The sequence below is a fragment of the Bidens hawaiensis genome, unplaced genomic scaffold (genome assembly GCF_021521415.1).
Source record: "Bidens hawaiensis isolate Kalapana, Puna unplaced genomic scaffold, B.hawaiensis_p1.1 tig00045256_1, whole genome shotgun sequence".
NCBI lineage: Eukaryota > Viridiplantae > Streptophyta > Magnoliopsida > Asterales > Asteraceae > Bidens > Bidens hawaiensis.
The window spans coordinates 3646-75734 of record NW_027498031.1 but is presented as its reverse complement, the minus strand read 5'-3'; the positions used below and the strand labels follow the sequence as shown (position 1 = coordinate 75734).

The 72089-nt window shown below is 35.7% G+C and overlaps 6 protein-coding genes across 9 annotated transcripts; 3 read left to right on the top strand and 3 right to left on the bottom strand.

Moving 5' to 3' along the window:
- Positions 1–2605: 2605 nt before the first annotated feature.
- LOC143595490 (auxin-induced protein 22D-like) lies at positions 2606–4081 on the bottom strand. Its single transcript, XM_077074486.1, has 2 exons — positions 3718–4081; positions 2606–3123 (listed from the first exon to the last, which is right to left on the bottom strand). The coding sequence occupies exons 1-2, from the start codon at positions 3894–3896 to the stop codon at positions 2697–2699; spliced, it is 606 nt and encodes a 201-aa protein (XP_076930601.1). The 5' UTR covers positions 3897–4081; the 3' UTR covers positions 2606–2696.
- A 25935-nt stretch (positions 4082–30016) lies between these two features.
- Positions 30017–35015, bottom strand: LOC143595488 (F-box/LRR-repeat protein 17-like). The gene is made up of 11 exons (XM_077074485.1): positions 34414–35015; positions 33839–33940; positions 32995–33139; positions 32710–32894; positions 31749–31853; positions 31566–31663; positions 31256–31464; positions 31116–31182; positions 30942–31027; positions 30386–30484; positions 30017–30292 (listed from the first exon to the last, which is right to left on the bottom strand). Exons 1-11 carry the CDS (start codon positions 34977–34979, stop codon positions 30227–30229), a joined length of 1728 nt encoding a protein of 575 aa, XP_076930600.1. The 5' UTR covers positions 34980–35015; the 3' UTR covers positions 30017–30226.
- A 2612-nt stretch (positions 35016–37627) lies between these two features.
- On the bottom strand, positions 37628–44104 carry LOC143595494 (glutathione reductase, chloroplastic-like). Its single transcript, XM_077074491.1, has 11 exons — positions 43687–44104; positions 41881–42106; positions 40824–41102; positions 40451–40627; positions 40293–40346; positions 40042–40190; positions 39904–39967; positions 39591–39761; positions 39377–39511; positions 38664–38753; positions 37628–37865 (listed from the first exon to the last, which is right to left on the bottom strand). Exons 1-10 carry the CDS (start codon positions 44085–44087, stop codon positions 38712–38714), a joined length of 1698 nt encoding a protein of 565 aa, XP_076930606.1. The 5' UTR covers positions 44088–44104; the 3' UTR covers positions 37628–37865; positions 38664–38711.
- Positions 44105–48959: 4855 nt separating this feature from the next.
- On the top strand, positions 48960–54739 carry LOC143595493 (putative galacturonosyltransferase 6). 2 transcript variants are annotated; one of them, XM_077074490.1, is made up of 9 exons: positions 48960–49120; positions 49201–49235; positions 50434–50475; positions 50665–50755; positions 50877–50947; positions 51060–51259; positions 51827–52184; positions 53006–53527; positions 54255–54739. In XM_077074490.1, exons 1-9 carry the CDS (start codon positions 49036–49038, stop codon positions 54525–54527), a joined length of 1677 nt encoding a protein of 558 aa, XP_076930605.1. In that variant the 5' UTR covers positions 48960–49035; the 3' UTR covers positions 54528–54739. The 2 variants fall into 2 exon arrangements, with proteins under 2 accessions (XP_076930605.1, XP_076930604.1); XM_077074489.1 differs by having other exon boundaries at positions 50874–50947.
- A 446-nt stretch (positions 54740–55185) lies between these two features.
- Positions 55186–56786, top strand: LOC143595487 (photosystem II reaction center W protein, chloroplastic-like). The gene is made up of 2 exons (XM_077074484.1): positions 55186–55310; positions 56307–56786. Exons 1-2 carry the CDS (start codon positions 55250–55252, stop codon positions 56621–56623), a joined length of 378 nt encoding a protein of 125 aa, XP_076930599.1. The 5' UTR covers positions 55186–55249; the 3' UTR covers positions 56624–56786.
- A 1955-nt stretch (positions 56787–58741) lies between these two features.
- LOC143595486 (magnesium transporter MRS2-I-like) lies at positions 58742–63871 on the top strand. 3 transcript variants are annotated; one of them, XM_077074482.1, is made up of 10 exons: positions 58742–59087; positions 60702–60843; positions 60974–61095; positions 61914–61988; positions 62089–62313; positions 62407–62451; positions 62578–62622; positions 63354–63383; positions 63475–63594; positions 63671–63871. In XM_077074482.1, the coding sequence occupies exons 1-10, from the start codon at positions 58803–58805 to the stop codon at positions 63755–63757; spliced, it is 1176 nt and encodes a 391-aa protein (XP_076930597.1). In that variant the 5' UTR covers positions 58742–58802; the 3' UTR covers positions 63758–63871. The 3 variants fall into 3 exon arrangements, with proteins under 3 accessions (XP_076930597.1, XP_076930598.1, XP_076930596.1); XM_077074483.1 differs by having other exon boundaries at positions 60702–60855; positions 63479–63594; XM_077074481.1 differs by having other exon boundaries at positions 60702–60855.
- Positions 63872–72089: the final 8218 nt, after the last annotated feature.

Sequence of the window (72089 nt, the reverse complement as noted above, 5' to 3'; positions counted from 1 at the left end):
CAATCCTTACGAACACTACCCCGACTACCCAAGCCGGGGCAAGTGGAGTAAATATTCCATTGGGGTTCACCGATACCCAACCGGAAAAACGAACGAAGGTCCCTCGCCAAACACTAGATCAAGTGAAGGCGTGGGCCGAAGCACGGCAAAGAGAATTCCAAGCCGAATTGGATGAACGCTTGCGTTCAGTTCAACAGGCTGACGAATTCACCAGTACTCGCCAACACCTCAATATGAGCAGTGACTGCGAGTACTCAGACGACGAGTTGGAATCCGATACCGACGCGAACCCTCGCCATAAGGCGAAAGGGAAGCGTAAGGACACGGACGTCCAACCAAAAAGGAATTTTGGTGAAGCTTTTAAACCAATAGCGGAGAGAAACCCGCGTGACTTCTCCAAAACCTTTAGACCAACTGCTACAAATGCAGGAAGGTCAAAATTCGCAAGAGATATTGCGGAAGCAATCGCCCCGAGAAGTGCCAAACAAATGTCCAACATTGGCACTTATGATGGTCTATCCGACCCAGATGACCATCTGAACAGGTTCATTGCGGGGGCTACCGTCAGCAACTGGACGGAACCCACGTGGTGCTACATGTTCCAGATGACTCTGGTCGGAGCGGCCAGGGCATGGTTCGATCGTTTACCGATCCACCACATATATGACTGGGCGGACTTTCAGAACAAGTTCAGCCAGCACTTCAGCCAACAGAGGAAGTACACTGAAGAGCAGTGGACGATCCTCAACTGCGTGAGAGAGGAGGATGAATCTTTACTAGACTTCATCACTCGCTTCAACTCCAAAAAGCTTAGTCTCGGCAACATAAGTGAGGATCTGGTTCGCGCCGCCTTCATCCAAGGCGCCGAATACCCAGAACTTATCCGCACGTTGACGGGTAAGGATGGCATGCCATCAACTTGGGATGCCATCATGACGAGGTAGGTCCCAGCAGAGCCCAGTTGGTCCCGCAAGACTCACCTTAAACAGGGACGTCTGCGCAAAGACCATCTGCTCCCGCAGGACCCACCATGCTCATAGAACCTTACGCGCAGTACGCAAGCTGTACACGCAGGGAAAGCCTCCCAATGGTGAAGTACCCCGCCTGTTCCCGCAGTTGCGGATACAAGCCATCAGGGAAGGCTACCCGCGGACAGCAGGGCTACACGCACAAGACAATAGATACTTCAGTAGTCACATGAAGGAATGAGCAAGGCGGGAACAATCCCGCCTAAATGAGCCAGTCTGTATGATTCTGAAAGATCTTCTGTACTATACCTACCAAGGTATGGATAGGACAGACGATCTGACCAGAACAACCCATGAGCCAATCACAGGGTGACAGCTCACCGACAACAGTGCGAGGAGGAGCACCCTCTAGTACTGTTTGTCACTATTAGCCGCTGCCTACTCACCAACCCTTACTGTAGGGCGTGCGCAGCCTACAGTTGGTGAAATAGTGTTACTGTTGGCCGTAACCTATTCACCAACCAGCATGGCCTGCGTATAATCCACAGTAGGTAGGACGTGCATAATCTACAGTTGGAGGAATAGTGCAGCCGACATAGTTACTGTTGGCCGTAATCTATCCACCAACCAGTATGGCCTGTGCATAGTCCACTGTTGGTAGAACAAGAATACTATTCAGCCGGCTGTACCTTCTAGGAAACCTACATTCGGCTATAAATACTCCAACATCTTGGAATGGTAAGATCATCTGCTATCCAGTTATCTAGCAATCTCTTAATATACACTTATATTCAGAGCAACCTAGTCTGATTCTCACGCCGGAGGGTGGTCACAAGGAGGAACCCCCCCCTTCTCAGTGACGAGCTTACGGTGTTTGTTTTGCAGGTCTCCTGAAGAACAGCCTTCTCAGCTAGACCTCATCCGTGGGAAACATTACTTAACCCCCAGATTATCTATAATCTGTACCGGGTCACTTAGTGTTTCTTCAAGTTGTCTCTGCTAATGAATAGTTAATTATCTTTGGACGGTGGCGCACTTAGATGAATGGAAATTGGAAGGTGGTATTCGTTAGCCTTCGACCCGCCAACCTTTCTAGTATAAGAATGTATCTAATACGTAGTCTCTTTCTTTTAGCGTCTCAAATGTAAAACCCATAATCAAGTTGAAATGTGTTGTAAAGTTTTAGTTCAACACAACAAAGCATAGAAAACCTTAACATGTCACAACCATTCAAAACCAAAAATCAGAACCTAGTTCAAATCAGGCTTACAAGACGCTAAAAATCTACAAAAAAATTTAAGAATTCCTAGCCATTAGTTATAGTGAAAGAATAGAATAAATTATCATCAATCATAGATACTAAAATTTATCAACAAAAATATTAACAATCAAACAAATCATGAATACACACTCCTTCCACGAATTGTGATACTTCTTGTCCGCGAATTGTGATATTTCTTGTCCGGATATTCACAAATATCCGAACAATTCTCATCTATCACGAATAATAATATACTTCTAGTCTGGATAACCACAAATGTCCGGACAATTCTATAATGAATGTATAGCTAGCTAAATCTAATAAACGGGACGAGGACTAAAATAACTAATAAATCATGAAATTCAAACAAGTATGATAAGTATGTATATCTCTATTTTTGTTAAAACATCATAAAACTAAATAAAGAAAATTTACATGATCATATGTACACACATAGCTTTTCTTTTTTATTTTTTTTCCTTCCTATTTTGTGGTTTTATTTCTTCAAGAAAAAAAAAACACCTCACACTTAACTCTATAACTTCAGAACTTTTCATGATTCTAAGTCTTTTACAAGAGGTAAGAAACATATCCCATGGTACATCACCAAGAAGCATCCAATCACCATCCTTATCTTCATAAGTAGGTGCATATTCAGACTTGTACCCTTCCATCTCAGAGTACAACCCTATAATGCACTTGAACATATCTTGCAAACCCTTCAAGAGTTCACCATAGCTTTTGTACACTTTTAGATCAACTTTCCTCAAGTATGGAGCCCCATCCATGCTCACTTTCACATAGATCCCGGAACCCGTCTCCGGTTCGCTTTTCTTGCCCTGAAGTATGTTTTTCCGGTACGATCTCACCGGTGGCCATCCCACAACTTGTGCTCTAAAAACCATTTAACAATTTACATAAGTCCAAATTCAAAACAAAAAAAAGCCTTCTCATATAATATAATGTAATAGACCAATTATGCACACACCGGCGCCTGGTATCTAATCTAATATCGTTTCAAACAGCCATCAGGATAGAGACTAGACGTCCATTTAACCAAACTTTTTTAAAGTTAGACTGTTTGGTTGGAACGACTATTCGGATCAAGGCCGGCTATAAGGCAGGGCTATGAGACAGGGTCAGGTGGTCGACCGACCTGGGCCGAATTTTTAACTTTTTTTAATTATATATATATATATATATATATATATATATATATATATATATATATATTTGAAAACAATATGTATTGTTAATGTTAAATTCAATTACTCAACTAATTTTAAGATCCAAAATCTTTTTCGCATTCGGCCCAAAAAAGACCCAGGTAACGAAAGATTTTCAAAGTTTGACTTAATGTTGTTAAGATATTGTTCAAACAGCCGTTCTAACCAACAATTCTGATGGTTGACCTTTTCTATTTAAAAAAACAACCATTTGATAGTGTGAAATCAAATAATTCGAATTTTCATGGGTTTGGTAACTTACTTGGTGGGTGGTGGAGATTTTGACGGATCATTTTCATCCGAAACACTCGAATCCATCTCCGGTGAGCTTCTTTTGTTTGAATTCACCGGAGAATTTGTTGACTTTACTTCCCGATGATCATCGGTTGAACCCGGCAACCCTAACCTTAATTCAGTTGCTTCAAAGTTAACTAGCTCCATATCTTGTTAACCCAAGTAACAAAATCTTGATTTTCCTATTAGAAGTTTTTGATAGAATGGGATTGGGATGATATGTGATGGAAAATGTGAGTTTTATATAAAAGATTAGGTCCTTTTTCCAATAATAATAATAATAAAATATTATAATTGGGACATGATTATTCTGTTTGTGGATGAATCTGACAGCACACCCGACAAGTATACATGAGAGTCAAAAGCTTTTAAGGCTGAGGGGTGTGGGGGGCGCGAGAGGGGGCGCGAGTGGGGGCTCCAGCCAATAATATTGTGACGTGTGGTAGAGAGAGAAACTTGATAAGATGGGTGTTGGTTGTGGTGCTCGCGCCCCGGGCCCTGGTGTGGAGGGGCGCGAGCGGTTTTTTTTTTATTTTTTTATAAATGTATTAAAAAAACGTATTATTAAATAAACAAGAAATTATTTAAAAAAACACACATTTTTTTGAAAATTCATAATAAAAAAAAACATACTAAAAATTAAACAAACAATAATATTTAATAATAAAACTAATCTAATACAAGATCATCTGGTCGCGACGCCCACAAATGTTCAACCAACTCATGTCGAAGCTCCCCGTGTATCTCACGGCTCTTGATATTTGCTATGTTATGAAGTTTTTGTTGATCACTGATTGTGGACGGTTGTGGCGGAATGTCACCTTGGTAGTTTTGGCATATAGTTTTGCCCTCGTCTTCTAACGTCATGTTGTGTAGGATAAGACACGTGTAGACGACGTCCATTATCCTCTCCCTAGTCCAATAACGTATCGGGTTCGCCAGAACATAATATTGTTTTTTTATAGCTCCAAAAGCTCTTTCAATATCTTTTCTAGCAGACTCTTGCTTCTTCGTAAAATACTTCCGTTTGTCGGCGATTGGATCTGTAAAAGCTTGAACTAACACAGCCCATTCGTTGTAAATACCATCGACCAGATAGTACCCGTACTTGAAGAGTTCTCCATTTGCAACAAAAGATTGAGGTGGTTCAACCCCGTCGATAAGGTCGTTGATCAAATGTGACTGATCGATAACATTAAGGTCGTTATTTGACCCAGCAACACCAAAAAAAGCATGCCAAAACCAAAGATCCTGTGACACCGCCGCCTCAAGTATGAGGGTCGGCCCTTCATGATCACCACGGTGGAACTGACCTCGCCAGGCCGTTGGACACATAGCCCATCCAACATGCGTACAATCGATGCTACCTAGCATCCCAGGAAAACCATGTTTTTCTGCGTGCACCTCATATATGCGTTGGATGTCATACGTTGTAGGTTTACACAGATATCTCCGAGCGTAAGTCGATATGACTCCTACGTACAATATATATTACAAAATGTAATAAATATTTAATAAAAAGTAAAATTAATGTTTTTTACCTTGGCAGAAAAAATGAAGGGATTCACGTGCAACCCTTTTCGACATCTGTAAATACTCATCCAAAGCGTCCGACGAGATGCCGTACGCTAATTGACGGATAGCAGCCGTGCATTTTTGAAGAGGGGTAAAACCGGGAAGACCCCTAGCATCCTCCCTTTGTTGAAAAAAGGGATACCGTGCCTCTAAATCATTCGCTATACGCGTGAACAATTGCCTGCTCATTCGAAAACGAGTTCGAAAATCCGACTCCGCGTATACCGGTTGAGGGCTAAAATAATGCCTCATCAAAGTATCGTTAGCACCCGATCGATCACGATCACGAGGTGGTGCTCTAACCCTCGGGAGTCGGGGTTGATGGGCTTGATTTTGCAAGAGATTGACCACGGTTGCGGTCAAAACTCCCCCTACATGAAGAAGCAAATCATCCTCTTCGGAGGAGTCGGAATCAGACGAGTACGATGACATTATTTTTAAAAAAAAATTGGGTTGTTTTTGGATTTTTTTTGGGTATTATATAGGAGTTTGGGATATTATATATGAGTTTGGAGATTGAAGTTGTGTTTGATATGGTAAAAATGGGTTGATTTAGGGGTATTATATAGGATTTTGTAAAAGTTTTTTTAATAAAGTTTGAAAGAAATGAGTAATATATAGGAAGTGTTGTATAAAGAAATAGGTAAGTTTGGTTTTTTTTTGAAGTTGTGTTAAGTGTTGTATAAAATGGGTAATATATAGGAGTAAAAAAATTTTTTTTTTTTATTAAATAAAGAGCCAACGGCTCATTTTAAGACTCCAACGTCTCTTTCACCATTCCCCAAGTCCCTTTACGCCATACAGCTCCCGCGAACCCCCCTGCGCCTGCTTTGTTTTTCGTGCTCGCGCCCCTCTCGCGCCCCTCTCGCGCCTCGGTGGTGTGGTGCTCGCGCCCCGGGGCGCGAGCGGCTGGGCTCACGCGCCCTTTCTCGCGCTCCACACCCCTCAGCCTTAGAATAGAAGACAAGTTGGTGTGGATCTGGTGTGGGTGGAACAGGGAGCGTACCCAAGAACTCACAGCCTGTGTGGGGTGAATACCAACGGCTGTGATGAGTTGTTTGAGGCATCTACGTTGGATCATGGACCACTTGAGTGGGGAGAATACCATGTGGTGTGGGCCCTGGTTTTGTCTGGGAAAGATGGTGACATTGTCCATGTGTGGACTCTGATTGGTGGGACCCCCTCGTGAAAAATGTTTTTTTTTTAAGTTTTTTTATCAATTATATTATTCTGTATCGATTTATAGCGTTCCACGTTGACGATTTTATATGTTTGGGAACTAGTCTTTGAAAAGCTTGAATAAGCTAGAGCTCGAGCTTATAAACAAAGTTGTTTAATAAAAAAAAATTTTGAACAGCAATAATATTAAAAGGCACTAGCAAGTAGCTAAGCCCAAATGTACAAATCATAAATGAGAGCCAACCAAAACAACAAGCAAACAGAATGCCACCTTACAACAACTAAGACCAAGACCAATCAAAATAACACCAACTAGACCATTCAACAGTAGCCATCTTAGCACGGTGTTTGAGCCACGTGAACGAGCTGATTTTAATGTTGTCCAATATCTTCTCCGCTCCAATATTTTCGCTTCTAAAAACCTTTGCGTTTCGGGCCTTCCATATCCACCAACACGTAGATAAAATAATCGCATAGACCACGTTCCTTGACTTACCATCGATTGACATTGCAAACGGGAAAGAAACCACTTGGTTAAGCGAGTTGCATTCATCCACCTTAAAGCCAGTCCACTGATGAATACCAGCCCACACTCTTCTTGACATACTGCACCCGAAGAATAGGTGGTCTACATCCTCATTTGACCTCCCACATCTTTTGCACATCACATCTGGTATTTGAATGCCCTTTTAGTTAACGACTCCATAGTCAGGATTTTATTAACAACCGCTCGCCATATGAATGCGTTGACCTTAATTGGTACCCACTTCAGCCATTGATGCACATAATTTTCTTGCCCAAACATAAGAGATTCAATATCTTCGTAGCCCAATGTCAAAACCATCCTAAAATCAATGTTTAAAATCATCATAAAATCTTTTGTGTTTGTGTAATTTATATTTTTTGGAACAACGAATAATTGAACTCAAATTTATATTGATCTTTCCAAAGTAAACTTGTGGGTAATAATAAGATCATTCGTAATGGAGGCGTTTCTCATCTCAAAATTCTCCAAAAACTATAAGAACACCGCCCCCTCTTAGTTATGAGGTAAGTTTTGGCATGGAGAGTTATCTACAAAACGCCTCTCCTCATCTTTTCTATCCAATCAAATTTTTTGTCCCACATTTATTTCTTTTATTTATATTAAAAAATTAGAAAAAAAATTAAAAAATAATAATTGTCTAATGATTGCTAGAGAGTTTTGAGGCTTTTTACAACTACACCATTTTCTGCAAAACTCTCCATTACTAATTGAGATGACACGTGTCGCACAATGCTCATATATGAAAAGTTTTGACCACACATGGTCTAACAATGCGTGTTCAGATGCTTTAGGAGTATTGACAACAAACTAGTGGGTACTTTATATTAAACACATCCCATAGTGACTCAATAATTTATTGTTGAGACGAGGGATGTCACTTTTACCCAAAACCCAACTCAAAAAACTCGTACCCGAATCCGAACTAGCCTGACCCAAAAAACTCGAACCCGAGAAAATGCTAACCCGTATCGAAGTAATTCGGGTTGGTTCTTGGGTCCGAATTTTAGGTTCCGGGTCAACCCGAATAAACTTTTACTTTAAAAACCATCTATATTTTTAGGTATTATACGCTAAGTCTTAGCCGCCGACATTATTAGAATTTAGTCCAAATCGATTATTATATATTAATGTTTTAATTTATAACTATAAGAAACTATAATCCAACACCCTAATTACGTCATACTGAAAAACGATTATGTCGTTCTTATTATTATGGTTGAACTTTGTTAAATTTTACTCTTTTTATGATGTTTTATCGGTTTGTTTTTATTTTATTGTTGGTTTATTTACATTATGAGTAAAGAAGAATGTGTTGCATTTAAATTTAGCAATGTAGTTTTTTTTCCTATGATACTCGAAACCCGATTAACCCAACCCGAACCTGAATTACCCAAACCTAAAGAAACCATGAGAGATTTGGGTTGGGTTTCGGGTCTAGATTTAAAACTTTGAAACCTGAAAAACCCAACCCGAAAAACCCAAAACCCAAAAACTAACCCGAAGAACACCCGTAGTTGAGACTTACGGATTTATGGTTTTAAGTACCCATCGGCCATCAATGTACAATTTGCTTTTCCATAACACCCAAATTCATACCAATAAAGACGAAAACATGCACCAACACAGATGGGACATGGTTGGTGCTGACCGATGATATACATCGGTCGTGGACTCGTGGTGGCCATTCGTTGTTAATAGAGTGGTCCAAACACTTGAACCAATTACGACCGAAACATGCATATAAGTTGGCTGTTGGGGTAGAAAGTGTGTAACGAGTGTTAGTAATTGGTCAAACTAATGTGGGTCAGTATGGACCATCGAGTAAAGTCCATGGGCTCTCAACTAAAAGCCCGTACCAAAGTTGTTTGGACCACATACACATAGAGGTGCACAAATCAGGTTTTTCAAATACCTGGTTTCGGGTATAGAACCGGGTTCGGGTATGACCGGTATTGGAAAATGGGGTATTAGTAATACCCGGGCCGGGTCCGGTATTGTCTCTAAAAACCATACTCTATGCATCGGGTTCAGGTCGGGTATAGAACCGGGTATTTGAATACCTTATTTTCAAGTATTGAAAAAACCCTATTTTCTGGTTTTTTCGAGCTTTTTACTGGGTATTTTTCGGGTATGGATTGAATTTTTTTTAGTGTTTGTACTTTTTAGGGGTATTTTCTGTTGGACTTAATTTCCGTCCTCGAGTTAATGAGGCGGGTTGGGCCGACTCATTGAGCCAATGATGAGTTCGTGTCTTGTTTATCAAGTTGAGCACGTGACTTGGTTTACATGGAATAAATAACTTGGTGAACAAGTCGAGCCAATGACTTGGACAACAAGGTATTTATTTATTAATTATTGTTTAAATATGTTTTTACTAATTAGTATTGAGTATGATAAGGAGATTGTATTCTAGTCTAATTAGGTTTTCATATTTAAATTAGTATGTATACCCGAGCTTGTGGGTTATATCAATTAAGTAAGAGTTTATGCATTGTAATTTTTCGAGCTAATGAAAGTTACAAAGGTCGAGCTTATGTTCTAAATTCGTTTTTTGTGTTTTTCGATCCTGGTCACCAAACTTCATTTTCAGGTTTTTTTCGGGTAACTTCGAGTATTTGAAAAACCTAGTTTCGGGTTTTGGAAAAACTCGGTTCCAGGTATGGAATCGGTCCTGGGTTTCGGGTATTACCAGGTACAAATCGGGTCTGATTCGGGTACGGGTTTTGATACTGAAATGCAGACCTTATCAGTAACCTACAGGTAGGGTTGGGTTCAGGTATTAAAAACCCGGGTATCCGGGTTCGGGTTTTTTTTTCACCTCTACATACACAAACCACTTATTAATTTAGGAAGCTTTAAGACTAAATTGTCAACACGTTCAATATTACAACTTATCTAATATTAAATCAATGGTGGATTATTAATTCAAACATATATTATTGTAAATCTCTTAAAGAAAAAACAAAGAAGTTAAGAAACAAGTACTACATTACACATACTATTAAAAGGAAGTTATAGGAAGCAAACTCAAATTACCTTGGAATGAACGAATTAGGTATAATTTGTTAGAGTTGCACATATCTAAGAGTATGGTACATGATAAGGGTTCGTGAAGACACATGATTGAGATTTAGTAAATTTAGGAGACGGTATTGTCGTATCTTAGCTTTGTCTTAAGACCTAGATTCTCCTAGACCTTAGGTGAACTCATGTCTTCTTGAGTATGTGCCTCTATGTTGGTTATGATCATTGTATGTGTTTCTATTTTACTCAGGGCCGTCACTTGAGTAACCTAAATGAGGCAATGGCTTTAAGCCTCCAGATTTATAGGGCTTCCAGCTTAAATAAGAGTTATATATTATGAGATTTTGAAGTGGAATCTTTTAGAATTAGTAACTCAATGATGAGCCACAAGCTAAGGATGATTGCTTCACATCCATTATCACGGCATATCATTTCATATTCTATAATTATTGTATACTCTCTAGCGCTATACAAATAAAGAAAAGAAAATAAAAAGACCTCAACATTTTAGTTAGTTTTAGGCCCCGAGGACGTTGAGCCAGCCCTGATTTTACTATGCTACACTCTTGCACTACTTTGGTTATTATTGGTAGCTTTCTATCTCTATAGTTTTCAGTTTTTTATGTAAGTCTCTCTGAAAACGTATCTTTCCCCATCCTACCCTTCCTATGTCCTTTAAGTAACTTTGTTATTTTCGGCATGATTATCGTTGTATACTATTAATAAAAACCTACTTAAAGAGTTTAGTTGAGGCACCTTTTCGCCCTATTCTTTTGATTAGTTTAATTATTATTTTTTTTATTAGTGTGCATATTTATCTGAACAATTAACCAAACATGTAATATTTTTGGGTTTTATCATTCGTTTGGTACCCATAGTAGCTTGCGAATTGGGTAGCACAAGTTTGGGCGTTAGATAATAATAAGCTAATTATTATAAAAGAACTTAAAGTTTAATTGATTAAATACTCTGTTACTTATATTAGGGGCGCCCGTTGTTTGGTTGTATGTTACTTTACATGTTTGGGTTATTTCTTCTTGTGAATTGTTCTTTTTTTCTCTGTTTTATAATATTGATCTTTCAAACAAAAATAAGAATTAAATAGTGTAAGTTGATTGATTTTATGATTATTTATTTTTTGACTACTTATTTTATTGTAGATAAATGTGAGTGTATGATAAGAAGATAGATGATGAGTACAAACGTGCGAGACCTTAAATGCTGAAGGGGTCATGAACCTGGACTTTTGACTTTTTGAGGGTACGTGAACTGGGCCACATTTACATTGGTTTATGCCTCGTTTCCTAGCAACAATCATACACCGTCATATACATACTATTAAAACAAAATTATTATTTCACATATTATTTAATTAGAATAGCTAATTGATATTATTATCATTTATAAAAATTCTAACAAAGTTACAAATATAATTTTAATTTTTGTATTAAATAAGATTTTTATGTATTAATGAATTATAAAATTTTATTTATTATTATTTATATTTTATGAATCCATAAGGTATGTTATTATGCATATTATTAAATTTAACTTTTTAGTTGATTCATATTCCTACAAATGTACATGTACTCATGTATACAGTACAATCTCGTTCGATAGCACCATGGGTCATAGACTTCGGTGAATGGACATGATTATGATTTATGAATGACTCAATGAATAGATCAATTTTAACATAAATTTTTAAAGAGCAATTAACAAACACGTTAACGTACATTTTTAGAGACGAATGAGTGAGCGAGGCAAGAAAATAGATGCAGAGAAAAACAATAAAGAAAATATTGAATAGTTAGTAATTAATTTAATCAAATGTCATGCCCTTCATTATAATGTCCCTCACTATTTATATACAAAGGTCTTGCTATATTTCATTTACTGTTTGATAAGGTGTCCGTCATACTGATTTTGATGCTCCAAGGCTGACTCATCCAGGAACATTTTCAAAGAGGAAACCCACCACCGTGTGAAAACCTCTGAGTCAGGTTTAGAACTTAAGACCATAAGTTCTCTAGTTTTCGCCATTACTCTCATGCCGTTGAACAAGGTCAATGACTCCTCATGCTAGGCTTGAAATTATTTCATTCGATTAGCAAAATAGTGATTACAATGAAACGAAATGCAAGAAAACAAGTAATGATTATTGAATTTAAAATTAAAAATTACAAATAAACCATAAATATAACTGTTATAGTTGGAAGAAAAAACACTAAGGATGCTAAAATAGTAAACTCCTCAATTGATTTTCATATTTATAAAAAGAAAAACACACACACACACTAAGTCACTAAGGATGCAAAACTATAACATAACAAAGTTGAAGAAACACTAAATGACCCCGGCAGATTACGGATAATCTTAGGGTTAAGTAGATGTTTCCCACGAGGGTTAGGTCCGGCAAAGATGGTTATTCTTCTCGACCTGCAAAACAGACACCGTGAGCTCGTCACTGAGAAGGGGGGTTCCTCCTTGTGACCACCCTCCGGCGTGAGAATCAGACTAGATTGCTCTGAATATAAGTGTATATAGAGAGAAATAGCTAAAGAAGATAAGATGATGATACCGTTCCAAGGTGTTGGAGTATTTATAGCCGAAGGTAGGTTTCCAAGCAGGTACGACCAGCTGTATAATATTCCTTTTCCACCAACTACGGGCTATGTATGTGCCACGATGGGAGTTGGTGGGTAGGCAGCGGCTGATAGTGACATGGCCGGCTGTATACTATTCCTTTTCCACCAACTACGGGCTATGTACGTGCCACAATGGGAGTTGGTGGGTAGGCAGCGGCTGATAGTGACATTTTGTACTAGAGCGTGCTCCTCCTCGTACTATTGTCGGTGAGCTGTCACCCTGTGATTGGTTCATGGGCTGCTTTGGTCAGATCTTGTCTATTTTGTCCATACCTTGGCAGGTATAGTACAAAAGATCTTCGAGAAGCGTACGGACTGGCTCTTTTAGGCGGGAATATTCCCGCCTTGCTCATTCCTTCTTCAGGTGACATTGCTGAAGTATAAGAGTTAGTGCCTTATGCGCGTAGCCTTACCGTTAGTGCGGGTAGCCTTCCTTCTTGGCTTGTACCCATAGCTGAGGGAACAGGCAGGGTACTGTACCAAGGAAGGCTTTCCTGCGGGAACAGCTGGCTTACTGCGTGTAAGGTCTTCATCTCTCTGAGCATGGTGGGTCCTGCGGGACCAGTTAGTCTTTGCGCAGACGTACCTCTTCAAGGTGTGTCTTGCGGGTCCAACTGGGCTTTGCGGGGACCTACCTCTTCAAGTCCCCCCAGTCCATTGTTCTCATGAATTGTTAAATGAGGTGAACTTTTGGACTTTAAGCAAGGGGTTTTAAAGGGGTTTTTGTTTTTTAAGGTTTTCCGTGAGGATTCTTCCCGCGGTTTTCCTAATGTCACTTGCAGAAATTTCCGACTTTTCTGCCTGATCTTTGGTTATGATGCGGGTAGGTGTTTAACCTCTTCGCAAGTCGGGAGCGTTGAATTTCACTTGTATAGACTCTTCACGAGGTTTTGGTAATTTTGGACATAGTGATCAGTTATGTTAAACTACCAATTCCACCTTGAAGTTTCAATCTAGTTCTCAACGTTCCCGCCATGCGGAGGTGTTATTTCCCTTTCCGCAAGCATGGTCCATAAGATCCTTCTTGGCTTCAACTCCCTGCAAGTGCTAAGTATGTGAAGGGTTTGGCCTTTACACTGTACCCGCACTTGTCTTATGGTTTTTTGCTTCCCAAGGTAAGGGTATATTCCCTCATATTTTTGAATCTTTTTAAATTCGAAGAGTTGGTGAAAGGATAAGAACAGTCCAAACTGTTGAAGTGACGTTGGCGTCTCCTGACGGCTTCTTCTGACGGTTTTAGGACGTGCAGTAAGTTATGGCGACGTGACAGTATATGGTCATTCCGGACGCTTTTTCAGGCGCGTGGGCGCAAGTTTTCGGGCGCGTGGGCGCGATTTTTACGGCACGCGTCCTTTCGACAACTGTTGCCAACCTGCTTTTTCCACGTGTCGCCGTTTCATTGCACCTGCGCTTTTTCTCTCCTCCGCATTAAATTCATCGCATTCATTGCGATGAGTATATAAAGGGGGGAGAGGGTGCATCTCAATTCACACCTTCACTTCACTCTTCTTCTTTTAAGCGATTTCCGGCGAATACTCTAACTTTTCCGTCGAGCATTTTCCTGAAATCGTTCTCTTTCATACCTAAAAAATGTCTTCTATTCATGATCCTGAGGTTACTGTCGAGGAGTCCGATGTATACCCCGAGAACCCAACGTCTACGTCTGATAAGGACGATAAGAGTACTGCTAGCGAGTGCCAGTGTACTTTTCTGTCGACTTGTATCACTACATCGTCAAGAAGTTCATGCTCGAGACCTACGAGCCTGAGTTTCCAGAGCCCCACCAGACGGTTTATGATGCCCCCAAGGGCAAGATAGGGGTTTATGCCTCATTCTTCATATATGGGAATCTCAGATTCCCATTAACGAAGTTCGTATATCGTGTTTTGGAGAAACACGGTGTACACTTGACGGAGGTGCACCCGATGGCGATCGCTAAGGTTCGCCATTTTGAATGGGTGTGCCACATTCTGGGCATCGAGCCCCGCGTCGACCTCCTGATGACCTTCTACTCCTTGAGGTGCATCCAAGGCTGGTATACCTTGGTCACTCGGATCAAGGGTTTGAAGATCTGTGCTACCGAGCGCAGTCTTCGGTCTTGGAAGCGGGAGTTTTTCTACATCTCCGCTCGCATCGTCCTCATTGCGATGACGTTCAAGAATGGGAGGGCACTCCCTAACCTTCACGCCTCCAACTACCAGGAGACGGAATGGTTCACCAAGATCTCCCAGATCCAGACTCCGGTTTACCGCTTTGCGGAGTCTGGGATGGTGATGCTTGGGATGAGCCGGGTATGGAAGGATGCCGGTTCTGAGACTTCGCAAGTACCCATCATCCTCGAATACGGTTTGAACTCTACTCCTTACGGTATGCTCCGTCTTATGTGCTGATATAGGGTTTTTCTTCTAACTGTTTTTCTTTTTATTTCAGAGGGAAACGACTTACAATCACTCCTGCATCCGCGGGAGACTGGTGGTCCCGCCCGGCTGGGTACTCGCGATCTTGACGAGAACGAGTTGCCCATCTTGGAGCAGACGGCGGATAGATTTGTGGAGGTCTACCGCAGGGCCACGAGATTTTGAGCGCCACGCAGCCAGGTAAGGGATTTTTTAATCCTCGCCCTCTTCATGCTCAAACCTCTGCTGGAGTTCCTCTAATTTATCATCTTCTGATGAGGGATCCGCAGATGGGCCTTTCTTCGTGAGGAAGAAGAAAGCTGCCGGCGTGAAGGGCAAGGCGAAGGTTACCTCCACTAGGAACTAAACGTTCCCTGCTGCTGTGGGAAATGGGCCTGTCACATCGATAGCCCACTTCTGGAATGGCCATGAAGAAGTGACTGGAATAAGTTCATTCTTCGGGCGATGCGTGTTGGGTGCGTAGAGCTGGCAGGATCTACATTTTCTGATGTAGGCCAGCGCGTCTGTATGCATCCCCGGCCAAAAGTATCCCGCGTTATTTAGCTTAGCTACCACTGCGCGTGGACCTGCGTGTACTCCACAGATGCCTTCGTGTACTTCCCTTAGGAGGTAGTCAGCATCTTGGTCGTCCACGCATCTGAGGAGTTGGCCAAGAAAGTTACGCCTGTAAAATATGCCATCAACAAGTTGATAGTTTAGTGATTTACAGCGTATCTTTCTTGCATGCGTCTTCGACTCTGGTAATATGCCCGCTGTAAGGTACTTCATGATTGGTGTCATCCATGTTTCCGTGCCGGTTTGGATGACACAAATTTCCTTGTGCGGGACTGATGGTGCTCCAAGAAGTTCAACGCGGATGTCCTTTCCCAAGTGGGTGAAGGCTAACGATGCAAGCTTGCTTAACGCATCTGCAGATTTGTTTTCGCTTCTCTTGATGTGCATAACTTTGCAATCGTTAAAATCGCGCATAAGGGTTTTCGCTTGTGCGAGGTACAGGGCCATTGTGTCGTTCACGGCCGTGTACGTCCCGTTTATCTGGTTGGCTACTAACATGGAATCCACGTGGGCTTCCAAGTTTTTCACCCCCATCTTACGCGTAATTCTTAATCCGGCCAAGAATGCTTCGTACTCCGCTTAGTTATTCGTACTTAGGAAATCCAGCCGAATAGCATAAGTGTACTCTTGGCCTGCTGGGTTAGTTAGTTTCAACCCTGCGCCAGAACCCTCGTTGTTGGCTGCTCCATCAGTATAGAGTTGCCAGACATCATCGATGTCCTGTGCTGGAGAGGGTTGAGCCTCTTCCTGGCACTCTTTTTCCCGCGAAGCGGGTACTTCTGCAATAAAGTCGGCCAAGACCTGGCCTTTTATGGCTGGTCTTGGCTTGTACTTTATCGCGTATTCCCCCAACTCAATTGCCCATTTGGCTAGGCGTCCCGACAACTCGGGTTTGCCTAGAACGTTTGCAAGTTTGAAGTTGGTAAGAATGGTGATTGGGTGACCTTAGAAATATCGTCTTAGCCTGCGTGAAGCCTGTACAAGTGCTAAGACTAATTTTTCCAGGGTAGAGTACCGGGTTTCAACATCTGTTAAGACGCGGCTAACATAGTAGATGGGCATCTGGATACCCTTTCGTTCTACTAGTAGGACTGCCCCGGTTGCTCTGTCTGTGGCGGAGAGGTAAAGAATTAATTCCTCCCCCACTTCTGGTGCTGTGAGTGTTGGGAGTTCGATCAAGCGTGACCGAATCTCTTGAAAAGCTGCTTCCGCTTCTGGTGTCCAGCGGAAGTGCGTTTTCTTTAAGCAATTTCTCAATGTTGACACGAATGGAAACGACCTATCCGCATGGTTTGCAAAAAGCGGTTAAGTGCGACTAGTCGTCCATTCAGTGTCTGAGCTTGTTTGATGGTAGTAGGTGATTCCATTTTGATAATGGCTTCGACCTTTTCAGGGTTTTCTCTGAAGCCATCTTTGGTAACGATGACTCCTAAGAACTTCCCTTCTTTCATCCCAAAAGAACACTTGCTCAGGTTGAGCTTCATGTTTATCCGTCAGAGCGTGTTGAAAGTTTCTTCGATGTCTTTCAACATCGCTTCTGGCTCAAGGCTTTTGATGACCAAGTCATCCATGTAAACTTCCAAGTTCCTCCCGATTTGGGCATGGAACTCCTTGTCCATCAGGCGTTGGTATGTGGACCCGGCGTTCTTAAGTCCGAATGGCATCATTTGATAACAAAACTTGCCATCGGGCGTCCGAAATGCGGTTTTGTCCTGATCGTCAACGGCCATGTGGATCTGATGGTATCCCTTATACGCATCAAGGAAGAATTTAAGGCGAAACGGTGCTAACGAATCTACCTTCAGGTCAATTTTGGGTAACGGGTAACAATCTTTGGGGCATGCTTTGTTTAGGTCTTTGAAATCTATGCACATGCGCCATTGTTTGTTAAATTTTGGTACCATGACGGGATTTGCAACCCATGTTTGATATTTACTAACGCGTACAATACCTGCGTCAAGGAGTTCCTTGACTTGGGTTCTACACGCGTTAGCCTGCTCCGCACCCATCACGCGACGCTTTTGTATGACCGGCGTAAAAGCCGGGTCACATTTGAGCTTATGCTCTGCCTTACTTCGGGCTACACCAGTCATGTCAGTTGGTGTCCACGCGAAGATGTCAGCATTTTTTTGCAATAAGCGTTTGAGTAAGGTGCGTGTGGGATTAGTGATTGTTGGGCCAATGGTAACGGCCTGGTCAGGGTATTTGCCATTGAAGGCCCATTCTTCTGGCTCGGTAATGGTAGGTTTAGTCATCTTTGGTTTGGGTTTAGATGAGACAGATGCGATGCATACCTGGGGAATGCCCGTGATCATCGCGACACCTTCAACTGTTGGCCACCCCATCATGCCGTGGACTGAAGACACCACGACATTAAATCTTGTCATCCCATCTCTCCCGAAGAGGATGTCGTATGTGTGGTGTGGCTTCCTCATTACGACGAAGTCCATGTCTTCTGTGCGGGAGTACTTCCCGTCCGTGAGAGTGACGGGGAAGGATAGGATACCCAAGGGGGTGTTTGTGCTGCCATCGAACCCTTCCATTGAGGCGTAGACCATTTCTAGGCGTTCTTTGTCTTCGTCGTCTAGCTTGTCGAAGAACTGCCTATACATGACCGTTGACGAAGCGCCGTTATCAGCAGGAGTGCGGGAGGTAATGTAGTGCCCCAGCTGGCTTTTGATCACTATGGGGCCTTCTTTGTTGGGCCCTCCTGGCACACGCGGGAAGCGCACTTCAGCTTCCTTCCACGCATTTGGCTCTGTCGTTCGTCGTTTTCTTCCTTTGACGTTGCCATGAACCATGTGGATGCTGATGTCGACGGGCTTTCGTCCGTTGCCCTTGTACCGATTGTCATTTCTTCCTCCGTTCTTGATTGACGCCACGAGGTGTGTAAGTTTTCTATCTTTGACGAATGTTTCGACAATATCCTTCAAAGACGTACACTCCTCTGTGGTGTGGCCTTTTTTCCCGTGGAAGTCACAGGATTTGCTCTGATCAGCGTTGTGACGCTGCCGGATTATTGGAGCCTTTGGCCACGGGAATTTCTCGGTGGCAAATATCTCGGTGACGCTTTTGGTGAGTGGCGTCCATCTTGGATTCCGGTTTGACGAGTGCGTGTTGTCCCTTCCGCCTAAAAGAGGGCGGGGGCTGGATGAGGTGTCAAAGTTTATCCTTGACTGCCAAATGCCAAGCTTCCGCTTTTTGTTTTGTCGGGCGGTACGGACGTTGTTTTCTCTTTTCCTCTGCGTGTAGAGGTTTGTGCTCTGGGGGAGGTTTCTACCCAGTTGCTTCTCCGTCTCGGCAAAGCGTTTAGCTGCCGTCATGATGGCATCCCATGTGGATGGCATGCCATCTTTACCCGTCAAAGTGCGGATAAGCTCTGGGTATTCGGCACCCTGGATGAAAGCGGCGCGAACAAGATCTTCGCTTATGGTGCCCAGACTCAGCTTCTTTGAGTTTGTTGGTGCACATTTTGTGGCCGTCGCTTGGCGAATAGTTTAGAATGTTTATGTTGTATGCTGTACACCTAGGTAGTGGTTCACGCCGAAAGTGATCCATTTGAAAGAGCATTTTCAAATGGATACTCATTCGATCGAACCAGTTTCTGATTCGATCGAATGAGTCTGCCATTCGATCGAATAGGACTCATTCGATCGAATGAGTCCTGACCGAATGGCAGCGGGTATAAATACCAGCTTTCAGTCGTGAACAGGTAAGGTTTTCGAGGTTTTTGCGTGCCCGGAGCCCAGGTGCTGTCCGGATGAGGGGGGAGGCCATGCTCGACCTCCCCCTGCCATAGATCGTGATTTCTCTGTTTAAACAAGCATGTAACCGTTCGCGTTTATCAATAAAGTGTTTGTTTTTATCTTTGATCTGTGGTTGAAACCTTCCGTCCCGAACCTGCTCGGATCGTCACCGGTCCTACAATTGGTATCAGAGCCACGGTTACCGCTAGAAAGGTCTAACAACCGATCTAGCAAGCCGAGCTCTTGATTTTCTGCGTTCTGGACGTTAAACTGTTGGTGTGTTCTTCGTGTTCTTCGCGTTTTCTGGGCTGGCGTTGAAGGAGTCGAATCAGTACATTCGATCGAACGAGTTCCCCATTCGATCGAATAGGCCTATTCGATTGACTGATTCGATCGAATCAGTCTTCCCGCTCAAAAGTGTCAAATTCAAACGCAAGTTTTCCCGCCCAGACAGCCTGTTCATTCGATCGAACCAGATGTCTTCATTCGATCGAATCAGTTTGTATTCGATCGAACTGGTTTTCCCGCTCAAAGTGTCAAATTCAAATAGCTGATCGAACCAGTTCTTCATCCGATCGAATATGTGCTTCATCCGATCGAATCTGTGGTTCATTCGACCGAACCAGTTCTCATTCGATCGAACATGTTCCAGACCAAAAAAAAAAAAAAAAAAAAAAAAAAAAAAAAAAAAAAAAAAAAAAAAAAAAGTCTGGAACGCCTGCTTACACGAAAATTTGCCCAAGCCATTTTTATCAGTCGGGAAGTCTTCTGAAAAAGTTTGGCGAAAATAAAATTTTTTTTTCGACAAAATTTCCGGGAAATTTTCGGTTAATTGTCGGGTCAGTGATGAAGATTTTTCTGGACATCCTATACATGTTGATCACATTCCAGAAAAAGTTTGGTGACAGTGAAATTTTCACTGATATTTGCCGGCAAAGTCAGAGCGTTTAAATGTTTAACGGTTAAAGCGGCAAATTTGAAGATGAACAAAGCACAATTACCTGAAGGAATTATCGTCTACAAGTTTAATGGATAACCCCTTTGTTCATTGAGCTTCTACAGTGGTGATTGTTATAAGAACATAGAAGAACAGAGAAAAGTGATTACTGATGAGGTATGATGTTATTGTGGGGTAGTCAGGAGCATCTGACTATTTATGGGCCAACCAAGTTTAATTTATTGTCCGCATTCTGAAGATTCTGCTTTGTGGAGAGAATCTGAGTTTGAGTTATTGTGGGGTAGTCAGGAGCATCTGACTATTTATGGGCCAATCATGTTAAATATTTATTTTCCGCATGTGAGAATTCCGCTTTGTGGAGGGAATTCTGTTGAAAATTGGTGATTCGCAATCACGAAGTTAATGATGTGTCTTTGTCTCCGATGATGAATCTGCATACAAACTAATCTGTTTAGGGGGAGTAGCTGTGGATTGGAAGCCTCTGTCATTTGTCCAATACATGTTGGTGAAGTAACCGTGTGGGTGAAGATTCGCCGATAGTAAGTCGCGCAGCGGAAGCGTGCATGTATTGTCATGTCTATATATTGGGATACACGTCAACGTCTGAGGGGGAATTTCTACAGTTGGTTGTTTTAAACAGATTATTTAGTCTGAAGATGTCAGCAATGGAGAACACTTTGCATCATTAACCGAGAGTTCAGTCTAAGGGGGAATCTTGCTGCAATGATGGTATTCTTCAACGTGATTATCAAGATAAAGCAGAAGATTTGACTGAAGATTGCAAGAGGTGTCTACAGCAATTCGCAAGCAACGTCCAAGGGGGAATTTGTTGGTGCACATTTTGTGGCCGTCGCTTGGCGAATAGTTTAGAATGTTTATGTTGTATGCTGTACACCTAGGTAGTGGTTCACGCCGAAAGTGATCCATTTGAAAGAGCATTTTCAAATGGATACTCATTCGATCGAACCAGTTTCTGATTCGATCGAATGAGTCTGCCATTCGATCGAATAGGACTCATTCGATCGAATGAGTCCTGACCGAATGGCAGCGGGTATAAATACCAGCTTTCAGTCGTGAACAGGTAAGGTTTTCGAGGTTTTTGCGTGCCCGGAGCCCAGGTGCTGTCCGGATGAGGGGGGAGGCCATGCTCGACCTCCCCCTGCCATAGATCGTGATTTCTCTGTTTAAACAAGCATGTAACCGTTCGCGTTTATCAATAAAGTGTTTGTTTTTATCTTTGATCTGTGGTTGAAACCTTCCGTCCCGAACCTGCTCGGATCGTCACCGGTCCTACAGAGTTGAAGCGAGTGATGAAGTCTAGTAAAGATTCCTCTTCCTCTCTAACGCAGTTGAGGATCGTCCACTGCTCTTCAGTATATTTTCTTTGTTGACTGAAGTGCTGGCTGAACTTGTGCTGGAAGTCTGCCCAATCATAGATGTGGTGGACTGGTAGACGATCAAACCATGCTCTGGCTGCTCCGACGAGCGTCATCCGGAACATGTAACACCACGTGGGTTCTGTCCAATTGCTAGCGGTTGCCCCCGCTATGAATCTGTTCAAGTGATCGTCTGGGTCGGACACGCCATCGTAAGTGCCTATGTTGGACATCTGTTTGGCACTCTTTGGAGCAATTGCTTCCGCAATGTCTCTTGCAAACTTGGACGTTCCCGCATTTGCAACAGTCGGTCTGAAAGTTTTGGAGAAGTCAAGTGGGTTTCCCCCTGCGTTCTTTGGCTTGAAAGTTTCTCCAAAATTTCTTTTCGAACGGAAGTCTACTTCTTTTCGCTTTCCTTTCGCCTTATGACGAGGGTTTGCGTCACTGTCAGATTCTTCCCACTCATCATCCGAATACTCGCAATCATTGCTCATGTTGAGCTGTTGTCGAGTGCTTCCGAATTCGTCATTAGCCTGTTGGAGTGAACGTAAACGTTCATCCAACTCAGCTTGGAATTCTTTCTGACGTGCTTCCGCCCAAGCTTTAACTTGATCCAGTGTTTGGCGGGGAAGCCTCGTCTGTTGTTTCTCCAACTGGGTATCAATGAATCCCAGGGGAGGATTGTTTACTGCACTTGCCCCGGCTTGGGTAACAGGGGTAGTGTTCGTAAAAATTGTGTACTCGCCGGTGTTCCCCCCAGTAGCTGGGGTTGTGGTTACCGGAGTTTCTTGGTCACTCGTTGGCCTTGGAATCGGAGTAACTTTAACCATCTTTCCAGAGGTTTTGAAAAAACTGAGAAAAAGAATTAGTTCTAGCTTTATGCACGGATGACGCCAATGAAGAAACACTAAATGACCCCGGCAGATTACGGATAATCTTAGGGTTAAGTAGATGTTTCCCACGAGGGTTAGGTCCGGCAAAGATGGTTATTCTTCTCGACCTGCAAAACAGACACCGTGAGCTCGTCACTGAGAAGGGGGGGGGTTCCTCCTTGTGACCACCCTCCGGCGTGAGAATCAGACTAGATTGCTCTGAATATAAGTGTATATAGAGAGAAATAGCTAGAGAAGATAAGATGATGATACCGTTCCAAGGTGTTGGAGTATTTATAGCCGAAGGTAGGTTTCCAAGCAAGTACGGCCAGCTGTATAATATTCCTTTTCCACCAACTACGGGCTATGTACGTGCCACGATGGGAGTTGGTGGGTAGGCAGCGGCTGATAGTGATATGGCCGGCTGTATACTATTCCTTTTCCACCAACTACGGGCTATGTACGTGCCACGATGGGAGTTGGTGGGTAGGCAGCGGCTGATAGTGACATTTTGTACTAGAGCGTGCTCCTCCTCGTACTATTGTCGGTGAGCTGTCACCCTGTGATTGGTTCATGGGCTGCTTTGGTCAGATCTTGTCTATTTTGTCCATACCTTGGCAGGTATAGTACAAAAGATCTTCCAGAAGCGTACGGACTGGCTCTTTTGGGCGGGAATATTCCCGCCTTGCTCATTCCTTCTTCAGGTGACATTGCTGAAGTATAAGAGTTAGTGCCTTATGCGCGTAGCCTTACCGTTAGTGCGGGTAGTCTTCCTTCTTGGCGTGTACCCATAGCTGTGGGTACAGGCAGGGTACTATACCAAGGGAGGCTTTCCTGCGGGAACAGCTGGCTTACTGCGTGTAAGGTCTTCATCTCTCTGAGCATGGTGGGTCATGCGGGACCAGTTAGTCTTTGCGCAGACGTACCTCTTCAAGGTGTGTCTTGCGGGTCCAACTGGGCTTTGCGGGGACCTACCTCTTCAAAAGTACATCAAACTTATCTCATATTAATGCATAATAATTGTATGTTTATTAAGTATTTGTGAGACATGATCATGTGATTGCTAATGAAGGGGCATACATGCATTTGGTATGGTCGGTTCATGAATAATGTATATTTTGAATGACTTTAATTCAAACGAAGACAGATATTGTTCACATTGAATAATTAGGGTTTTGATGTTATTTATAAATGAAGCTTTAACTTCTGTAATTAGAAGTTTAATATACGTATTTAATAAATTAAATAAATTCGTGAAAACAAAGTAGATAATATATGAAAAAATAGATAGACGAAATAGTTTCACATATAAATGATCAAAGTTAACGGTTTACAACACATTGTTAAAGATATAAAGACGGTATCATATCTTAAGGTGGAAAACATGAGTAAGAAAGTCATTTTAGATTGTATAACTTTGGGTAATTTTACTTATTTATCTTCTATGTTTCTTGCAATCGTTTCTTTGGTTGCCTCTAGCTTCTTGCTAGTACTTTCCGTTTTTAGTAGGGTTGTTAAAGAACCAAGCGTTCAGTGAATATTTCATGAACCGTTAGACAAAAAGTTCGTGTATGTTCGTTAAATAAATGAACAAACATGAATATAAATTTCGTTCAATTAGTTAAACAAACGAACATTAACCGAGCCTCCGCTCGTTTAGTTACATTCGTGAACGTTCGGTAATGTGTTCACGAACATTCATTCATGTTCATGAAAGTTTTTTGTACATTCATTTATATATTTTAAACATTTAATTTTTTCTAATTTATTACCTCTAACATAATATAAGAAATCATATTTTAACACTAGGTTATTAAACCGTGTACGACACGGGTGGAAATATTGATATTTTTAAACAAACACATGCCATTTAAAAGGACAACATAAGTTGTTATATGTTATTCGGGACGGCAACATACTTAAAGTTGTAAATGATATTGGTACGAAAATAAATGATTGTGAAACACAAAGATAAACCCAAATAACATTCAAATTACAATCTTTGAAAACATAATCAAAGGTTAAAAATGTAAAATTTATAAGCTACAAAAAATACATCCTTATAAACCATATTTATTCTCTATTTGTAACTTTGTCTTCCTTGTTTAGTATAAGAATTTTAGCACCACTCTTCGCTCTTGATAAATCTACATAGAGTTGTCTATGTGTAAATATCAGTTCTTTGAGATATATGTCAACTCTTGCTAGAGATTGAGCTTGACTTTTGTTAATGTTCATTGCAAAACAGACTACAGCTGGAAAAAACTACCTTCTCTTCAATTTAAACGAAAGTTCTTATCTGAAGGTGTTAGACCACAACGAATTATATAAGTGTGATAACTAGTATTAGTACCTGAAATAACTTTTACTTCAACAAAACGCCAACCCAAATTAATTACTCGCAATTTAGTTTCATTACACAAACCATTATTCTGATCCATATTGCTTAGTAACATTATTGGCACACCGACTTTTAGAACCAATCTATGAGTCAAAATAGTTTCAGTCTTTTTGAATTTATTTAGCATAATGTGTTTATGAAAGTTTTAGTTCAAATTAAAATATAAAAAAATAATTGGTATGATCTTACTAAAGAACCAAAAAACTGATTTTTTTTATATAGACCACAACTAAATTTGTGAATTTTGTTGCTAAATATGGAAGCAATATAAATTGAGTAAACCAAATATAAGTAAAAAAATAATGGAGAAATATATTTGCGCCTCTAATTAACATAAACTGATTCGTATACACATCTTAATTAAAACACATATTTTAATTGGTTTTTAAGAAAATAAAATAGTATTGGATAACTTAAAATTATGTTTCGTATCATTTCTAAAAAATAGAAAAAAGAAAAGTGTAAGCATACATTCAATGTTAGTAAAACTTTGTTTATCAAAAAGGTATAATGTAGTTAATAATAAATATATTAAAAATCGTTTATAATTTTCTGTTACAAGTGTCTAATTTTTAGTTAATAACATATTAATTTTTATTTACTATATTTTAGTTAACAAAAAAATTATACTAATATATAGTGTATTAACACGTTTAAAATAAAGCGTTACCGTTCAAAATGCTAATAAGAAGTTCTCTTGGCGTTAAAGCTGCACGTTTAAAAAAATGCATTTTTAAAAAAAATTGAAGGGTAACTAAAAAAATACTAAAATGACTAACCGTTAAATAACTCCTCTTATTGAAAGACGTTGATTGACCCCAAAAATTTTGTTTCCTTTAATTTTGAGCAAATCTATAATATAAAATAATATGGTTAGCATATGAAAACGATGAACAACATAAATATAAAAACAGAATTTTATAGAGCATGATGTTTCAATTTTGCTGACTTAATGAATGATTTTAATACATAAAACAGAAAAATTAGAAAACTTGGAAACCAAGCACTATTAACTTTAGTGACAATTGTAAGTTATTTATATTTGGTGTTCATAAAGATATTAAAGACATGGAAATAAAAAATATACATAGGAAACAACAATAACACAACTTATCCTACTGTATATGTAGACTATCGGCTAACTTGAATCGACATAAATGATTAGAAATTCATTTATGTAAAACTATCTAACACACCAATGTATTTCTAGAATAGTAGTCCATGTTAGACATGGGTTGAAAACATATAAACAACCATAAAATTTCATAACTAACATTTTAAACCAACACAAATAGTTAACTTAAGTTTGTAACCAAAATATTAAGCATTTAACTTGTGCACATAAGAAGTTAATACTTACACAAACTTAGTATACACCTAAATTAAAATATCAAACGAAGACATGAATATGTTATAATCATATTAGCCCACCATCAACTTCTTCGACATTTCACCAAAAAAAATCATTTTGCTTCACAATCTAAAAAACAAAATAAACCATAGCAGCCTGATTAAATATACAATTAAAGTCTTAATGTATTATGAGTTTCATTTCAACATTAATAAATAAATTAAGGTATATTTTATTATAAATTATTTTGTAATTAAACTTTTTTATATTTCGATTCAAAGACTTTTTAGTTAGATATATTAAGTTAAATCAAAGCAATAACAGTTTATTCTACTAATTTCACTAATTAAGTATAATTAGAATAATATATAGATAATTAAAATTAAGCCGGTTAATTTTAATTTTATTACATAGAGGTCATTCCCTAATTAAAATTTAATTAAAATGATTGCAATATGCAGTAAATTGTGTTCCAAACTCTTTAACATCATTACTTTATTTAAAATCAATTTCATTATATAATTCTTTTTTCAATTGTATACATTAATCTTGACATTTATGCGTAATTAAAAATTGGTTAAATATAAAAGATGGAAAATTTGATGACATTTAATACTATTAAGAACTACAAAAGATTGTTGCAAAAGTCGTCAATTTTGGTTTTGTAAAAAATAAATAAATAAATGTAAATATTATTATAAAAAACTTTCCATTTTTCTTGAAAATTCAATAACTAAACAATATCCTATTAATTATTTTAATTATCACGAAATTATTGTCAACACTTTAGCATCATTACCTTATTTAACAATAAATTCATTAGATAATTTTTTTTTCAATTTTATACATTAATATTAACATTTACACCTAATTAAAAATTGTTCAAATATAAAAGATGGAAATTTTTTATTTTCTATTTAGTTTATTAGTTTTTTTTTAATTTGGCCGGAATAATTTATACGAATCGGTAATTCTTGACATTTTCCTAATTAAAAATTGGTCAGATATAAAAGATGTAAAGTTTATTGAGATCGAAAAATATTAAAACTAAAAAAGAGTGATCAAATTCGGTTCTTAAAAACAAAAATAAATTAATGTATAAATGATTGGAATGTATCAGTAAAATTAAAGATGATGAATATTTTAAAATAAATAAGTAATTATAGTATATATCTATGATTTTTTTAATGTAAATTTGAAATAAGTAATACAACACATATCAAATTAGTTAAATAAATTAATGAGTTTTTAATACAAAACTTATTAACTTTCGAGTATAATCAAAAGTAAATTATTTAAAATTTCCAGCTACATTAAATTTGTCATTTATGTTAATTAAAATTTGGTCAAATATAAAAGATAGAAAGTTTGTTGAGGTTGAATACTACTAAAAACTACAAAAGATTGTTGCAATAGTAGTCAGCTTTGAATTTTTAAAACAGAAATAAATAATTGTAAATATTATTATAAAAAAACGTTTCATTTTTTTAGAAGTTCAATAACTAATTGTTAAAAATTTCAAGATAAGATTCAAAAATTTTAACACAGAAAATAAATATTGTCGTTCATATAAAAATGAATTAATTTACATGAATTGTCTAAGCTACATAAAATAAAAAATGATAGAAAATTAACAACTAAAATACATTTGTAATGACCAAAACAAACATAATCAACCTAATCTCTATCAAATACTTTTTCCATGCAATTAGCCAATCTACCAAGTTGGACGACCATAAATTGAAATTACTAAAAATAAATTAATGTTAGATACACTAAACTATTAAAAAAAATTACTAAGAATTATCAATGGATGTAATCGAAATAATTATCATAATAATTTCGTTAAGGAAATAAATCAACAATATTTTCGCATATCACAAAACCTTTAACATGTCTATTGAATCTTGGAAGGAGCAGGTGGAACTTTGGTGACATAGTCCTACCATGGTTAGAGTTTGTCTCCAAATGGTCCTTATACTATAAATATGTATAGAGGGAACTCTCAACATATAAAAATAAAACTGTAAATATGAATTTCAAGAAATCTTACATCAATCAGGACACACATTTGGTGGCCAGGTCATACCATGGCTCGAGCTAGTCTTTGAATGGTCGTCAAACTTTATGATCTGACCTACTTAAGTAGCAGCAAGACGTGTGCAACATATAAGATGAAGTGCAAATGATACCAACAATTCAAATAATTAAGTTTCATTCAAGGTACACCAACAATAAGAACAAAAGAAATATATTTAAGTAGAACTGACAATACGGAAATTTTAAAATGAATCATTTACCTAACCAGTTTGCATACATCTAATTCCCAAGCTAACATGCTTGCATAACAACCAAAAGACCAAATAAGGACAACATAATTAAATTAATATGTGAATTTCACTTACAAACAATAACAAACGATAGAAATTTTAATACAAAGTCGTAGTTATAAGTTATAACAGCTTCAGAAGAGTGAAAAGGATGATATAAACAAAGGAATATTGAATACCAAATTTATAGAAATGACGAAGTATAAGATGAGGTCAAATAAGTAGTGGAAATTTGAAATTTTAAAAATTGGACATCTAATACTTGAGGGTTTGACAATAGTTATTACACGGTTTTTATTTTTAGATGATTTAGATTTAAAGTAAATTCATTTAGTAAGGATATGAATTAATTATGTTGTTAGTTTTGATCTAAATTTGAATATTAAAATTGAACATTCATTGTGTTAGCTTCGGTTTAAGTTTGAAATTTAAATTTGAATATTAAAATTGTCGGTTTTAGCTAAAAATTAGTTTATAGATTATTTAAATATCTTAGTATGTGAACTAATTGTGGGTTATTGATTAATTTAATTAATTTTTGAATTATTTAATTTTTAAGAAAATCCTAAAAGTGATTGTTATATATGGAAACAATAGAGTTTGTTCAATAAAACTCAATTGTTTTAATATATATATAGATTGTTCACACTTCCTTCCTCAATCATTCACATTGATGAATACATTAATCTCACTATATAGGCTCCACCAATTATAAATGTGTTTGTTTGTGTCCATAAATACTTTCATTTTTTTTAATGAACACACACAAATATAAAATCTCGTTCAGTAAACATTCACAAACCATTTGTGAACACGTTATTTTCTTGATTAACAAACATGAAAAAAGCCTTGTTCGTGTTTGATAAGTTTGCTTATAGCCCTAGTTTTTAGAATATTCATAATAGAGGTGCACAAAAAAGTTGGGGGTCTGGACCCGACCCGAAACCGGTTTCCTACCTGCGGGTAGGACCATGTATAGGATATCTCCCCGGAGCCATACCCAAAACTAGAACCGGCCCGAAACCAGAACCAAAAATACCCGGTCAAACCCGAAAAAACCGAAGGAACCAGTCAAAACCATGTCAAATACTCGACTATACCCAGAATTGTTTCCTACCCGAATCCGATTTAAGTTTTGTTAACCATACCCAGTACCGGTTCCAAATTTATAAAATACCCGATTTGTGAAAGTCTGATTCATACCATTAAAAAAACCAGAGTTTTAAAAGCATATAAAATATAAGCAAAATTAAGAAAAAGATACAAAAGTTACATTATTATGGGCAATTTCAAACTTGCCTAAAGTTATAAACCATCCAACAACATACTATATTTTTATTGTAATTGTGAAGTAAACAAAGGTTTTTTAGCTTGCAAACAGCCAGCATCACAACAGTTGATTTGGAGAAATGATGGAAGTATATAACATACATTTATCCACCCAGGAATGTTAATCTACTGCATAGTTCAGGTTTTACAGCAAACAATCTACATCTCCTTATTCAACCACCACCGTGCACCTTCGCTTTCGAATCTTCCAACTGGTTTTGTCATAATCAGGCATCTACACCACAAACAAATAAAACATTTAGGTTTATATAAAATATATGAAGGTTAAGACTGATTATTTAATTATTGGTTTTGTTTTGTAGATTACCGGTTGACTGAACAAAAATGGAATTCCGACTCTCTTTGAACCGTCAGCCATCCTTTTACGAGAATAATGACTCTCTGAAGAAGCAGAATCATCGGAAACCTGACACCAAATTCACATTAATTTTAACTCAAAATAATATAAAAAATTGATGTAATACATAAAAGTATATATTGATACAATTTCTGTTTAAAGTGTGCTCATATAATGTATATATGTGTGCGCTCTCAGAGAACAAAAGTGAAATTGCACTAATTTTGACATTATTTTACTAATTTCGTGAAAATAACATTAAAAGTGGCGGAAAGTGAATCAGACATCATGTGGTGGCATTGATAGCCGAAAGACAAGAAGGCATGCACTAATCAGCGCTACTATCGAGCCGGGGGTCTCACCAAAAGCAGCCTCTCTATTCCTACAGGGTTGAGGTAAGGTTGTCTACATCTTACCGTCCTCAAACCCTACCATAGCTTTACTATTGGTAGGATTTACTAAATACGATGATGATGACAAAATATAATTTGAAAGCTAAAAATGAATCACATAGAGATTAGTTTACCTGAGTTTGAACTGCTTGGATTAACACATCTTCACAACCAACAGCATGCACGTGTTCCAGCTTCGAGCACTGAAGAACTAATTTTTCTGAAATTAAGCGATGAAAATTAAACTCAGATTATCCACCTATATAATTATACTAGTATCATGTTGGTCAGGATGTCTGAAAATGTACCTGGAACTAAATTTTTGCACAAGTTCAGATTCAGATCATTTAGATTTGGGCAGCTTAAATACAAGGACTGCAAAAATCAAATAATCAGAATAATTAATATGTAAAATAATAATAATAATAATAAAAGCTTCAGATCTTACATCAAGGCCGGAGCAGCCCCAAAGGCTTAGCTTTTTCAACCGGGCATGTTTAATAAACAACTTCTGTTGCATAAGATGTAATTTGCTATTTGGTGATATTTCTACTTCTGAATTATTTTTCTCGTATTGTGTGTCCGAATCACATATTGTCATCCCACAGTCAATGAGTTCCAATAGAGGTAATTGTGCGGTTGCAAACTGGATGCCACCTGATGATTGATTGATAACAAAAGCAAATGTTAAGTGTCATCAACTTAAAAAAATACACTTATCATACAGTAGGTTTAAAATTATGGATTTAAAAAATTACTTGATGTAATGTTGGGACATAGGGCAACAAGGAGTCTTGTAAGAGTCTCGGGGAATACATTGCATATAATCCCAAGACCACTGTCACTTATGCTAGACCTGCAATTCATGAAAACACATTTAATGAATGTATGATCATAAAATAAGAAATTGCTCATGATATATGCAAATATATACAGCTTACCCGCTGAGATCGAGTAGTTCTAGATTTGAGTAGCATTTGGAAATTGCTGCAACTGATGCATCTGTTATTTCTGATCCAAGTACGAGTGATAGCATGCGCAAGCCCCTACAATGCAATCAATAGGGCATGTGTTTATGAAAAACATTCAAGCATTCCATAAAACTCTTTTGTTACAGATGTAATGTAAGTAGAGCTGTTAAAAAAACTCGCAGCTCACTCAAAAAAAAGCATGTTTATAAGCAAGCCAAGCCCAAGCCAGCAGCAGCTAATCTGGTCAGCTGCACAACTCATTTTGGGGCGCTCAAAATAAACCCCAATTTTGAAATGGGGTGTGTGTAAATAATATTTAAGATATATTGAAACACAGGTGCCTAAAAAACGTTCTAAAAAACAAAAATAATACGTATCATACCATAAATTCTCCAACTAATTAGAAATTTGCATTATATGTATGCTAAAAATTTGATTTTTGTCTTTCTATCAATATGTGTAAAAAATATAAAAAAAATTAATAAACATAGAAAAAAAGTTTGCCAGTTTAATGGTTCGCAATGATTATTCCATTCTACTCGTCTAAGAGCATAAACGAGTCAAGCCAGCTCGTGAGCCACTCAAGATCAACTTGTTAAAAGCTCTAATCAAGCCAAGCCAACATCAAACAGGCTCGAGCCTCAAAAAAGCGTGTATAACAAACAAGCTCAAGCTGGCTCGCAAGCCTACACATTGCGATAAAAATAATTAATCAATATACATTATGTTACATATAAAAATTATAATTAAAAAATATATAAAAAATTTCTAAAAATGTATTAGATTAATTAAATAATAGTGAACATGCCCAGACCAAGCTCAAGCTTGAAAAACTAATCATGAGCCAAGCTTGAGCTTAGTTGAGCTCAGGCTCAGCTCATTTACATCTCTATTTCAGACACATATACAACAAAAGTGCCACTTGGGATACCTTAAATTTGCAGCAGTGAGAGAAAGCACAACAGAATGAGAAAGTTGAAGAGAAGCAATGTGAATGTTTTGTAACTTGGGGCAGGTTCTTCCAAGACCATCCATCATTGAAGTAAGATCAGTGCTATCATTCTCTTGACGGGTAAAATCAAGGGATATCTCATTCAAATTAGGGACATTGAAAACCTAATCAAGATAAAATGAGTGTAAGCATAAGCACCAAACATGATTACAAGGTAATTGAATAGCCATCAGGGAACATAATAAAAACTTTAAGGATGTGTACCATCTTTGAAAGTGAATGAAGATCTGAAAGCCAGAGAGTGGAGAGTGTGTTGGAGCAGAGAACAAAAGATCCAAGGCTAGCACACCCATCCATTTTAAGAGTTGTGAGACAACGTTTGTCAGCAACAAAACGTCCCAATTCATCCCTGTAAAGGCAAATTCAAATTTAGAGGCAGATAATAGTTTCCATCAATTAACTTATGGCAAGCTAAAATGTTGTATTCATCAACTGAAGATGAAATTATGTACCAAATTCAGCCCTAAAATCATACGTATTTACAAAATCACATTAACTGCAGACAGATTTATTTGCTGCCTATCAATTACAAACTATAAATAATTATTAGGATTGTGAGGGCTAACAAATAAAATCTAGTTAGAACAACTAATGTTTATTATGAGCCAGAAAAGATTAAATCTTTTAACAATGTGACCATGCATTTTAAATTGCAGCTCAACTCCATCACAGCAAGCTCATTTAAATAATTAAGCCACACAAACTAAAAGTTTAGAATACATTGTGTTAAATCGATATTAAAATAAATTGCCTAATATATATTTAAAAACCATGTACATTGGTCTGGCAAAGACATAAGTTAAATGAAGTGCTTAAGAGTTCCAAAACTAGATTGCAATGCAGATAAATTTCAATCGAAATTCATATCAAATCATCAACATTCAAGCATTATTTCAGCATATTAAAGGTAACACCATATATATCCAGAAACCAAAATGCAATGCAGATAGATTTCTATCCAAATTCATATCACATAATCAACATTCAAGCAATCAAGCATTTGTTCACTATAACAAACATAAGATCATGTATAAGTTAGTAAAGATACCCTGTAATCCGATTGACTGAGCCTTCAACCATAACAATCTCCATAGATTCAAGATTGGGGCAAGCAAAAGCAATGCAGGCCAGCATAGTTGAATCCATATCACTGCAAACAAAACACACCATTTAACAAAATAATTAGTACAAATTCTCCATTTAATGCCAACAGAGATGCACAAACCAGTTTTAAACCTCTAAACTGGTTCGCTTTAGTCAACAAAAGTCAAAACCAGTTTATCATCAGTTTCGGTTCAAGTTGTACCCAATTACTTGACTGGTTTACGATCGGTTTCTGATCAGTTTTAGCCAGTTTTAGTTTAATTAACCAGTTTCAGTAGAGAAAATTACAAAACAGTACTGAACATACGTTATCAATCGGTTCCAAACCAGTTTCTACATAATCGGTTTCAAACCAGTTCAGCTAACCAGTTTATTTTCCAACCTCTAGTACCAATTGTTCACTCTTATAATTAATTAATTAATCAATTATCATTTTACTTTAAAATCATCGTTGACCGGTCAATGTAAGTCAAAATAAAAGTCAAAACCCTAGATCTGTAAATCTGAAACAATCCAAACCTCTCCATAATAAGTTTCAGTCTACCAAGCTTCACACACTTCTGCAACACCGATCCAACAAACCCGACCCGACTCCCCTTCGGAACCCTAACCCTAACCTCCTCAGCCGCCTTCCAAACCATCTTACTCACATCTCTCCATCCCGTACACACCTTCGCCGCCGATAACAAATCCACCGGCGGCAGCCTCCTCATCACCTCCCACACACAACTCACCGGCAACTTACCAGATCCAAAATCCACCTCCACGTCATCCGCCACGTCATCGTCAGATTCCGTACCCTCGGTTACATCGATGTCATCGAAGGATAACGCGCGGCGTAAATTAGAGCCTGGCTGGTGGTTACGCTGTTTAACCTGAATCGGTTCAGATAACGGCGTTATAACGGTAGTAACGGAAGGTGAAACGGAATCGGTTAACGGTAGGTGACAGACGTGGCCTTTTTTGGGTTGGCCGCAACGGCCGCAGTTGTAGTTGCCGCGGCGTTTGCCTTTTTTGGAGAACATGGAGTCTGGGAAGGTGGTGGTGGTTGGTGGGACTGGGTGAGGTAGGTGGTGGTAGTGCATTGTTATTGTTTGGGTTAGGGTTTTGGATTATAGAGAGAGAGAATAATAATGTGTGTGTGATGGGTGAGAGTGAATAATAATAATAATAATAATAATAATATTATGAAGGGTGGTGGCGCGGGAGATGGTGAAAGTGTTGGCGCCTTGGGTTTAAAAATTTGGAGGAGCGTGATTTGGGTTTCCAGTGGAGTGTTGGAGTGTAGACTTGTTAAAACTTAAAGCACGTGATGTGATGTGATGTGATGTGATGTGATGTGGTGTGATGTTTTTTTTTTTTTTCCTTTTTTTCAGTTTGTCGTAATTCCTGTTTTGCCCTTGGAGCGTCTAAAAGTGTAGCTATAAAAATCTATATATTTATATGTATTTAACTAGTGTTTTACCCGGCGGAGCATGTCGGTGAAACTCGGACATTGGTAAAACTCAAGTATTGAGCGGTCGGTTTTAGTTGCATGTGTTATTGTACCAGACATAAAATAAAAAAGGTTATAAAATTGAGGTGGGCAGTGTACTAATGGGGTGGCGCTGGTCGGTAAAACCCGAGCATTTAGACGGTGAGTATGCGCAAATTCGGCCGGTTTTCCGTCGCGTTCGTTGCGAAACCGAAACTAAAAAATATACAATATCGACATTCAGTCGGTATTATGTTCGTTAGTCGTTACAGTATCGAAACTAAAACAAAACGCGACGATTCTACGTGAATTAGATCGGTTTTTCGTCACTTTCATTACAGTATCGGAATTAAAGTAAAACAACTTATCTTAATTTATTAACATCAAACTGTTATAAATATAATTATCAAACTTAAAAAATATATATATATAATACTTGGTCAAATGACACATCACCGAACGGACCAATCATCTTTCAAGGTCATCAAACTTCTCTTAATATATATATATATATATATATATATATATATATATATACATGGTAAGCATTCTAAGAGAACCCTTTACAAATTGAGAACTTTGATAACCATTTTGAACCTCTAAAACACCTTTAAAAAAATATAAAACAAAAAATAATAAAAATTTTTAAAAAATAAAAAAACCAAAGTTCTTATATTTCATTCCGGGTTCATTAACAAAATAAAAAAAACGTCGTATTATACACATATATGATTCTATTTGATTTTTAGTTACGTAATATACACATATGTACAGTATCATGTATATTAAATTATACACATGTGTACAAAAAAAACATGTAAATGTACATATATATATATATATATATATATTATATATATGTTTGTATAATTTAGCTAAATCGAGTTTGTTTTTTTTTGTTTTATGAAACCGGGATGATAAGATAAGAACTTTGGTTTTTTTTTACTTTTTTGATTTTTGTGTTTTTTTTTATTTTATGATTTTTTTTATTTTTAGGTTTTTTGTGATCGAAAATGGTTCTCATAATTCTCAATTTCAAAAAGGTTCTCTCATGATCCTGATTCTATATATATATATATATATATGTCAATCAGTTGTTGGTGGAGTAGTAAAAAATAGACTTCGTGTTTCATTTGATGTAATACTCAGGTTCAATTCATGCCCCTATCATTTAGTTTCGACGGAAGCGGGTGATGATGGAAGACTAGGTGAATACGCGACGATCGTTGGTTCGATCATTGATCTAAGCAGGTTTTACCTTACAGTGTTGGCGTGTCTTCGGTTGAGTGTTCACAAATTGTCCTTAGGTGAGGATTTCCCAGGATTAGAAGGCTAATGCATCCCAATGTGGTAAATTTAACCCGTAGCTTATTTGAAGGATCCGTTTGTCATTCAAAATAAAAAACTAATAACACGTTTACCCTAAATTATCTCTTAACCTAAAATAAATTAAAATGTAATTATTTAACTCTTGTGATTGGAGATTTGTAGTGATGTTATAACCGGCTCGAAATAAATTATTTAATCGATTCAATTATAAATGAACTGGTTTGGTGTCAAATGATCTATTTTGTTCTTACGTTTTTTATTTTCGTAGATGTTGTGACAATAGTATTGTGTTGTGTCCAATGACCTAGCACTTTATTAGCTTATAAGAAACACGTGACGTGATGTGATGTTCCTTTTCTTTGTTTGTCATAATACATGTCTTGCCCTTGGAGCGTGTAAAAGTGTACATACAAAAGTATACATTTGTGACAGGAGATTTGTAGTAGTGATGTTAAAATAAAAATTAGCTCCAACTCAGCTTCTTTTTAGGGAGATGCTATTCATATACCCACCAAGGTTTTAGAAAGGGTGTGTGTAAAAGAGAAATCATATGTAAAAAGGGTATACAAATAGCAAAAAGGGTGTTTGAATAGACAATGGTTTTTTTTAAGGCCGATTTAATTAAAAACCAAATAAAAGACTACTTTCAAGAGACAAGTAAACCAAACAAAAGAAGTTAAACAAAACTAAAAAACAACCCAACCGAACCACTAATTAACGGGTTTGGCTCCAAATCAGTTGCTTTTAAATTGACTCGGGTACAAATAAAGTAAATTGACTTTCCGCCTTCTATCATTATTTCCACCAAGCTCCGGTGGGAAGCCTAATGAGTTTATAATAAACTGATGAAGATTGTATATAAGATGATTTTTCGGGTTGAAATAAAAAACGGCGAAAACCTATCAGCAACCTAACCACAAAATTAGTCCATGAACATAACACGCATCAGCTATAGCTTTAATCACGAATCATAATAAATACATGGGTATGTACTAGTTTCAACCAATAAATGAGTCCAAAACGAGTCACTAAAAGTAATAACATCGTGAAATATAGTTGACCTTCATCAGTAGATCTTGGAATATGACCATGCCTCTTCATGTCAACAAAAACATCTCAGCTCACATATAAGGCTCTCACCTGTAGGAGTTTGTGCTTAACCAATTACCTATTGCGAATTTAATCATGGAAATGACGATGTAAGCTGTAAGCATATGAATTGTATACATTCAAGAACACAATGACAATTTAAATTAGAGGTGGCAAGATGAGCCTAACAGGCAGTGGCGGACCTAGGATTTTTTGTCACCGGGGTCCCAATTTTTTCGGTTTACAAAATTTTCGGGTCGTTTGTTATTCGGGTCGGGTCGAGGCGAGGAACATAATAAAACACGAAAATATGGTGTCATCAGAAACGAGTAAGTAGAAAGGATCTAGATTTGACTTTTAACTTATTTTTATTCATACTCGAAAAACATAAAAGAAAGTTATATATATAGTCTTACATACATGACCAAAACCTGAAAAAATAACTTTAACACAATAAATGATTAATTATAATATATACATACACAAGATAAATAATAAAATAATATGCAAAACTCATGTTGCCATTATATATGTTGTAGGGTGATATAAGAAAAGAAAAACACAAATATCCTAACTAAATAACTAATATTGACTAGGATATATAAAAAAAGAACAAAAACATAGTATGGTGAGGCTTGAACTTGCAACCTCTCAAAGAAAAAGTAAGGGATTTTCCACTAGACCAGTTCAGTTTTAATAGTATAGGTTCCAAGTATTAATTTTTATGGGGTCCATACAAAATTTAATATACCGTCTCGATGTAATTTTCAAAAAACATTGGTGTCCCGGGACCCCGATCGAATGTATGTGGGTCCGCCCCTGCCAACAGGGTAACGGCTCGAAACAGGTTTTGGTTAAAATGTAAACTGTTTATTACCTTATAAGCATTGGCGCATTGCAATGCAATTAGCTGGCTCGTCTCTTGTTAAACTCCTGCAGCTGCTTTAGCCTCAGAATCTGTCTTACCCTGAAAATTTTTTCATTTTCAATAAGGCACAATAAATATAAATTTGTCACGATAGAGGCTAGGGGTGTGCACGGTTCGGTTCGGTTCGGTACTTCGGTTAATAACCAATATCAAACTTGAGCTAAAATTTTGCTTGAAAATACATGAAATGAAGGTATAAATATATGAAACCGAGATATTAGTACATGAAATAGAGATATAAATACATGAAAATGATAGTATTATACTATTAATACATATAATACATGAAATAGAGGAAAAAGGGCTTGAAAATATGAAAAAAAACGAAGAGTTCGGTCGGTGCGGTTCGGTTAATTCGGTTATTTCGGTTCAGTTTCGTCGGTTTTCAGTTAGGTTTTAGTTAACTATTCGGTTATTGCTTTCCCCTAACAGAGGCGGGTTCAGATAAAATCAGGTAACTGTCTGGTGAAAAGGGCTTGGTGGAAAACACTTTCTGACCAAATTACTTTATAAATGAAACGGTTAGCCGTTAGCGTGTCAAGTATGATTTTAAAAACTATATTATCTCAGTAATAATACAATGCTTTGAGCAACAAAATGCCCTCTTAGGTCATTTAATCTATATTTTCTTAAAAGTCAGAAAGCATCGATATATATCATACCCCAGATGAAGAATTTCTAATTTTCCTTGTAGGTGTCCTCATGGTGACAAATTCCTCTGCTGATGTAGGATGAACACCGACAGTTGAGTCAAACTGCGCCTTGGTCAACCCAGCTTTAATAGCAACAGCAAATCCCTAAAAAAATTGTATCATAAATGTGGCCATAAATAAAATTAAACAATAACGCAAACAGAAGACGTAAATTGTAACCAACCTGAACAATTTCTGCAGAATCTTCACCACACATGTGTAACCCAACCACTTGGTTCGTTTTTGCAGACACTACAAGTTTCATGAAAACTCTATCTGGAAGGCCCGATAAAGTAGCTTTTAAAGGCCTAAAGTTTGCTGTATAAACATCGATGTCACCATATTCTTCTATTGCCTGCAATTTACGTATGAGTTATGTATTTGCTAACAAAATATTAAAGTCAGGTAAAATTCGACCGTTAACTAAAAATGGGCCGTCGTTCTGGTTGTGTTTTATCTCTTAACAGGTCAAATAAGTCAAATATAATGAGTGTCACCTGTTGCTCATTAAGACCGACTTGACCGATTGGTGGTTGAGAGAATACTGCCGAAGGTATAGCGCTGCAAAACAATAAAATAGTCAGCCACGAGGCACATATTCTATACGATCGGTCAAGTTAAAAGTAAAAAATTACCTAAAATCGGGTTTTGTGGGTTCATTTGCAAAAAGGGTTTTGGCTAATGCGCCGCCTTCCATCAAAGCAACAGGAGTCAGATTCATTCGATCAGTGACATCTCCAACTGCCCAAATATGTGGAATCGATGAACGCGAATATTCATCAACCTATCCGTCATCAAAGATATGAGTTAAGAAATAATATGAAAAATTACTCACAGACATAATTATATTTATACAGACCACAAAAGGTCAAAAAAATAAACATACCAGTATTGCTCCATTTTTGTCCAGTTTCACACCAACAGTCTCCAATCCCAAATTCTGCAATATTAAACGAAGACAAAATTACAAAAAAACGTAGTTTCAAGATGCAACAAGCAATACAACGGTTATTTGTTTCATATTTTACTTGAAAAAAGAAGTACCTTTGTGTTGGGCTTGCGTCCTGTGGCAAACATGACATGTGAGAAGCCGTCAATTGTTCCTTTATTAGTTTTTAAGGATAAGGACCCATCTGCAGATTTGATAACTGCTTGCGGCGATTCCTCCGTGTGGAACTCAATCCCTTTTAATGACATCTGTTCTGCTACAAAGTCTCTAATCTGTTTAGGTCAAAAGGTCAGTTTTTTAAACACAATAGCTCTCATAAACTACATGATAATTATATTATTGAGAGGCCAACTTTCATTTGCATTTATGCAAGAATATTGGTTTGTTTGTAATGAAAAACCAAATATGTAAGTTTGAAAAATCGACTCTCTCTTATATACCATATAAGTCTTGTTTGAAATTTCTCACCTCTTCATCAAACCCACGTAAAACCTGCTTTTGACGAATAAATACATGTACATCACTTTGCAAACCGTTAAAAATACCAGCAAACTCAAGCGCAATATAACCACCACCAACGATGGCAATTTTTGTAGGTTTTGATGGCAAATCAAGGGCAGCATCCGAATCTATCACGTATTCTTTTCCAGGAATATCTGGAATGAATGGGCGTCCACCAACCGAAACTAAAATGTTTCTTGCAGTGTAGAGTTTCCCATCAACATCCACTGTGTGTGGGTCCACAATCTGCTTTCAAAATTATAAAAAATAAACGTTAAATAACTGTCTCTTCAAACAAAATGAAGTTTTAGAATATATTGATTTTTATCTACATTCTTTTGTGAATTAAACAATAATATAGTGAATGTGGTTTTTGTTGCACAACATAATCAGTACTCATTTTACAAAAATGTAACTTTGTTTAAATGACACAGAGAAATTAAAGTAAAAAATTAAGAAAATTCAGGTTTCTTACATTAAAACAAACAAGATGCTTTCATATTTGTGTCGTTTTTGTCGTCGTACTTTTTTACATTTAAGGCATTCAAAAGATGGGATTGTAAGCTGTTCAGATCATTTTGTAACCGGTCAAAAAAGATATATTTTTATAAAAAAATGTTAAATTTATACACAATGTAAATTTTCATATAGAAAAATTAAATTACTGGTTACAATATGACCCAAATGGTACATAAAGACATCTGTCAATGCCCCAAATGCAAAAAAAAAACAATAAAAGAATAGAAAAGAAAAAGGTGCAGCGACTAAAATGACACAAACATTTAAGCAGGTTGGTATTTTTTGAAGTACAAACCTAAGATTTTTGTCTCAAAATCAATCCCATTAACAGTCAACAGGTGATCTTTTCATTCACCATTTTTACAAAACTCTGAAAATATGAAGCTCAAGCTTTTACAATTTACAACCGCTGAGGCCATTGTTGTCCAATTTCAACGTTCTTCAAAACATAGTCACTAAAACAAAAAAGACAATTAATGCAAAAAAGGAAAAAAGGAAACATAACCTTTCCTCGTCCTTCTATCAATTTGACACCTGCATTATTCAAAATGTTTTTGTAGATTCCAGTCAGACGTTGTAGCTCAGCATTCTTATTAGCCATTAAAGTGCTCCAATCATGCGTCGGTTCTGAGTTGTATGACCATCCAAAACCAAGGCTCTCCTCAAATTCATGAGAATATTTAGATGCATATACAAGCAGTTTCTTTGGTACACATCCACGAAGCACACACCTTCAATCCAAATATTAGGTTATCACCAGATTAACATATTCACACCACCATAAATAAAAACAAAGCATCCATTCTATCAATATGTAGTCAAATTCACCATAAATGTAATAGTCACTTGTAGGGCTGTAAACGAATTGAATGTTCGGAAAACTGTTACTGAACTGTTCGGCTGGAAGTACGTTTATGTTTATTCATTTAGGGGGTGTTTGGGGTTCCTTATTTCAGCCTCCTTATAACTTATTGCCATAAGTCATAAGTTACAAAAGTGTAACTTATGATTTATTCCCCTCACAGCTTTTAACTTATCCAAACACCTTATAACTTTTCGGAAAAGTTAAGACATAGTAGGGTAAAATAAGAAATCCCAAACACCCCCTTGAACGAACATGAACAAAGAATTTCGTTCGATTAACTAAATGAACGAACACTAACAGAGGCCATGATCGTTCAATTATGTGCATGAGCGTTAGATAATGTGTCCGTTTATGTCCGTTAATGTTTGTTCATCAAAGGTTTTATTATCTTTAATGCATTTTCTAATTTTATCATAAGAGATTTAAGAAAAATCATTAGCTAGAAAACAAAAATATACATGAGTATTATGTGAATAGTTTATATGTAAACTAACATATGAATATAAATGTTAAAAACACTGACACAAATTGGTAGACAAACCAAACTGCTGACACTAGCCATTCTCGGTTAACCAAATAAAAAAAACATTGTTTGTGTTCATTTGTGTTCGTGAACCGTTCACGAATAAGTTCATTTCCTTAATGGACGAACACAAACAAGAAATTCCGCTCGGGTAGGTGCCTGTGAATAGTTCGCTTGTCCAATAAAAGCTTAGCAAACATATATAGGGGTGTAAATGAGCCGAGTTGAACCCGAGCTTGACTAGGCTCGAGTTCGGTTCGTTTTGAGCTCTTTTTCCAAAGCTTGAGCTTGAAGTAGTTTTTTCAAGCTCAGTCTCAACTCTCAAGTCTCGACTCATTTGTTACTTATTAATTAACTTATATACGTTTTAAATTACTTTTATCTATTTTAAGGGGAAAAAAAACCTTAAACAAGCCTAAGCTCAGCTTCAGCTCGTGCAGTAGATTAAACGAGCTCAACCTCCGCTCATGCTAGGCTATGCAGTGTGAAATTAATACACAAGTGCAGAAGAGGTGAAACTTAATATTACACAAGACTGGTCAAGGCACTATAACAAAGCGAGCTTTATTTGAGGCTTAGGTTCGGCTCGAGCTCAAAAAAGCTAGCTCACAAGCGGCTTAATCGTTTGCACACCTACATACAAACATGAACAAGAACCGGTTGTCCGGTTCGGTTCAATTCATTTACAGCCCTAGTCACACGAATCACGTTGTTTCTAAGCTTCATTAACCTAACAAATCCAGTATCATTTCACGTCTATTTAAATATCACTAATTCCATACCATAACAACCCTAACTGTAATAATAATAACAATAAGTCAATAATAATACCTAACTATAATTCAATTCATAATTAAACAATAATAATAATAACACCTAACTGTAATTCAATTCATAATTAAACAATAATAATAATAACTTACGTTCCACCAACACCACCAGTAGTCTCAGACGATATAGTCGCAAACGGCAGCTCACAAACAGCAACCGAGGCGCCAAAGTTAGCCGCGAACCGCGAAGCCCTAACACCGCCACTACCGGCGCCGATAGTAAACAAGTCGAAGTCATAGGTTCTCGGTTCGGCGCCGTTAGCCGACTCGGCTCTGGTGACGAACCGGCGCGACTTAATCGCGGCTTGCCGGCTGCTACTGGATAGAAACCCTAGGGCTTTTGTTGAGAGATTGAAGGTTGTTGAAGGTAATTGAGGTGTGGTTATGAATGGTGAACGGTTGAGTATTGAGAACTTGTGGTTGCGTAGTAAGGTTTGGAGAGTTGAAGATGAGAGAGTGGTTGTGAGCTTTGGTGTGGTGATTGATGTTGCCATTGTTGGTCCGTACAAGTTTTGCTGCTAATGGTTGTGAAACTTGTAGATGACAAGTTTTATTTGTAGTCTATGATCCTCAAATAGTCAATTTTTTATCATCATTTTCCAAACTTTAGCTGTGGTTTCGTAAAAATACCTACCTATAAAAACTCGTCACGTGTCATGATGTTTGGTCTTTCGATGAAACACTAAGTTGTTTATTGTTTGACGGAATTTTTTTCTGATGTAATACTTCATTTTCTACATCTAACATCCTAAACCTCCTCCATCTTCATCTTTTGTATTTATCCACGTAATCAAGCAAATCCGTATATAATCTCTCTCATATAGAGTGGTTGTGAGTTTTGGTGTGGTGATGGATGTCGCCATTGTTGGTGCGTAATGGTTGTAGATGACAGGTTTTAATTGAAGCCTATAGTATTATCGGTTGAGTAGTTAAGTAGTGTGTATAATTTAGTTAACTGATACACGAAGCTAAAGATCGGGAACGGGCTCGTTTATTAAATGAGTTTTGGTGTAAGTTTGGTTTGATTCAAACGGTTAACGAAATGACTTCGGGTACCTTAAGAGTGATTCGGCTTGATTACACGTCTATCATCGAGCAAGGTACTTAAATGTGCTAAAGTTAGGCTCGAGTTCGGCTATAGAGTGTGAAATTAATAAAGAGAAGTCCATAATACGAAGAACTTAAAAATACACTAGGCTCAATTAGGGGTGCAAACGAGTCGAGCTACTCGAGATCGGCTCGTGAAAAGCTCGGCCGAGCCAAGCTTAAATGAGCTCGAGCCTAAAAGAAAGCTCGTTTAATAAACGAGCCCGAGCTTCACTTATCGAGCTCGAGCCAGCTCGCGAGCCTAAACGGGCCTGTCATTTATATATTTTTTAAACTATATATATTAATAGATACATATATATTTAATAATTATTAATTTATATATATAATTTTATGAAAAAATTAACTAAATAACATATTATTTTATATAAAAAGTTATTATGAAAATAAATATACATATATAAAAAATTAATTAATAAATATTAAACGAGCCGAGCTCGATCTTTATAAATAAAGATCAGAACGAGCCGAGCTCGAGCCTGGTCGAGCTCGGGCTCGGCTCGTTTGCACCCCTAGGCTCGTTAAGGTTTGGTGAGTATAGACGATCTTCCCATATAAGACTCGAGCTTGAACTCGATAACTAAACAACCCTTATTTGAGGCTTGGGCTCGACTCGTTCTGATTTTATCAATCTAATCTCTAGTAACTCACGAGCGGTTCAACTTGTTTGCATCATTATGTGTCATCTCATTCACTCCATCCTTATTTGTGGATGGTCTGGGTGAGATTAAATATGAGTATGTCAACGCCCTCTCTCACCTGCCCATGTATTACCCGTCTTACTCATATAATCTCTCTCATATCATATATGTAAATCCGGGCGAGACACCCTCTCTCTTATTTCCTCCTTCCCCATTCAAACCACGCAGTTTTTAGAAGTTCCCGATCAATCTCTCTCTCTCTCTCTCACACACACACACACATACACACAGAAGCTCCTAAACTGATCCATTTGCAATGCTCTTAATCATTTGTAAAAAGGTACTTATACAAGAAAGAAACATGTCAGAAACATGTAATCAAAGGCTTCTTTATTTCAAATAATCAAACTACAAATAGATTCATACGGGTTATAGAAAACAAATGAGGATGAAACCCTAATAATAACAAAAGGATTAAAGGCTACATTGTGACGGTTCTTCCTCTCTTTTGATATGGAAAGCACAACCTTTATAGTCACAAGATCATTCCGAAGTGACTGTTGGAGTAGAAATAATTTAGGAAGAAGACATCCTTTTGCGTGATTGAGAGTTCCGTACTTATTTCTTCGTTAACGTTCTTTTGACAAAAGAAAGTCAAAAAATGCTCACTAAGGCTTCCAAGCTTAAGTGTTAGCATAAAGAGTCCCTCAACTTTCTAAGACTTACAAATCTAGTCAGACATTAACTCATTGGTATTGGCTACTTCCAGCTTCATGCCCAACAACATAACTCCTTTCATGATGTCAACAACGGACCATCATTCCATCATCATGTAAACAAAAAATGCAAATAATAAGAGCACAATTCTATTAATCACGTGTTTGACTTTGGATTAAATTATGTATAAACAAAATGGGATGTTTTGAACGAGATTAAGTGGTTATGATTTCTCACTAATGTTTATAACCATATCGAACACTGTTATGAGGTATTGACCATGTCATAAAAGCTCTTTTGTTAAATGTATTGTTGTCTGTCTAAACAACATATCAAATCTAAGGACATGGTGTCCATCTACATCTTTGAGGCAAAACAAGGGAGCCTTCAAAGGATAACACACGTATATTCTATGCAAGATTTAATCATTGAGAGTGACCCAGACGTGAATTGTTGGAGCATCTATGACTCTATGGGTAACGATTTTTATGTAACTAATATTATACGGATATAACCATATGTGATTAACAATTTACTGTTTGTGTTATATTTAACAACCACTCTTAACAAAAAATTGAAAAATATCTGAATTTAAGCTAAGATGAATAATATTTCGATACTTAAAGCGTTGTGTTTGAAATAAAAAATGTAATGAGAAATAATGTTCATAATAAAATATAATGTACAATGGATGGTATAAAGAGAAACATCAAGTTTCTTATTGGGTTTTACTCCCACACTTAAATATAAAATACATATAAGTATTTTTCACTACATGTGTGTAAGTAGTGACTAGCAACTCTATGTTTGTAAAGGTTTATTTGATTAAGTATAGCACTATTGTTAATACTATTTTATGTTTGTTTGACGCGTATATTGTGTTTTCTTGCATGGCAAATTATGATAAATAAGTCTCACTAGTCTCACATATGTAAACATATCATAAGATACTTTTGATATGAAGTTGATTATACCAATGTAATATAGTTGTCTTTTTAAAGTTGGAAAATAAAATGAGTGAAACAATGATGATCATTATAACAAAAAAATAAAAATTAAAGCTAGTACGATGTGTCACATAGTTATTTTGAAATTATGAACCCAATAAATCAACATAGCAAATAACAATGCATATACGAAACCTCGGACACCGGTATCCACAAAAAATAACTTTTTTTTTTCTTTTTTTGATTGGGATAGTTATTTTTTGTCTACGACGGAGTTTATGGTAGCTTGAATCCTTTCAAAATGATTATAGCAAGAATGATAGATCTAGCATACGCTGAGAGGTTGGGTCATTAATTAGTTTTCTTAGCAAAATACATGTGTAGTGTAAAATCTTTTATTTATTCATCATTTATGTACCATTGAGAAAAGAATGTTTGACAGTAATTTAATGATTCCATTAAAATGTCACATCTAAATTAATTGCCATTAAGTGTGTTTAGCAGATTGATGCATCTGAATTAATCAACAAACATTTTAACATTAAGTTTCAAAACGATGCTCAATGAAAATTCTACCCGCTTTGTCCATTCACAAGTGTTTATAACCCTTGTATGCAACTAATGCACCACCTCATTCACTACTAATCACCGCCACATTGGTATACTCAACACTTACTACTCTGTTTTGTCCATTCAGAAGTGTTTATAACCTTATATGTAATTAATAACTCTCGTATACGTCATACTAATTCAACACTTATTGATACAGAGGTTGTCAAACAACCCATAACATATTGATTAAACATGATACACAAATTGATCATATAATCTTGTTTTTTTTTCTCTTCTAGATTGTTTTTATATACCATATATAAACGCATTATACGAACCTCCATATATAAATGACTTTTGATATAATGATATAAGGGTGATAGCTAAGACTTGAAATTTTATGGTCTTAGGTTTAAAACCTGACTTAAGTGAATTTCCCTATAGTTATGATTTTCTTTCTTAAAGGTGTTTTTGAATAAAAGTCTAAAACGTCAAATCAAGATAAACAGTTGACATCCCATGTCAAAAAGATTCACTCATATATTGGAGGCAGTTTCGGACTTCCAGAAGACTAATTCAGTGTTGTCTTTTAGACCCAAGTTCGATTCCCATTTGTGTCATTTTGGTAACGAATGACTTGAGCTAGGCCTTGCCTTGCGAGGTTGTTAGTTCGGATCCTGAGCACATCCGGTTTTCGTCCCACCGTGTGTCATACCAGAGTTATGCTATTGTGGTGACCCAATGACTGTCAAGTGATAGGTGACAGTAGAGGTGGCCAAATAAATTAACCAATCCGACCTGAAAAAACGAACCAAAACTGAACCGGTTTGAAACCAATTATGTAGAATTCGGTTTGAAACCGTAGGTTCGGAACAAGTTTGTAATTTTCTCCACTAAAACCGGTTAACTGAATCGAAACAGGCCAAAACCGGGTGAAAATCGGTAAAACCCGAACCGAAGCCGATCAAAACCCAAACCGAAACCGATGGTAACCTGGTTAATAAACCGGTTTTAACCTGAACTGAAACCGATTATAAACCGATTTTGACTTTTATTGACCAAACCGACCAATTTCAACCCAAACCGGTTTGTGCACCTCTAGATGACACAACAACTATCAAGTGACACGTGACAGTATGATTTTCTAAAAAACATATAAAACAAACTCTAAAGCCAACATATTGGTTAAAACAAAATAGTCTAAACAAAAGGTGACGACTAAAAGATATTGGAGTCACCTCCCCACAGCTAATTCAATGTTGTCTTCTTCTAGATATTATTAAATCATTGTTATTATTATATACTTTTAGTGACACGTACGTCAATACAAAATTCATGACAATAATAAAATACATAGTTTAATTAAATCGTACACAACCTACAGCGAACATGGCTAAATCTCAAAACCCTAGTCCACCACCACTACTACTACTAATTCATCATTCCGTACAACAAATGATCACAATCTCCACCGTTAGATGAAGCAATTCCGCCGCCGCACGAGGATATGCATCCTCTCTTTACTCTTCCTCTCTGTATTCGCCCCGATCCTGCTTCTCTACGGTACGATTGCTACTCTTTGTATTTGTTTCATTGATTACTATACGATGAGATAATATTATTATCCGTGTTTTGTGGTGCAGGATCGAGTGGATTCGTTGAAGACTTATCGAGTTTGGTATGATCGATTGATACTTACGCTGCTTGTTGTTTTTGTTAAGTTAGTGTGTTTATTGTTGTTGATTAGACTGAAATTAGGTTTGTAAATAATAATGATAATAATAATAATAATAGTAAATAGTAATAATAGTTATAATAATAATAGTAATAATAATAATAATAGTACTACTGCTACTACTACTAGTAATAGTAATAGTAATAATAATAATAGTAAATAGTAATAATAGTTATAATAATAATAGTAATAATAATAATAATAGTACTACTGCTACTACTACTAGTAATAGTAATAGTAATAGTAATAATAATAATATCCGATTCGATTCGGTGTTTTGAAATGAGTTTGAATCGAAGTAGAGGTTGTAAGTGATGAGATTGGAGAATAGTTAAAATGATATGATTCATAAATTTGTAAATGTTTCTTACAAAAATAATGAAAGAAATGATCAATTTATATAAATGTTTTATGAATGAAATTAATTTAATTTGTTATATTATAATGTTTTATTTAAACTTACTAAGCTTAATTTAATTTGTTTTTGTGTTTATCTAGTTTTTGTGTTAAATAATAAATTGTTTTAATATGCTTTTATAACTGTTATTGTATATTTTTTTTAATATCTGATACTATTATCACTATCTTTATTTAATTTATTTATTTTTATTATGACTATTTTTTTATTATTTAATATTAATTTTATTTAATTTTTTGTTTTCTCTAATATCTAGAGGTGTTGTGTTGAACTTTGGCTTTTTATATTATCTAATACATATGGGTTTCGGAGCCGAGGGTCTCTCTCGAAGCAACCTCTCTATTCTTTGGGATGGAGGTACGGTTTGAATATATCTCACCCTCCCCAGACCTTGCTTATAGCATTGCTATTTGTGGGATTTTACTGGGTATAGTTGTTGCTGTTTTATGAATGAACTGGACTTTTTGTTAAAGTAGAAAACATTTTACAAAAATAATTATAGAAATCATTGTTATTTAATATGAGAGAGATGTGGGAAACAGAAAAGTATAGAAAGATTAAAGAAATATGTATAATTAGTAAGAAGCAGACCGGAAAAAAAGGGTGATGATGAACTCATATCGCTTTACTCTTTTATTATGTTGTATTGTAGTATATAGATATAGATATAAATATAGATGTCGATGAACTCATACTGATTCATTATTTTCTTTATTTTTCCAGAAAGGAAGGAGGGATCTGCGAAAGCTTAATTTAGTAAAGCAGGTTAGTATTTGCATTTTGCAATGCTAGTTTCTAGTTTCTACTTTGATTTGATTGAAAATTTCATGTGACAGAAATATATTTGTTGTTGTTGTTATTATTATTATTATCATCATCATTATTATTATTATTACTATTATGATTATTATTATTATTATCTTTCGGTTGATTGAGATTACTGTTGTGTATTAGGAGGAAGGTGTTGGCTTAAGAGAGCCGGTTTTAGAGGTTTACAAAGATGTAAATGTTGATCCCACTGTCAGGTCCAGATTCACAGATTTAGGTATTCAGTCTGATAATACAAGTGTTATCAAATGCAACTTGATTGATCAGTCTATTGACTGTTTAAGGATTACTGTCTAGTTTTTTATCGTTAATGATTATCTGCTGAATAATTTCAGGAGGAGATGTTGATGCAAAAGGAATTAGTGGACAGAATCAAGAAGACAAAAGACCGGTGACTTCAGTTATAGTGGTTTGATCTATGCTTTGATTTTTATATTGTAATTTGTGCATCTTATATTTTTGCCTTTGAAAAATGCAAACAATTTATTATTTTATTTGTTTCGATGACGTGGCATGATCAGGATGCACAACCACAAGCACGGAGGGTAGTAATGGATGCAAAGATTAAAGAGATGAAAGATCAGCTGATAAGGGCTAAAGCTTACCTGAGTTTTGCAGTGCCAGCTGGCAATGCTCATTTAAATAAGGAATTACGGTTACGAATTAAAGAATTAGAACGAGCCATGGGAGATGTCAGCAAAGACTCTGATTTGTCTAAGAGGTTACCTGCCATTTCTTTTGCTTTTATATGCATCATTATCACTGCTCTTTAGAGGTAGTAAAATGGATGGTTAAAGCAGACTTTTTGACACGTGTCAAAGCTGGACTTGTTAGACTGACCGAAAACACTTTTTGTGCAAAATTTTAAGTTTTGTACGGCCAATTAGTAGCATGCCAAGTTTTATTACAAAAATCATATTTTTTTACAGGTATGACCTGTTAGAGATGAACATAAGATGAATATCCCGCTGTGTAGCTCAATTGGTTAAGGGGGCGTAAGACTTGGAACAATAAGATGAATATAATGATTTAGGAGGTTTTGTAGATTTAAAATACACTTTCATCGGCGTTTGACTTATTTTATAGGCATGACCTGTTAGAGATGAACATAACATGCGTAGAACTATTAATAAGTAAATGAGGTGAAAGTACCACACTACTACCACCTCTACTGTTTACAAACAAAAATATTATCAGATTTATGTAATGCAGATTTATCTTTGGATTTGTATACATTACCATGGTTTTTAAATATTTAATACTGATTTTTGGATATTGATCTCTTCAGGGCTTTTCAGAGGATGCGGTCGATGGAAAATTCCTTACAAAAGTCAGCACGAATTTACCCCGATTGTTTGTTAATGGTGAAGAAGCTTCGTGCGATGGCTAACAATGCTGAAGAACAGGTTCGGGTACATAAGGAGCAAGAGTCTTTTCTTGTACAGCTGGCTGGAAGAACGACTCTGAAAGGGCTTCATTGTCTTTCAATGAGACTAACATCTGAATATTTTGCTTTGAATCCTGAAGAGAGAAAGCTTCCTAGCAATCCAGATGTGCATGATTCAAATCTGTATCATTTTGTTGTGTTTTCTGATAATGTTCTGGCGGGTTCTGTTGTGGTTGACTCTACTGTTTCATCTGCAAAGGTATCTGACTGTTTCTTACATATGTTAGCACATTTTTATTATAGATAACTGCTGATAATTCTGACTTTGCTTCCGAAGGATAAATAATAGATTGAGTGGGCTGGTTAACGGGTCAAAATAGATTGGGATAATATGAACCACGGGCCCGATTGGCCTGGATACGCTCTTTTGTCTATTATTAAATTTTTTTATAAGTAACTATCTAGAATCAGTAACAACCTTGTATTTTTTTTCTATCACACGACAAATGAAGAAGTGAATAGTGGTTTTTGATATAAAAATAGATGGTTTGTGATTATACTTGAATATTATATTTTTGAAAGATCAGAAATAAAAAAAAGGTAGTTGTAAAGTGTAAACAATAGCCCAAAGGGATATCTTTAGCAAAAACCCTAAAAGTAATTTAAATATTTCATTTAAAAATGATTTGGAAGTTATACGCGTTCCTGTTAGCTTTTGTGAGCCTTTCGATCTGTTTGGCTAATATGACCCGTTCCCTTTGTATTTCTTGCTTTGAACTGTTTTGGCCCAACCCATTTGGCTAATATGATCATCATACATGTATTATTTAATTATTCAAAGGACAAAGAAACAAAAACATTGTTGGTTCAAGTAACACGCTCCGACCTGCTTTAGAAACTTGTTTTGACCCAAACCCGTTATTTAAATAATCATTGTTTTTGTTGGTTCAAGTAACACGCTCCGACCTGCTTTAGAAACTTGTTTTGACCCAAACCCGTTATTTAAATAATCATTTCCACTTATATATAATACTTATATTATAGAATGAGTGGTAAGTTTTTATATTTGCGGATTCACAGGAGCCAGGGAAAATTGTGTTTCATGTGGTGACAGATTCTCTCAACTTTGCAGCTTTCTCAATGTGGTTCATATTACACCCTCCTAAAAAAGCTACAATCCAGATTCATAACATAGACAATTTTGATTGGTTCTCCACTAAATACAACCCACCAAATACCGATGGTCGTGATTCACAGGACCCGAGATATACATCCACCTTAAACCACCTAAGATTTTACTTACCAGATATTTTCCCAACATTAAATAAGATTATACTTCTTGATCATGATGTGGTTGTACAAAAGGATTTAACACCCCTTTGGAGAGTAAATATGATGGGAAAAGTCAACGCGGCGGTCAAGACTTGTGGAAATGATCCTGCGCATCGCAGGATGAGTTTGTTACTCAACTTATCTGATCCAACGGTGGGAAAAAGATTTAGCAATGAGGCGTGCACATGGGTGTTTGGCGTAAATGTTTTTGATTTGAAAAAGTGGAGGAAAATGAATCTGACCGGTGTTTATGGCAAATATCTGCAACTGGTATGTGTTTTTTGTTTTTTCAGTAATTTATGTTCAGTTGAATTATTATTTGCTTTGCAAACTGAATATATAAGTGAAGCCCGGGCTCGTTAATCAAACAAGCTCAGTTTTAAGATTGAGCTTGGACTCCAGCTCATCCCAACTCGGTTCGATTCAAGCTTTTAGCGAGCCGATACAGAGTAGCTCACGAGCGGCTTGGCTTGTTTACACCCCTACTATTTTTTGTCATTCTACACTACATATGGTTTCATACATTTGAATCATAGTTATCAAATGCGCTAGGCCCATAGGCCTCGCTTGTTGCCTAGGCGCAAAAAAAACGAGGGCCTGAGAGAAAAAAGGCGCACTTAAATAAAAAATTTAAAAAATATGTTATGTGTATAATAAATTATACTATTCTTCAAATAAAATAACCAAAAGCTATTTTATAACATTTAATATAATCTAATTAGTACCAAAAGTTCTAAAATAGTCAAATTTCAATAGAACGTCTTGCGTTTCTTTTTCTCGGCATTTATCTTCTCATGCTCCTGGCATAGACAATGTCGAAGCGCTCGCCTAGGAACTAGAAGCGCATTTATTGAGTCTCGCCTGAAAAATGGGCCTAGGCGCAAGAAGCGAGGGCTTTTAATAACTATGATTTGAATACATGCCTTAATATTATGTTTGACCAGTTTTCTTTTAAGCTATTGTTTTAAATATTTCGTTTTTCCGATAAATATTGCAGGGGAAAAAGAAGCCAATGTGGAAAGCTGGTACCTTGCCCTTAGGTTGGATGACATTTTACAATCAAACCATTGGTTTGGACCAGAAATGGCAAACTCATGGATTAGGATATTATTCTGGTATTAGACAAGAAGATATCGAGCGTGCAGCAGTCATACACTATGATGGAGTTATGAAACCATGGTTAGATATCGGTTTTGAGAAGTACAAAACATATTGGAGAAAACACGTCGAATACAATCACCCGTCTTTGCAGCAGTGCAATATTGCCTAATATCCCTCACCCAAATTTTTATTTAAACACAAGAACACTAGTTTTTTTTCTCATCCGATTTCCATTCGATACTTAGACACTAACACCCATCGAGCCATAGTTTTTTTTATTCGGTTTATTTGTTTATAATACCCGATTAGGTGTAACTTTACTCATATGGATTGATAAGTTGCTCTTTCGGTTACATTAAATTGAATGAAGCTAATTTGATATAGTGATTTTTTCCGTAGTTGATTTGTTTATTCGCATATTGTGTTTGATTCTTATGGCGATCGGGAAGAAGAGGTTGGTTTGACGGTTTAATGGTCTGGAGTTTGGATCGTCTGGTTTTAACATAACCGTTCTTTTTTTCTTCAAAATTGTTAGAATGTATTAAAATTATAGAGAAAAGATAGGATACTATAATTGTTTAACATACCTTAGGTACATAAATACTTATATTTATGAAATCAATCCATGAAATCACATCACAATATCTCGAAATCGTCAATACATATCCAATTAATCATTTTTTTACTTTTCTTCACGAAAACCATTTTTGAGCGTATTATGGATTTCTTGAACGTATTGGATTTTGACACTGAGCGTTTTTAGTTTTTGGCTTGATCGTTTAGTAAAATGGCTTTGAGCGTGATTGGATAGACTTAAATTATTAAACCAATAAAAATGTCAATTCTATTGAAAATATACTCTTCAGCCACAGACAAATCACCACAGAGAAAATGGCATCCATTTCAGCTTGCACTCCTATTATTCTTCCAAAGAAACCTTCCACTCTTCTTGGTATGCTTTCTTGTTTAATTTTTTATATCATTGATATTATATAGTTTAATTTGTTTTCAGATAATAAATGATAAGCAAACATTACTTTCACATGGAAAAGTTAATGTATAAATGATATTAACGTGCTAATTATAAGAATCAAGTAAAGTAATTATATATACAAGTAGAGTAATTATGTAATTACATCACAGAGTAATTATATAAGTACTTTGTAATGTAATTACATAATTACTCTACTTGTATATATAATTACTCTACTTGAATATCACGTTTAGTACGTTAATTTCTTTGTATTTGATCCAAATCCTATTTTCACATATTTACTTATAGTTGAATAAATTTTGGGTATATAACTATATATCATCTTCAATTTATAGAATTGATGAAGTTTAAGCTCTCATTGTAGTAAACAATTCAAATATGAAATGGTGCCACTTGTTGCCAAAACGAAAACCGGGTTGTGTCTTGTTCTCGCTTAGACCTGCGTCTAAAATTCTCAAATTGTTCCCGAATCTAGATCCAAGCTGTAACATATAAATAAACTCGTTAATAGGTGACCCGATGCGAAATCTATAAACATTTTCCATTGATCAAGTTAGTTTTATATTAAGATGATATAGAAATAAGTTTTGGAATGAAAAAAAATGAGAGGACATAATCACAATGTCTAAAACAACACCATATGCTATTGTCTAGTATTTTAAAGCTCAATAATTTTCTTTTTTTATTTAAAATGAAACAAGTTTTTAATATTTTATAATGAAGTTGCCAATGCCAATGATTCTTTGTTTTACAAGAATTTTAAACTTTAATTTAAATTTATGAAAAAGCTTATAATTTAATATTTTACTTTATATAATAACTATATACTATATAGCATATTCAATATAATTGTAATCAGCAACATTTTACTAAAGTTTTGACAATTTTTGTTACATCAACCACACCCAATCATAGATTTGCAAGAACTAAGGTTGAAAGTTGGTTAAATTCTAGGGTTACCGACTACATACAAAATGGGAAAGGTGCAATGTTCGGCTAAGCAAGATACAATGAAGGAGAGCGCATCACGTCTAGTGATGACCAGCGTGTCATCATTGGTTGCTACAACAGTGGTTGCAACCATGTCGAGCCCGATGGCCATGGCTCTAGTGGATGAGAGAATGAGCACAGAGGGAACCGGGCTACCCTTTGGTCTAAGTAACAACCTTCTTGGTTGGATTTTGTTTGGCATGTTTGGATTGATTTGGACCCTCTACTTCGTGTATACAGGAAGCCTTGACGAGGATGAAGACTCCGGTCTATCACTTTAGGGCTTAAAATTTGTAAATTACATTCTTGTATCGGTTAATGGTTCTTTATAAGAAATTATGTTCTTCGATTTCAACTTCTGGTTTATCATAAGTCTGTAATGGAGATAAATCATGTTCTTGAATCCTGTTCTTATGTGAATATGTGATTGTATGTCGTATTTTTTGATTTTTTTGTTCGTCTTTATCACCAAATACATTTCATATATATTTTTTTCTTCAGTTGCTACATACATTTCATAAAAAGTAGGAATTAAAAATAATGTGATAAGTACAATAATTGAAATAATTGAAAGAATTATTATTTTACATAAACACCATTGCATCAAAAAGTATTTGCAATTAGAAAAAATTTATTTGATTGATTGAAGTTTTCATTTTATTTAAGAAGGAAGGTGTTATTTGATCCATTCAATATACACATGAAAGAGTAAACTGTGGTTTTCGTCAATGTAGTTTGTTTAGATCTGTGATTTTACTCAAATAGTTTCAAATTTGTGATTATCGTTCTTGGGTTTTATTTCACTTGCAATTAAACCCAACAACACTAACCCGTTAAGCATTGTCCTTAAACCCATCAACATGCCCCTCACGTGAGAGGCCATTTTATCATTTTTCTCCCCAAATAATCCCCAACCCTAATTCGCAAGCCCCATCACGTGACAGATCATGGTATAATTGGGGAAAAAAAGGGACAAAACCGCCCCTTACGTGAGGAACACGCTGATGGTTTAATGACCAGACTTAACGAGGTTAGTGGAGTCAAGTTTAATTGCAAATGAAATGGAGTCATATAAACAAATTCATAAATTTAAAACTATTTAACTAAAACTACATATTTAAACAAACCACAGGAAAAAAACAGTTTACTCTAACAAAAAAATAAATGTAGAATGTAGTGATGAATTCGATGTGTATGGACCCACATGACCGCCTTTGTTTGAAGATATTTATGAACTGATTTTTAACCGCCGGTTCTTACTTGATGTCATTTTGTACCCCCTTATATATTAGAACTATTCAACAACAGACCTTGTACTTATATAAGTTTCAATTTCACCCTTCATGTTATAAATTGTTCTTTGTAAATGTAGTGTTCCTTTTACTCATTTATTTGAGCACAATGAAGCTAGTTAGTTCCTCTAGTAAATTGTCATCCATGCTATAAATAAAATGTTAAGTTCACTGTAGTTCTTGAGATGTCTCAAACTTGTTATGGTAAGTTTTTATACTTATAGGGCGTGGGATCATGTGTTGCAAACGTAGAATGGGTTAAACGTAGAATATGGTACCGTCGATTCAATTACAAGCTAATGGGCTAGATACAAATAAATCAGTTAGTTCTGAGCGAAGTAGAAAAAGTAGGTGAATGCCAGATCAAAATCGATGGAAAACCATTGACAATCGTTCCTTCTTTTGTTAGCCTACTACTTGACCCAGTGAATCGTCGTAACTATCCTTTTATAACCAATTAAAATTTTATTTTTGCTAAAACTCAATATAGATTAAACGATATCACTTCGAGTGTATTTAACCATTTCCCTGCTCATTAAAACAATTAACCTTTTAAGAAGATATATTTAATAGATAACGAATTATTTGAATTATAAATTTATGATGATCTCGATCATAAATTTATAATTCAAATAATTCGTTATCTATTAATATTCAATAAGATATCAGAGTTTTCCTATCTTTTAATATTTTAACTTCAACACACGGTACAAAACTTTTTGATTTTCTTTACCTTAGAGCATTTCTAACACCCTGTCTTTTAGACGTGTTTAAGCTCACCTGAAGAAGAGAGGGAGAAAAATACCTCAACCAATTTCTACGAGAGAGAAAAAAGGAACACCCGAAAGCACTTTTAGAGTCAATCTAAACTACACGACGTGACAACATTTAAACATAGACGTAGATAACACTCGCTTTCCCATCGGTATCTAATTAACAACCTAACCAGTAAGTAACCAAACATCTATTTTTCATTACCACCACAAAACCACAAGGACTACTATAGTCAATTCACATACCTAAAAGCACCAAACATTTAAAATCTCAAAAAAAACATAAAACATTAAACATGGTAACAACCATCACACATTCTATCCATCCCACCAGCCTATCTCCAACTCACCAAACCACAACAACGTTAACATCAACTTAATATTTCATTAATCCAATGGCCAATGAAGGCCAGTTACTCGTACCAGTGGATTCATTTTCACAACCAGCATCCTTAATCAAGAAAACTGCTGTGTCTAGAAGTTGGGTGTCTGTTGATACTAATGGACAGAGTACGGTTTTGGATTTGGATAAATATGGGATCATGAAACGAGTATCGATTCATGCTCGAGATCTGCGGTTGCTAGACCCGTTGTTGTCGTATCCGTCTGCGATTTTGGGTAGAGAGAAAGCTATTGTTTTGAATTTGGAACACATTAAGGCAATCATTACAACTGAAGAGGTAACATTTGTTACTGGTACTACCAGTGTACCGTGCCAGTAATTCAATTTTTGGTGTAGTTAATGGTAACTGTACAAACTGAACACAATTTGTACTGGTATTTTTATTTTTAATTTTTATTTTTAATTTTTATTTATCATATTTTTGGTATCGGTACAGTTTGATTTCAGTATTTCGGTATTTTTAGTACTACTGTTGTACATGTACTGATCAACACCGGACCAAAAATGGGTACGGCGGTTCGGTGTACGTCGTCATCATCATCATCATCATCATCATCATCGTACTCAGTATATCCCACCAATAGCAATGCTATGGTAGGGTCTGAGGAGGGATAGAGAGGCTGCTTCCGGTGAGACCCCCGGCTCGATAGTAGTTTTGCATCAAGCCTTGGACATAAGGCACATAGCACTCAATCATCGGGACACCGGCTGATCGGTGCATGTGCCCTTGTCTTTCAGCTATCAACGCCACCACATGATGCCTGATTAACCTTCCGCCACTTTTAACGTTATTTTCACGAGATTAGTAAAATAACGTCAAAATTAGTGCAATTTTACTTTTGCCCACCCGAGGGTTCACACATATATACATTATATGCGCGCACCGCAAGCAGGGCGTAAGGTGAGCCGAGCCTAAGCTTGATTAGGCTCGAGCAGAGGTTGTTTTGACTTACAAGAGCTCGAGTTTGGGTCTTTTAGGATGAACATTTTTTTACAGAATACTGGTACCGTACCGTACTGTACCGTGCATTGTACGGTGCCACTAATTCACTTTTAGGTGTAGTTAATGGTAACGGTACAAACTGAACACAATCTGTACCGATATTTTTTTTATTTTTTTATATTTTATATTTTTGGTATTGGTACTGATTGATTTGAGTATTTTCAGTAGTACTGTCGTACCGGTACCGATCAACACCGGACCCAAAAATGGGTACGCGGTTCGGTGTATATAGGGGGTGTAAACAAGCTAAGCCGAGCCCAAGCTTGATTAGGATTAAGCAGAGGTTGTTTTGACTTACAAGAGCTCGAGCTTGGCTCGTTACGAGCTTTTTTTCTAAAGCTTGTGATGGATATAATCTTGATTTCACATATAAACGCAGATTTTGTGAGAACTCACGATTTATTGTTTATTAATAAAGAACAAAAGACAATTCAACCACAAAATTATCGGTGTTGTTCGTGTTGCTCGATCTACTTAACCGTGCAGCTCGTGAGTTGCTCTTTCAAGCTTGAGCTCGGCTAAGGCTCGACTCGTTTGCTATTTATTAATTCATTTATATACATTTTTTAATTAATTTTATATAATTTGAGAAAAAATTTTAACGAGCCGAAGATCGGCTCAAGCTCGTATAGTACCTTAAACGAGCCACAGCTTGACTTGGACTCAACTTTGCTGTGTAAATTTAATACATAGAAGTCCAAAAGAGACGTAACTTAAACATACACAAGACTCGTTAAGGCTCGACAAGCCTAAATGAGACTTACAAGAGTTATAACTTATTTCACTTTGAAAGTGTTAGCTAGATTAAGTTCTAGTATTGTAACACCATTGGTATTTAACTATTTAATTATATATAAAGTTATGATAATAATATTATTTAAAAAATAGGTATTGCTTCGTGATCCACTTGATGATAATGTTATCCCCATTGTTGAAGAGCTTCAAAGAAGACTGCCACCTGTCAATGCTAATTATTTAGGCCAAGGGGATGATGAAGATGGTGTTGGAGGTCAAACTGAGGGTCAAACAAGTGAATCAATTGGTATATATTTATTATATAAAAAAAACTTATGGTTCTGGATAGTTAATGTTACTTAATAATAACATTTGATTAATGTTATTATTAAAGTTCTTTTTTTGGGTGTAAATGATGATGTTAGAATTCCCATTTGAGTTCCGGGCTCTTGAAGTTGCATTAGAAGGTATTTGTAGTTTTCTTGATGCGCGCACACGAGAGCTGGAAACCGCGGCTTATCCTGCATTGGATGAGCTCACCTCTATGGTAAGTTCTGGTTGGCGGGTTGAAAACATCAACTCTAACCCGCACATGTTTTACCCGAACATGGCGTACCTAACCCGTTTATCCAAGTGTGTTAAACGGTTTAGTGGGTTGGTGGGTAATAATCAGGTTGTAAATGTGTTAATTGGGTTGGTGGGTTGTAAAAAAATGGGTTTAGCGGATTGGTGGGTTGTTAAAAGATGGATTAAACGGGTCATAAGGGGGATAGTGTGTCGAATTGTTTAGCTAAAGGTGTTAAACATGTCAACCAAAAAAATGGTTCATTTGCAAAAACATGTTTAACCCATCTATCTAAACGTGTCAAACATGTTAGCGTGTGATAATCAAGTTATAAACGTGTTAATCGCGAAAAAATGGGTTAAACGGGTGGGTGGGCTATAAAAATATGGTTAAACAGGTTAGTGGATCAACCTATTTAGATACATGTCAATCCGAACACGACCACTTTTGATTAAACATGTCTCCCGAACATGAACTGCTTTTTAAACAGGGTTGATATACTAACTCAAAACCTGATTATTTTCGTATCGTGTCAAATATTTCCACCCATATTACTTGATATAAGTGTCTTATTATTTGATCTTGAATACAAAATATCTATACATCTATATGACTTATTGTTATGAGTTTATGATGGTCTTTAGATGTGCATTTAAATATATAAGTTTTGTGTGTATTGGTATAAGTTATTACTTATTATGATTATAATGTCACATTAACATGAAAGGGCTTCCATATGTTATGTGATTTTTGCTGCAGTTTAGTGATGTCCATTTTCGGGTTGTATATATTGTGTGCAGATAAGCAGCCGCAATCTGGACAGGGTGCGAAAGCTCAAGAGTGCAATGACACGATTAACCAATCGGGTTCTAAAAGTACAAATTTTTTCTATATAACTTATAATATTTATCTAGAGATAGATGTAAATTTAACAAATTATCCTCTAATATTATTGTCCGTGATTCGTTTTTTTAGGTACGAGATGAACTCGAACAACTATTGGATGACGATGATGACATGGCAGACCTCTATTTATCAAGGAAGTTATCTTTCGCTTCTTCCCCGACTCATGATAGTGCAGACTTAACGTGGTCTCCTCCGTCTCCAACCATAGAATCTAAAATATCACGAGCAAGTCGTACCACACCATTTTCTACCCATGGGGAAAACGACGTTGAAGAACTTGAAATGTTACTCGAGGTTCATTTTTCGCCAAATTTTTAATGCTTATTATTATTATTTTTAATTGTGTTTATTGTGTTTCTTGTATTGATATTCTTTTGTTTTGTGTAGGCTTATTTCATGCAAATTGAATCTACATCAAATAAGTTGACTACAGTAAGTAATCAACATGTTTTATCTTTCTTCTTTGGGCCCATTTGAATAAACAGCCCAAAATTAAGATTAAAATATTTTATGTAAATAAATGTCAAGTTTAATATAATATTTTTTGGGTGTTCGCAGTTGCGTGAGTACATTGATGATACAGAGGATTACATTAATATTCAGGTATAACAAATTGCAAAAATAGTCCCTATGGTTTGATCGTTTTACAAACTTAATCCGAACACTTTTGAGAGTGTTGCACGTTTAGTCTCTATTGTTTATCTCAGTTAGTTTTTAATGGAAAACTGATGTTATGTATCATTCATGTGAGGGTTATGTGTATCTTTTCATATTTGAAAAATTAATATCATATTCTTTCAAAGTCCAGAACTTCTAATGTTGACTTCATCACCATCGATTTTTAACTGGACATTCAATTTTATTAGGATTTTAAATAAAATGAGATCACCCTCACATGAAAACTATTTTATTAAGACTTCATATTTGACAAAACACAATTACTTTCACATGAATGACACACGACATGACTTAAAACACTAACTAAGATTTCCAATAAAAGCTAATTGTGCAACCCTAAGGGGTGGACGACGGACCTACCTTTGTGGTACTGTGGTTGGTTGTCCCTTTTGATTTTTAGTACTATTATAGTGTAAAATTCTTGACCGAACTATGTAAGTATATAACAATACAACTGAGAAAGTTTCCGACTCCGTGATAAATTTTTCTAGGTCCGCTTCTTGCGACCCTCTTCCAATGTGTGGACTAAGTTTGCAGCCTTTTGAAATCTGGAGACCAAACTTGCAATTTGATCAAACCACAAAACTATTTGTGCAATTTTCTCTTGAGATTAAATATTCTTCAGAAAAATGATATAATACTTTTTCTTTATGCAGTTGGATAATCATAGAAATCAGCTGATCCAGGTAATTATTATTATCCATTTCTTCATTGAATGTAGTTTATTTCTAAAGAATAATATTATTTATTTTTATTAATTTGCTTTTCATATAACAGTTAGAACTCTTCCTACTATCCGGAACAGTTTCATTATCAGTTTACTCATTGGTGGCTGCTATATTTGGTATGAACATTCCATACTCATGGAATAAAAACCATGGCTATGTGTTCAAATGGGTAAGCACTTGTACTATGTGCTTATACACTTGTACCAAATACATTATTAATTTTAATAAATGTTTGTTTCTTGAAGGTGGTCATTCTTGCTGCAATAGTGAGTGCATCAATCTTTATGTCAATAACCACTTATTCAAGACACAAAGGTCTTGTAGGATCTTGACAAGAGTTTGAATTACATGCTGCTTTAGGTGACTAAACTCCATGTGCTATTTGGGTTGTACTTTCATGACCGAAAAGTATTTCGGGCTTGTATGGGTTGTACCATGATTCATATATGCCAAAGGTGTACGTAGCTATTGATTTTGTACTTGTTTGGAGAATATGGTTTGTTTCGTGGGCGGCTTTAGAAATGTATAATAAACTTGTTGGTAGTTTTTAAACGTTCTTAGCATTTTAACTTGAATTTTATAAACGTTTAATTAGCAGACTAGATGAGTAGATGTTACATATTATAATTAAATTAAATGAAGCTAGAGAAAATTGTAACTATTAAAAGCGTATTTAATTTAGCCTCATATGTATTTTTCTTTTGAACGACAATTTTCATTAAAACACGGCACACTAGCAAGATGCAAGAGGCTCGAACAACAAAACAACATTTATAAATCAAAATTATACTAATCACTCTATGATAAGAACTTAAACAAAAACATGTTATTATCCAAAGATACAATCATATATTTATCTATTTTAAGATATTGACTAAAGATCATAAATAGAATTATCAAAAAAACTAACAACCCAAGTCACTTTTTTGACATGAAACATTAGATACTAGATTATGAGGAAAGAGAATTAATCGTGGATTTAAAATCATCAATTATTTAGTCTACAGAGATTTATAAGGAATTATGGATAGAGATCGATCAATAAGGAATATCATGTCAAAAGAATGATTTATTAAAAACATTTTCTTAATATTAAAAAAATCAAATGATTTACAGCTAAAAAGGTATAATAATAAGGGTCAAATTATTTTATAAAAGAGAACAAAAATGAGAAAGATGAGAAAAGTTATAGCCACACAAAAAAACCCTTAAAAAATTTAAAAAATAATAATAAATAAAAAAATCATAACTCAAAAGTAAATAAAAAAACGAAAAAGGTAAAAACACAAAAATGTTTTCACCATCTTTCTCGTTTTCATAAAAAAAACACAATGGTAAGTGAAAAAAATTGTTGTGGCTTTTTTATTTATCATTGTTTTGTGTTTATCATTCGTCATTGATTGTGTTTTTTTCCTTGACATTGTGTTTTTTTTTCTTTATATTGTATTGTATTACTCAACATTATGCTATATTTTGTTCAGCATTGTGTTATATTTTGCAATCTATTGTGTCTTTTTTTTAATTATAATTGTGTATTTTTTTCATTCGCCATTGTGTCTTTATGTCAATTTTTTTTTATTTTTTAATTATTTTGTTGAATGCGAATGATGACGGAAACATTTTATTTTTTAAATTTTTTCGCTTTTATTTATATTCCAAGTAATGATTTTTTTATATTTTATTGAATTTATTTTTAAAAAGTTTTTTTTTATCACAAATTCTTTTCATACTTCTCAATTTTGTCTTCATTTATATTTTAATTCTTGATATTTGAGTATTAATAACTAATAAATGGTTAAATGTGTGTTTAATGTTTAGGAAATAATTAATGATTTTTGTAAATGTAACCATATATTGGTGTAGGTATAGTCAAACCCACTTTTTCTAATAATAAATTTTTTCACATAAAATCTTAACTTTTACATTTGCAAATTGCAATGATTTAATTCCCAACATCTTTATTTAGAGGAGAAACACCATACTACCATAGCACAAAGTTTTGAATTATAGTCAAACCTATTTAATATGAAAATACCATTTTTTAATTTTTCATAAAATGAAGATAATTAAATGTGCATTGACACTCATTAACTATCTAATAAGCTTAAATGGTTCTTCAAATTTAATCACATGCAATGAATATTTTGGTTTATTAAAAAACCGAATATTAACTCATTGAATATAACATATCTACTCTATTTATTGCATATTATGTTACAGAATACTACTAGACATTATGATAATAAAAACTTTCTATAAAATTGCGTATATACTTTAAGTATTTGTATATAAATTTGTGACAAGAGAGGAACACACTCAATTACTCATTGTTTGGATCTTGAAAGATGAGTATTTTGGTTTCAAAGAAAAGCTATTTTCTTTTATTTGTGGTGGTCCATTTCAGTTGTTTTATGATAACCCCTTCTCATAGTCAATGTCCTTTCGCTAGAAATTATTCCATTTATATTTACAATGGAGACTATTCTTCACAGGTCATTAATGCATATGTGAAATCAGGAGACGATGATCTTGGGCTTCACAGCATTACTCATCGGAGTCCCTATAAGTTCATTTTTTGTTCAAGTATCTTTGGTAATACTCTTTTTACCGGAGATTTTTACTCCAATGCTAAAGCTGCGCATTTTCATGTGTTTGATAAAGAAATAGAGCATATGTTTCCATGCAAATATGGTGGACGTGCAAGTGTTCACTGGCTACTAAAAGAAGATGGGTATTATGTGTCAGGGGAATTTAAATCGTCGCCTAACGATCCGGCATGGATGTTTAGAGGAAAATGGGAGTAAGAGATTACTAATTTTGTTTATGTAATAACTACATTCTAATAAGTTATATCAATGATATGTATGTCATTTTTCCCTTATAAAAACTATTTGAAAACAAATATATCTAGCAATATAAAAATCAGCCTTTACTCTCACTCTCTCACTATTGCCCTTCGCGAATTTTTTTACCAAAAAGGCCAAAAACAAAGCTTAACTCTAAAATAATTAGCAAAAGTGCAAAACACCCCAACCCACCCCACCTCACCTCCTCCGGTCCTTATCTCAAAACCTCGCGTCTCGACAATCAACACATGTTTATTTCTTTTGCTGTTGATATTTTTGGTTTTTCACGACTGAGGTTGTGCAGCTACGCAGCTGAGTCAAACGGGTTATGCATAGTAATGTTAGGACTCCAAGATCGATCAAAGTAGTTTATAAAAGACTTGGTTTTACAATAATATTAAAAGCTAGCGGTGCAACTTGTCACTCGTTTGCTTTCTAGTTCGATGTAACATAATATATTTTTCTAATTTATAAATTAATTTAATGTGCTTGGAATTAGATCTGAGTGTTCCCATTTGATTTTGGGTTTGTTAATTAGGTTAATTATTAATTATAAGGTATATATAGGCTTAATTAAACACAAAAAGGTTAATTTAGAGAATTACATGATTCATTATTTTTTTAAGAATTCAAAATCCCATCACTTGACATCACCTCCAGTTGTAAAAATGACAAATGGGTTCACAAATACAATCACTAGATTCAAAGTTCCATAGCATGAAGACTTGAAGTCACTTTAGTTATTTGATTTTTTTTATCTTTTAAAACTAAGGGTAAAACAATAATTTTTCAAAATGAGAATTTCTAAAGCATATCTACCTCATGGACAAAAAAGATGACAACAATAGGACGATATCCGTGATTTAACAACGAAAAATTAGACTTTGACATAGCACATGACATGCCGTGTAACCAGGGCCAGCTTCGAGAAGATGAAAATTTTTTTGGGCCTAAGGCGAAAAAGTTTTTTAAGCCTTAAGTAAAAGGAACATTTTATTGGGTTTAAACAATTTAATCTTTAATGGACTTAATCGGTTATGCTTTGAGTTGTGTAAAAAACTTTTGTATAAAATAAACTTAAAATGTCTCAAATAAGATGTCATGATATTTCTTTGCCGCTATACTAAGACAGTGGTTATGTAATTGTGTTGATACATTGATTATACATATTTTTTATATAAAAATACATGTAACTTTTTTATTTAAAAATATTTCGGGCATGTGGCCGTTGACTACCCTGCCTGCGTGTAACTTACTCTAAATGTAATGATACCAAGTCACGAGTAGAGTTAAAGGCCTTTTTTTTCTAAATGGTTTGGCGAAAATTGTCACTTTAATTAAAAGGTATAACTTCTTTTTCTTTTTTTTTGTCATTTTAGTCCAAAGGTACAAGTTGGATCGGAGATAAAAACCAATTCAAGAGTATAATGATCTAGAAAATAAGTTTAAGGTTGAATTCGAAGATAAAATATCATTAATAAATAATATTGGTGGAACAAATTTCAAAGATTATTATTGTTATTTGTTAAGTAAAAAAAATAATCATTCAATATACCTTAAACTTTGTGTTTTTCAAATCATTACAATTTAAAGAGAGACGGAGTGAGTATAATGGTAAAATTACATATATTTTTATTTAAAACATGTTTAATCATTAAATATTAAGATATCAGTCAACCATGGTTAAAATATAGTGCATTAAAATTAAAAAAATGTCAAACGGGTCAAAATGCACCGCATTAAAATATAACACGTCAAACGAGTTATAGTGAATTAATACAAACGTCAAAATAGTGCATTAAAATGAAACGAGAGAAAATAATAATAGGATTTCACATTGTATGGTCTCTAGTACAAACAATATAAAAAATATAGCTACAATTATAGCATTAAACAAACAGAATTAGAAAATAAGTTAGTTGTGCAATGTTTCATATTATGGTAATCATTAAATATTGTGTTATTATAGTCAAGCTATTAATTTGTTGCATATTTTACGTCAAATATGGTGTAAAAGCATTGTAATCTATGCATTGCAAATATTTGTTTGTAGATAAGCAAATTAATTTTCATTATACATGCATTGTATATAAATATGTGATATGAGAGGAACACACAAGTACTCAATGTTTAGAGCTTGAAAAAATGGGTATTTTTGCTATGAAGAAACTTTGTTCACTTTTCATTGCATTAACCTATTTCACTTTCTTTCTCATAATCCCTTCTCAAAGCCTTTGTATGTTTTCTACACATTGGACAATTAAAATATACACCGCAATTCCAAATTCACAAATCGACGCTCATGTGAGATCAGGTGACAATGATCTTGAGCACCACAATATTACTTACTGTAGGGGTATGGTACTAAAACCCGGTTCTACGACCTTAAATCTATTATGTTTGGCTTATTTTATTACATGGACTAATACAATGTTATTGGGCTGAGGGGGTTTTGTGGAGGTAACCCTAACTGGGCTAGGCCCATTAGGGTATCATGATGGTGGCCATGAGACTCTCTATATAAGGAGGTCTCCACATCCTTATTAGGGGTCATGCTCAATAAGAGCCACCACCACTTTTTGTGTCTGTGAACAAGAAATCCTCAGGATATCTTAGCAGTCACCTCCACACCCCCAAAAGCCATCGCAGGTCCGCCGCCAGGTCGCCGGCGCAGCCGCTGAAGAAGATCAAGACGTGGTTCGTTCATCTCGAAAATCCGTGGAAACATCGTCATGGATCAGGTCAGATTCATTTCAGGTATAAATTTGATTTTTGCGATAGCATCCTTGGAAATACTCTCTTCGTAGGAGATTTTTACTATAATTCCCGAGCTGCGCATTTTCATGTTTTTGATGGACCGGCAGCGTTGACTACTTGCTATAATTGTGACGAGGCGAAACTTTTTTGGCTGCTAAAAGAAGACGGGTATTACCTATCAAGTCAATGGAAACCATATGATGATCCAATATGGGTTCTTAAAGGACAATGGGAATAAAAGATTTGTTTGGATGTTTATCTAATCATTCTACTCTAATAAATTTATATTAATGATATATCATTGGTTTGTGTTTTTATTATCAAGTGGAGCTCATAATTTATGATTACCAAACAATTTCAGTGGTAAACTTGACTATTTAAAATATAAAAAATTCAATAACCAAATAATTTCTCATGTAGCAAACTAGCAATACTCACACCTACACATTCTATAAGACATCCCAATTCCGCATAAAGTTTGTTGCATGGTTTGTATATATATTTTTTGAAAGGCGTCAGATATATAAATAAAAAAACAACAAAACTATGACTAGCAAGAAACTAGACGAGGGAAACAAGAAAAGCGTTACACATACATCAGGGGGTTTGTATATTAAACGAGATTATTAGTAGTCTTTAACTATATTAGATTATGGATATTATGTACATGTATCTTTGATAATTAATTCCCTATAAACCTAATGTCACCATTTTGTTCCTCCCTGCCGAAGAAAATAAAAGACCCATCGCGTTGCACCTATGGATTCTTGAGTTTTCGTATATGATTTGATCACCTCTAACAATTTGGAATTATCCTTCTATGTTTAAGCGCAAGGCACCATCGAATTTACAATTATAAACGAGCCCAAAAATGGTCTACAACGATAATTTAGTTAGAATTTAATTCCATATGAACTATTTGCTTATGAATTATCAACAATAAACTTCGTAGGTTTGGGACCTTACATTCTACTTCATCTCGATACATCATGCATGATGACGACATGTAATACCCCCAATTTTTAAATAATAATATTATATTAATAACAATACTAGAATTACTCAATGGGGCCGCGTACAGAGTACCCAGCGTTACTTAGTTGGTTGTTTAAAAAAAATATTTGAGGGGAAAATATGAATATTGAATAGATGGAATAATATTAATGTTTTGGTTGACTTGATATGTGTAGTATTACTAATTTACTATTGATATCTTATTTTCAGCAGAACCAAAATTCAGGAAAATAAATATGATTGCCCTTCTGAATGGGTCAATTCAGTATAATGCAATAGAAATTAAATGTCTTAACAACAGTTAAAATATTATGTTATTTCTATTTTCGTGGTGATAAGATGGTTAGGGTATGAAGTAGAAAGTGTAGGTTCAATCCTTATAGACTATAAAGTATACAAATTTAATCATTCAAAAAATAAGAAAACAGCTAAAGATATTAATTATGCATAATAAGTTAATTACTAAATATCAAGTTATCATGGTCAAAGTACATTGCATGGGTCAAACGGATCAAATGCATTGAATTAAATTAAACACCTCAAAAGAGATGTTGAAACATGGGAAAATAATAAAAGTATTTCACATTTTTTTTCTCTATTTTACAAACGATATACAAAACTAGTAGAATTACAATTGTAGTGTGAAACAAACAAAACTAGAAAATAATTAATCAGTAGTGAAATGTTTCACAGAAAATATAAGGAAACTATTATTTAAACATGTTTTATAATTAAATATTAAGAGATCATATGCATGCAAGCTATTAATTTATTGCACATTTTACTTTAAACATGAAGTAAAAGCATAGTAATTTGTGCATTGCAAATATTTGATTGTAGATATGCAAATTAATTTTCATTATACATGCATTGTATATAAATACATGTAATATGAGAGGAACACACAAGTACTAAGTTTGGAACTTGAAAATGAATATTTTTGCTATGAAGAAACTTTGTTCACTTTTCATTGCATTGACCTATTTCACTTCCTTTTTCATAACCCCTTCTCAAAGTTGGTGTTATACTACACATTGGTTTATAAAAATACACAGCGCAATTCCAAATTCACAGATCGATGTTTATGTGAGATTAGGTGACGATGATCTTGGGCATCACATTGTTACTCCTGATCTTCCTTATAAATTCAATTTTTGTGACAACATATGGGGAAACACTCTCTTCGTAGGAGATTTTTACTACAAGTCTCGATCTGCACATTTTCATATTTTTGATAAAGATGTGGAAAATACTGTATGCGCTGAGTGTGACGAGCAGAATCTTTTTTGGCTATTCAAGGAAGACGGTTATTACTTATCAAATGTATCACGACCATATGATGATCCAATATGGGCGCGTAAAGGAGATTGGGAGTACTAAAGATTTGTTTGCGTCGTTTATCTAAGAGTTCTACTTTAATAAAATTATGTTAATGATATGTGTGTGAATTTTCTGTTAGGTGGTTACAAAACAATTTCGTTGGTAAATTTTGAGTGGTTTTAAATTCAATTTCGACTATATGACTAAAATGATGGTGAATTTTCAATAGAGTTGACGGGTCGGCCGGGTTGACCCGCATATTCTTCTTTGCCTTATTTGAACTTTTTATAACCAAAAGATATGTTGTTATAGGACTAGTTCATTTCTTTTCAATAAGAAATTATACATGCAAACATTTACTTTTTTTAGTTTCGGTCCGTAACTTACGTAAAAAAGCGACCAAAAAACAATGTTTTAGTTATGGTATCATAATAAACGTGACGGAAACTGACCGAATTCGCCTAAACCCACCGTGTTTTGTTTTAGTTCTAGTGTCGTAACGAAAACCAACCGAATACTGATTTTTTCAGTTCTGGTACTGTAATGAACGTGACGGAAACCGACTGAATTTGCGTAAACTCACCGTGTTTTGTTTTAGTTCTAGTGTCGTAACGAAAACCAACCGAATACTGATTTTTTTTAGTTCTGGTACCGTAATGAACGTGACAGAAACCGACCGAATTCGCATAGACTCGCCACCTCAACGTCCGGGATCGATAACGGTTGC

Coding starts and splice junctions, on each gene's coding strand:
- LOC143595490 (XM_077074486.1), bottom strand. CDS start 3,896: ATGGAGCTAGTTAACTTTGAAGCAACTGAATTAAGGTTAGGGTTGCCG. Junction 3,124..3,717: donor AAATCTCCACCACCCACCAA/GTAAGTTACCAA, acceptor AATGGTTTTTAG/AGCACAAGTTGTGGGATGGC.
- LOC143595488 (XM_077074485.1), bottom strand. CDS start 34,979: ATGCACTACCACCACCTACCTCACCCAGTCCCACCAACCACCACCACC. Junction 33,140..33,838: donor TCAGTCAATCGGATTACAGG/GTATCTTTACTA, acceptor TTGCCTTTACAG/GGATGAATTGGGACGTTTTG. Junction 32,895..32,994: donor TTCATTCACTTTCAAAGATG/GTACACATCCTT, acceptor TATCTTGATTAG/GTTTTCAATGTCCCTAATTT.
- LOC143595494 (XM_077074491.1), bottom strand. CDS start 44,087: ATGGCAACATCAATCACCACACCAAAGCTCACAACCACTCTCTCATCT. Junction 39,968..40,041: donor CCCACAAAACCCGATTTTAG/GTAATTTTTTAC, acceptor ATTGTTTTGCAG/CGCTATACCTTCGGCAGTAT. Junction 39,512..39,590: donor ATTCTGCAGAAATTGTTCAG/GTTGGTTACAAT, acceptor CAATTTTTTTAG/GGATTTGCTGTTGCTATTAA.
- LOC143595493 (XM_077074489.1), top strand. CDS start 49,036: ATGAAGCAATTCCGCCGCCGCACGAGGATATGCATCCTCTCTTTACTC. Junction 50,756..50,873: donor GTCCAGATTCACAGATTTAG/GTATTCAGTCTG, acceptor GAATAATTTCAG/GAGGAGATGTTGATGCAAAA. Junction 53,528..54,254: donor ATGGCAAATATCTGCAACTG/GTATGTGTTTTT, acceptor TAAATATTGCAG/GGGAAAAAGAAGCCAATGTG.
- LOC143595487 (XM_077074484.1), top strand. CDS start 55,250: ATGGCATCCATTTCAGCTTGCACTCCTATTATTCTTCCAAAGAAACCT. Junction 55,311..56,306: donor GAAACCTTCCACTCTTCTTG/GTATGCTTTCTT, acceptor GTTAAATTCTAG/GGTTACCGACTACATACAAA.
- LOC143595486 (XM_077074481.1), top strand. CDS start 58,803: ATGGCCAATGAAGGCCAGTTACTCGTACCAGTGGATTCATTTTCACAA. Junction 59,088..60,701: donor CAATCATTACAACTGAAGAG/GTAACATTTGTT, acceptor TTTAAAAAATAG/GTATTGCTTCGTGATCCACT. Junction 60,856..60,973: donor TCAAACAAGTGAATCAATTG/GTATATATTTAT, acceptor TGATGATGTTAG/AATTCCCATTTGAGTTCCGG.